Genomic DNA, 70986 nt, shown 5'->3' with positions numbered 1-70986 from the left:
CTATAGGAGTGATCCTCGCAACGAGCACTTCAATTTGGACCGATCAATTTTTTCGTTTAAGTAAGTTAGTTTTCTACCCCTTTCTTGATCCAATTTGTGCATGTGTCATTTAAATCATTCGTATGAGTTTATATTGATCAGACATCATAACGGTCGTTCTTGTGATGTTTTTATGTGTAGTAGATAAAGCATCTTGTGGATATGGAGTTAGATGTGTTTGACATTTATAGAGCTGCCTAAGTTGGATAACAAGTAAGAGAAGTTAATTGCACTGTTTTTTAATTTATATACATGTTTGAATTACTAATTGTAGTATTTTACTGAGATTTGTTGGCATGATTGAGTTGTGTGATTAGATTTACCTGTTGAATTGGGGGTTAAATCCCCACATTTACATGATTTGGTTGTATGATAAGATTATGAAATGTTGTATGATTAGTACTGCAAGTGTTATAAATTTAGTTGATAAATGTTGTGAAATTGTAATTGGTATGTTTTGGCATTTGTAATGGCTGTTGGAATGCTTAGACTGGACTGAGATAACACACTTATACTGGACTGAGATAACATACTTATACAGAGTTAAGTTCTATAGAATTATGTAGACTCGTTGAACTCGTTGTGCGAATCCAAATTCAGAGAGCTTATTGACTTTGTAGTCGCTGAGTGAATCCAAAGTCAGAGAGCTTACTGACTTTATAATCGCTAAGCCAGAATACATCACAATTTTGGAGGAATTTACTTTTGTGAGTTCTAGTTATTTATTTGTCGAGCGAATACATCAAATTCTAGTAGTAATTTTCTATGCTAAAACTTTGGTGTTTTGTGGTAAATGTGGATTGTTGCCTATTAAAATATTGGTATATGAGATGTAATTGATATTATTTATATGAGGTTGAGTTGATATTGCTTAATGCTAATTCAAGGAGAATTAATAGTGAATTCTTGTGGTGTATATGCATTGATATAGGGATCGAGTTGAAAGTTATTCTAATACTCTAATTAAGTAGAGAAGAATGGGATATATGGTGAGAGGAGTAAGAGGTCTTAGTCTATGGATTTTACCTTGACCAAAGAAATTAACAGACTAACCTTATATGTGATAGAGTATAACTCTTTGTTTATCGCTCTGCAGAGCATTATTGCCACTATAAGTGCACAACTTACCAGTATCCAATATCAATGCAAGTATATAGATAATTGAGTCATATTTTTAGGTCTTTGTATGAAATAGGATTATTGGTTATGTATGATTTAAGTGATTGTATTCTTTAATTATTAAAAAAAATTGCATATTATTTTATCCTTCTTCTGTGGTTTTGTCTTCGTTTGTCTTTATTTTGTGGTGATGAATCATTAGTTAGGTTGGTGAAAGATTTTAGTGGAAACGGTTATAAGTGGTTAGTTGTGTATAGAGGTAGAAGTGATTTTTAGTTGATTTGTATAAATGTTATATTTTGATCTTTTATTAATATATTTTATACATTATTTTATTTGTTTTTAATCCTAAGATGAAAGATCATATTTTATTAGTTTTTAAACTGATAAAATTGAGATATTACAAATATTATGTATAATGTACTTTTTTAAATGTTGTTAATTTTTTAATTAGTATAGGTAATTAGAACCGGAAGATGTTATTTGCACATTTTTAAAGAACATATCATTTAAAATAAAAAGGTTTTAAGATCAAAGTGATTCAAGTGAAAAGATTTAAATGATTTGTTATTTATGTAGCAAATAAATTCTTCCGTGTAATGGGGAAGAATCAAAAGAAAAGTTTAGGACCAATGATTATGGTGGTAAGTCATAATCATCCAAATCAGATTCGTATATTATTTGATTGCTAAAAAAGTTGACTACATTCCACCATCTACGCCTACCAATAAAACAATTGTACAACTTCTCATTCATTCGTGCTGCCAAAAATAAATAAAATAGATGCTACATAATCTTCAAATAAATGTTTTAAAATAAAATAAATCTTCTCTAAACATTCTTTAATCTGGTGAAAATAAACAATTTGGAATTTTTCATGGAGTTTCTGTGAACATAAATCATCCAATTTGAGGACCACGAAATTTCAGAACAAAGGAAGACGAAAACTTCATAATCACCACGGGTTTTTCTTCTCTCGAATCCACGTGCCTTTTTTGGCTTTATTTAAATCGTCGACATTGTCACTTTTTTATTAGAGTAGTTGCAAACTTTTAATTAAGAAAGAGACTTGAGAGTTACAATATATTTAAAGGACAAAAATATCTAAAGAATTGTACACCAAACGAGATTATATTTTCGGTATGAAGAGAAGATTCTGAATAGGTTTTCAATGCATGCAGTGAATTCACATCTATTAACAATTTCCTTTATTAACATGATGATTTTAATTACCCTAAATTAGAAATAAAAAGTAAAAGGTAGAAAGAAAGGAAAAATAATAGAAATACCAAGACATTGACCACGCTCTTTGTGCTTACACTTACTGCTTTCGTTTGAGTTGTCATCTGATGTTGATGACGTTTTGTGGAAGTTATGATAGTTCTATTAATTCATGTCTTTTGAAGGACGTTGGATTTAGATTTCTTGGTGCAATGATCAAAATTCATATTAGATATCTTTGAAATATAAAAAAAAAATAAAGATTTAAAATGAATAATATAAATTGTACTATAAAGTAATGTTAAACTATAGATATTTTCTATAACATACAAAGGTTAGTTTATTAAAATAAATGTATTTGCTTGAAAAGGATCACCAATCAAGAACAAATATACAAATGAAGATAAAATAAGGGTAATTGGAGATGGTTGAGAAAAAGAAAAAACTAACAGCAGACAGAGAATGGTAATCCAAAGGAGAAGAGAGGACCCCTCGAATTGAATTTTTAATTTATAATATCTAGTATATTTAATAGAGATTTTCAAGATTATAAAGAAAGATTTCTTGTAGGAGAAACACTCCAATAATTACTTTTAACTTCAAATATGTTAACCAGATTTATGTAGACTCTACAAATTTAGGGACCTCTTGGTTTCACGGAAACACCTAATGGAAAATGGCTTGATTGTTATTGATACTACGATAACAGAACACACTGCAAAGATGTAAACACTTTTTTTCCTTCGCTTTGGGTACAGAGAATGTAAATAAGACACTACAAGATTACATCCAAAGAAATCAAATGATACCCAGCTTTCATATAATACAAAATCTTCAAACTCTAACCTTCCTATTTATGCTTATCATAGTACTATTATACCCTTCTGATATGGTGTGGCTGATCACGGAGCCAATTCACCTGAAATTTCTCTCTTCCTTTGCTTCAAGGGCATCAACTTCCTCATTGGAAAGTAGGTCCACAATAGGTTCATACACGTCCCACTCCTTTCTTTTCCTGTTTGCATTCAAGAAAAATATGCTCAAACCTGCCAACTTCTCATATTGAATTTCATATGCAAGACTATATATATACACACCCACACACACACATATTTGTTCCTGGCGCAAAGAACCCGTGAATGCATCATGTGATAGGACTCGCCAAGTTTAAAATCATAGAATTAGTTACAAAGTGGTTTTAGTTGGAAGGGCAATGACTTTAAGGTTCAAATAGTAGGTAGGATACAGGGGAAAATATTTGGACTGGCATTGGTCTGCCGAAGAAAAAGGAACCCCTTTGTGAAGGGAGAACCCTAGCCCAAAGGAATAGGAGTTATTGGAGTGGTGTCATCTGATTAGGAGAAAGTGAGGCATTGACGTACTAACCATTCTGCAAAATACTGATCAAAATCCCGACATGGTAATAAGTGGTAAGCTTAGTTGACCTTGTCATAATTTAAGCTTTAGGATTTATATATTATAAACAGATAAATAGAGAATGAAGTGTAAAAGGAATTTTTTATAATAAACTATAACACACACGAACAATTAACAAAAAGGCATTCCATTTCTCTGAAAAGCTCTAAATAGTCTTCATCTCAGCCAGGAAATTTGTTAAATAAAGAAAAAAAACAACAGCAGATTTACAAATTAAAATCATTTGAGGAAAAACTATATTTCCATATAATCTAACTCCAGTTTCAATCTCATTTCTTTTTCTATTCCACCGTCATTTCCAAACTTTTTTCTTTTTACAGATATTTGTATCTTTCTCTTGTTCGTAAACGCACAAGCCACAAACAAATATGTCACTAGCCATACTATGCCACTAATTTCCGAGCCAAGTTCTGAGGCTCATTAAATTTCAGCAGAAACATAGTGTTCCAATTTATAACAAAGACTTACCGGACTACACTAGATTTCGGACCAAATAACTTGACCAAGTCCACTGCTACAGCACCTCCTCTACTGTAAAAAATCATTGACGAACAAAAAAGACATGAATTAGGAAATGCATATTCACTTAGAATTATAATAAAATTGCACTTATCACGCGGTGCAAACTTCACACAAGTGTATGATAAAAGACCTGATCGGAGTATATTCAGCCCCTCGACGACCCTTCTTGCTCATTCTGCTTTCTCTTGCTGAGACCACACTTTGAATTGCGATCTAAATATGGAAACATAACGACTTTGGTAACTGAACCTTATATAATTCCTGAAAATGGTACATCAATAAACCAATAAAACTTACCTCATAAAGTTGCTCTCTGATAGCAAAGGCAATAGCTGGCTGCAAAGCAGAAAAAGCATTTTACAGTTTACTGTGATGAATTTTTCAAAAATGTCTGTGTGCTTGTGCATGTTGAAAAGAAAGCAAGAAAGAAAAAGAAAATTCCATTGAAAAAAGCAAGAATACAATACCTACATTACAACAAATTGTTTCTTACTATAACATAATTTTGCCTATCTAACAAAATTCTATTATACTCCCAAGGTCTCTAACAAATCATTGTAACTCATTACTAATGAAAATTGGATATACTTACTCCAACCTCAGGATCTTCAATGCCCATGTCCTTGCAGAAGATTCTAGCAAACTCTTCAGGGTCACTCTCAAAGTTGTTCAAGTCCTAGAATTCAATTATTTTAGACACAAAACCGAAATAAACCCAAACAAGCACGGCAATGTTACACCACAACACCTGTGTTGTGCTCCAACCTTACCCATAAAAACTGGTCCTTCACAAGCGTATGATTAACACGAAGATCGAGCTGCAAACAGAAATAACGTTATTTTGTTAAAATGCAAAGCAAGCACTGAATAAAACAAGAGAAACACAAAATGGCAACAAAGAGAGACCTTGATCGGAACAATCTTCTCCCCAGCATACATATCCTGGCCTTCATAGGATCTAAACTCCAAGAGCTGTGACTGATAGGAATTGATCACATAAATTAGGCTAAATGCACAATAATAATAGTAATAAAGATTTAACTGCTAATTTGAACACTGTGAGTCCATTTGGATGAAACTTCTCTATAAGCATTTCTTGAAGAAAAAATAAAATGAAACAGACTAGTTTATCTACAAGTTAGGAATCAAACTTTAAAGAGGTTAATAGGAGATAACTTCTATAAATTAACTTATTTATAAAATAATTCTACCTTATGGAGAAACAAATTTCATGTTTCTTTCTTTTTTATTATTGAAATTTTCATAAAAAAAAAAATCTTCAAACAGATCAAATGTCTATAAAATTTTACACCTTAGTGTCTATACTTAAAAATTACAAGTTTTAATCCCTAATCTTAAATACATTTTAGTCCCTACCAATTAAAAGGGTGTAAAATGTAAAAGGAATTTATAGGAACCAAAATGTGTTAACAATAAAAGTGTATGTAAAGGGTCTAAAACAAGTAGATTGTCTAAAACATTGTAAAAGAGAAATTAAACCTAATCTGAAGAAAAGCATACAAAAATGGTAATGTGTGTACTTGAATAGATTGAGCAATTTGTGTAACAAAGGCGGGAGGGAGCTTCAAGTCTTTAACAGTCCTTTTTGCAAAGACCACAACCTCGGAGTCGGGATCTACAATGTCGGAATTCAATCAACGAAATGAATAAACAAGAACAGCAAGATGAGCAGGTTTTGTTTGAAATTACCAGAAGGGTTCCAAGTGAATGCGTCTTTGTATCTCTGCCCTTCTATTTCGATATCCAATCGAATGGGAACCAAGTTCTCTGCAGTTGGCCTGTGCATTAATCATTCATCACGCATTACAAAAACCAACAAAAATCAAACAGTTTCAATTGTTAAACTTACATTCTGAACTTAACAGGGTTTCGATAGAAACCCGAAATCGGGGTTTTCATGCTCTCCCAATACGTATGAACGAATGAATGATTACGACGCCGTTTTCATGCAAAAGATTCACAAACTAACTTGCTCTGCGCCCCCAAAACCAAAATCAAAAACAGCAGAAAAATATCTTCTTCCCACACTTACCACTCCGCAGTTTCTGCGTCTAATTTTTATTTTTATTTTTAAAATTTTTACAAGTTTCAATTATCAGATTGTAGGGAATCGACTTGTTCCGTTTGGGCCGGGACCCAGGCCCACAATCTGCCTCCTATTTAGCGTGATACCCACTACGTTTTTTGCCCCGTCTGAATAATATGAATACATAAAGAGTACGTTTAATTAAGTTCTTAGTAATTTGTTTAGATAAATTTATTAAAAGAAATTACTTTTTAATTATTTTTTTAGTTAAGTAGATTGTTATTTTATTCTATTATCTCGTTCATTTATATTTATAAAATAAACATCGTATAATTATGTGATTAACATAATAATGATAATACATGTAATATAAAATATTTTATTATTTATATTAAAAATGTGTTAGATAATTATAATATTATTTTATATTAATCATAAAATATTATATTTTTAAACAAACGAAAACAAATAAAATGACAGAACAATATAAGGGCAACTTTATTTTATTAATAAAAAAGTTTATTCATATGTATTTTATTAAACATATAATTTTTTTAAATATTTAATAAATTAAAAAAATAAATTTTAAAGTATTCACTATTATGAAATACTTAAAACTTAACTAAATATGTAGATTGCACATAACAACACCCACATTAAAAATAAAAATGAGGGTTTTTCATGATACCATTAAGATAAGAGTGAGTGTGGTAGAACTATGGTAGGATTAATTAGGAACTTATCCAATTTCAAAGGATTGCTCTAATTAGAGATGGCAAATAAATTTGTCTTCATGGTTATTGTCTGAATTTGTTTCCGTTTTGATGGGAAATCACCGTATTGACCGGGTATGAGTATAGATATTGGGAATCCCCGACTTTTTCAACTGGGTATGGGATGTACATATCCCTGCTATAATACTCGTTCCCGCGATGTCTTCGTCCCCATTTAAATTATTAAAATATTCATAGTTAATTAAGTAATCCTATATATATATATATATATTCTATTTTTTATTTCTTCTAATTATTTGGTTTGTTATGAAACTCATTCGCATCTAGTATATTTTTCATCTTATGATAATCTTTATGTAGTTATGTTAGAATGATGTATGTCAATTAAAAAAAATTATGTCTTACATTTGAATATTTCTATTATGTTTTAATATTTTTATTTATTATATATTTTTCTTTCACACGAGAATGCTTAATATTCTTGATTTAATTGTTTAATAGCATAAACATTTTATTTATTAGGTAATATAAAAAAATATTATTTACTTATTATTATTCATTTTTATTTCATTTTGATAACTTTTTTGTTTCGCTAAAACAATTGTCGTTATTTCTCAATTGAGTATATATGTTGATCTTTGAGAAGTTTTCTTAGATCTTTAAGGTATTTTTCATCTTATCATACCCTTACTTATACATTTGTTTTTCTTTGTGCGATTTATTTCAAAAGTCTCTCAAATTGTTTCTAAGACATACATTTGTTAAAATATTTTTATTTATTGCTTATTTTCATCATGTAGAATATTATTCCGATATATTTTATCTAATTATTTTTATTTTTTAACTCATTATCAATCATACTGTAATCTTTTCACTATAATTGTATAAATAAATTTTATTTACTATATTGTAAAAATTTAATGTAATTGCTATTAATATTTTTTTATTACCATCCAACATATATTAGAGTTCAAAAGATATAATATCTATGTTAAAGTTTTATTATTGTGTTTATTATTTGTTCTTTGTGTCATTTTGATAAAGTGATGTATTATAACTTTTATTAGTGATAAAAAAAAAGATTCATTCAAATTTAAAAAATTGAAGTAAACAAACATTTAAAATATATTTTAATTTGAACTTTTGTTTTTCTTATATATTTTTTTAAAAATATTTTTAAATTTTATCAACTAGATTTCATGATTGTTTGCAAATTTAATAAATGTTTTGGTTCTCATGAGATTTTATTTGGTATTCCAATCTAAAATATAAATTATAATTTATTTCAAAGTATTTGATATCGAAAAAATATTCATCCTCCTAATATTGAATATTTGATAATATTATATTTCGCTTACCTTAATTTTTTATTATATTATAAAAATTAATTAAGATTAATATTGAAATAGTAAAAAAACGGGTACAGGTATAGGTACGAGATTATACCCGTTATCCGATAACCATTAGATTTGAAGATGATGATGAAAATGAATTTTTTCTACAAAGATGAATATGAAATAACAAAACTCGTCCCTGTCTCGTCCCGTTATCATCCCTGACTCTAACCAAAAGTTTAGTGAAATCGTTCATACGAAAGATTTAATATTGCATTTGTTAGAAAACAAAATAATATGAAATCACATTTTAAATTGTATTTGTTATTTTATTTTATATATTAGTATTTCATTATGATAAAAGTTTTAAATTTATCAGATTATGTAAAACATATATAATATGTTTTTGACTATTTTTTTTAATATAGACATAGTCATGGTCAAATTATTTTATCATTAATTTAGTGTTTCAACGGATGAATGACAGTATTAAATTTTATTACATTCAATCTAATAATTAAAATATCTTTTGTAAAAGAAAATTCAAGCATAATAAATAAAAAAATACTTATATACAAATTGCAAGTAATTAGCCTACACCATTATAATACACCTCTTACAGATACGTTTAGTGTTTTTTTATTTAACTATTTTATTGTTTGATAAATTTGTTATATTTTTAACCACCTTTTTTGTGTTGTGTTGAATAATTTTATTTTTTAATAAGTACAAATATTTTTTTTGATAAAAATACACAACTACATAAATAATCTTTCAAAATATAATCATCTAACCTTTTCTACTTAAAATAATTATGAAAAATATTTGTTTAGAAACCGTATAGTTTAAATTTTAAAAATGCAGATACATTTCTACTCATTTTTATAGTGATAATAAATTTTATTAAAATCGATTTTCAAAAAAATCCTTGAATATTATTCACTATTTTTGTTTTTTTAAATGTTCTTTTTTATTTGTCATTTTAAATTTGAAGATAACATTTTTCTAGTTATATATTTAATTTAATTAATATGAAGAGGAAATTATATATATGTGGAGAGAATATACAATGACAAATAAAGGTAGATATAAGAAAATTGAAATATATAATTAATCCATGATAAATAAATATATTTCGAAATTTTTTATATTAAATTTTTGAATCACCGTATGGATATAAATAATACTCATTTTTTTAAAGGTATTTATCTTGTTTCCATTTTCAATCTCATATTTATCTTGGTATTAAATTGCTAAAATTATTTTAATTTATTTTAAACTAAAAATTTATATTAATTTTTTTTGTTAGTTTTGTAATTTATTTATAAGATACACCTGATATTTTTTAATCTTTTATATAATTATTTTTATATTTATCCGATTATTTAATATTTTTATTTGATATTATATAATTATAATTTTTTTATATTTGATTTCCGAAAAAGAAAAAATGTGAATAATTTTGACATTAAATACCTCATAATATCATATTTCTTTTATTGTAAATTTTTTATCTTTTATAAAAATAATATTTAGAATAATAAACGAACGGGTATGGGCTATTCTCTGATAAGGTTGAGAAAAAAAAATTATACCTATTGATATGAGTGATATGAGGATGAGATAAATTCTTATGCAATAATGGGATGGAAAAATCAAACCCATATCTGCCACACTGCTAACTCCTTTAAAATTGTACTAAAAGTTAAAAAAATTAAATATTTTTTTTTATGTGAGTGAAAACATTTTAAGAGACTGTTACAAAGTACAGAGCTAGAAGTAAAATAAAATAAATTGTGAAGTAAATTCCTTAAAAATTCCATGTTACAAGAACAATGAGAATCTTTGAAATTCTTAAAAAACTACAACAACTTATCAATAAGAAAATGTATAAAGACTTTGTTTTTTTAATTTAATTTCTAATTTATACATAAACTAATTCGAATTTATACAAACTTCATTTTCTTATGATTATTTTTATTGAAATGGAGAGCAAAAAAAACCTTCATGTATATGAATTAAGTGTTATAATGAATACTTTTGTACTGAAATTATAATTGATCATATGTTTATGGTATTCAAAGTTGATGAAAGCAATTGAGTTCCTAAATGGATTGTAAAAGTTTGTGTGTTTGGGCATTGTGATGGAGATGAAAGATGAGAATGAAGAGGTATCAATGATTGTCCAGATGAAATATCATTGTCAGTAGGTGAATGTTTGATGAACAATCAAAATGAGTACACTTCTCTGGCATTGTTTAATTCATGGTTAGAATCTTCCTCAAATCATGACAATGAAAGCAAAACCACTGTTCTTGACACGAGGGGTGTGGACACCATAGGCATCATTACGTTGTACCCAACAAAGCCAAACACATCAAAGCAGAGACACCAGAAAAAAGGTCCATGTAGGGAAACTAGGAAAATCATACCTGCTTTTTATGCTTCCACTATTAGCTTTGACACATTTTAAGCAACACACGCTTTTCAGTATTTCGTATTTCAACTTCAAGGTAAATTTCACACAACGAAGCTGCAATACACCACAAAAACAATTGACCTACCCAACCCTCAAATTCTTCAAGCTGCATTATAGGTAAGAAGATAAAAGGGAGAAGCAAGAGATAGGTCCAACCCAAAATCAGACGACTCTATTATCAAACTCTACCTTTCTATGCACTGAATTGACTATTAGGTAAGAAGAGCTATACATCTATATTTTTTGGTGTATAAAGCTATTAGATATGGCAATCACGGGATCCATTCTTTTTGGTGAAATGTTTCAACGCCTTTCACCCACCTATAATTAATTTAACTAGATCTACAACAAAAATTTATCAACAACGAAAATTCAGGAGGAGCTTCTGTTGTGTTGTGCTGTGTTGTATACATTACTAAATAAACTAGCTAGCATCTGTCAGCTCTCGTGATCTTCAACCTCTTCACACTGTTCAAGAACATCCTGCATTAATTATCAGATGCAAAAGAAAAAAAAGGGTCAAACAAAATACACTGGAAAATGGAGCTAATAGTAAGATTCAAGAGTTCAATTTTTGAGAGAAAATATGCATATCACTTACTCCCACGGCACATCTCCAACCATCATCCAGTCCCCTTCTTGATCCTCATAAGTTAGCACGTGAAAATTCCCAGAACCGAGTGGCTGAGAGTTTGGACCTGAAAAAACAAAAATTGATCTCTAAATATGATGGTCCAAAAGAAGGTGCAGAAGGAACTGATTTCATGAGGGTTTGAAAATGCTCACACAGAATGGTGGTCCTAAACATATGGCCTAGAGTTTTCACTAGTCCGTCATAGCTATAATGTGCCATCAGATTTAATTTTCTTCCGATGGGGATTCCTTCCATGTAGACTTTCACAAATAAAGAGGGTTTCTGGCTGAGATGGCTTTGTTTCCCCACAAGGGTGCTCCTCAATATGGACTTAATTGGTGGCCAGTTGAAACTCTCCTCCCTGATAACAGATTAACATGTTAATGCAATTAATCATATACATACATGCATCACCATATATATCCAACACGAACAACAGGATCAAGAAGATCAAGGAACGGAAAAGAATCCAAGGTTAGCATTGGCGTGGAGAAATAGATAGGAGAGTGTATCTGTTTACCTTGGTGTTGAATTGAAAGGTGGTTCAGATTGAGATGAAGGAGATATGCTGAGACCAAGTCTGAGGTCAGTGCTCAAATCAGTTCTGTTTCTGCACACACTCGATGAAGGGGACGAAGAGGGTGGTGGAGTTCTAGAAGGATGGTTGTTGCTATCAATGGAAGAAGATGAAGATGATGATGACTGGGTATGAGGAGCATCGATTTCCTCTAATGTCCCCATATCTTCCAATGAATGAAACTGATCAAGACTGAAAAGAAAAGCCGCCACCTTAGGCTCCTTATATATATATATATATATATACACACACACAACACATAACACAACAGAAGAAGCTACTTTAAACCAAAAAGAAAGAAAGAGAGAGAGAAAGAGAGAGAGAGAGAGAGTGATAAGCAAATAAATAAGCAAAAGCAAAGCCAAGTCAGACATTGAGCAGACTCTCTTTGGTTTTGATTTGCCCTGAGGGTGGGCGACATGTCCACAAGGCCTAAGTTACACGGTCTTTAATTAATTACTTGTTTTGAAGTTTTGGTTGGTTGGAACCAACAAAACTTGTTTATTTTAATCAGCTCTTAATCATATTTCACCCCTCTTCTTGTTTATTATAGTTTTGGAAGCTTATAATTTTATTTTAATCAACTCTGCCTTCCATGGAAGATGTCTTCACATCATCATGGGAGGACATCGGGTTTACTATTATTAAACTGGAAAGAAAAAGGTGAATGCTTTGCCTCTATGGTCATGTCATGCACACCATGTACCATATCATCAATAAAATAAGAAACAATACAAAACTAATTTCTGCTTGTCTTTTCAACACCAATATTATACTAATGTGTGTGTGTGTGTGTATTATAATAATCCATTGGAGAATTTAGTGGGTTTTCATGATTCTCTAAAATATTGGACTACAGAACATAGTTTTGTTTGGTGAGTGGGAGCTTTATGATTTACATGATGTGAAGAAATGAAAGGGATTGAGAGAAAAGTTTTTGAATTTGTGCCGTTGATGTGGTGAAAATCTCAAAAACCAGTCCACTTTGAAGGGCTTTATAGGCTCTTAACAATTATGGTGTGAATTGTGAGAATAGAAAGAGGTGAAACTGTTTTGGATTGGATGTGGTAAATATAACTAAAGTTGAAGCAAAGTGATGGCAGTGCATAAGTGTTGGAAGAGAATGATGGAGACAATGTAGAAGGGGCATTGAATTGAAGAAGGGCATAGGAAGTTAGAAGTAGAAAAGAATTAAATTGACAGCTTGATATACAGCATCAGCAACCCCAGATAGGGAAGTTGGAGTAACTATGATGTTCAGCCATATGTAGCAAACTGGAACGCATTAATTGTAGCTAAACACTGGTGCATTTCAAACGTTGGACACCAGTACAAGAGTTGTCGTTCTTGTTCACAGGTTAGTCTACACTGAGTTGTTGAGCTGTTCAGTTTCAGCATCAGATTCGAGTTACCACTTGTTTTTTTGCCTTTCAATCTTGTTTCTCTTCTTTTCTCTTTCATTTTGTTAGACTTCGTGCAACAACTCAATTTGGAAAATATGGACTCATCCTTACACTGCCATACTCACAGCATAATCCAAGCCAACCACTAATAATAATAATAATAATAATAATAATAATTTTTTTATTTATTTTTTTAAATATGGTTAAATTATAATTTTGCTCTCCTGCAATCTACTGTTTTAGTTCATTACAAAAGGCTAAAATATAATTCTAATAATAAGTAATTTTGGTGAATGTAATTAATCTTTATCCTTAATTTTTAATATTATATTTATCACTTATGAATGTTAATTTAAGAGTGTTTATCTTAATATGATTTCGGTCACTTCATTGAAAACACGTGTATTTGTAATTGTTCGCATCAAAAGTACAAAAAGACACAAAATTTAAGAAGATTTTATAGACTTGATTTCAAAATTATGGCTTTTCTGAATAGATCTATTAATGAGAGATTATATGAATTGATCTAAATCTAATCTCAACTTTCAACTTAACGTGAACAATCTCCTCTTAAAAGTATAAACTCCTTTTATATTATTATATTACTTATGAAGTGAAATTATGCATTTACTATAAATTAACAACTCTAATTGAGAGTAAATTTCTTTTATATTATTACATTGCTTCTCAAATGAAATTATGTATTCACTACAAACCAACAACTCTAACAGGTCCTTTTTAAGGGAAGATTCATTAGGAATAATTGATAGGTCTTTTTGAGACTAATTTTCTTTTATATTATTACATTACTTCTCAAATGAAATTATGTACATTCACTACAAACCAACAAGTCTAATAGGTCCTTTTAAGAGATGATTCATAAGGAATAATTGATAGGTCTTTTTGAAAGATGATGCATCAAAAAAAAAAATACATAAACGTAATATAAACTCAATTAATGTAAAATTAACATTATTTTTAACCAAGAGTCTTACAATAATAGATTTTTCTTCTTAAATGATACTTAAACTCATAATTAATTCCAACATTAAAATCATGAAACAAAAATATACGCTTACATCAAAAGAATCTTTGCTATGCTCTTCTGCAAGTAAAATTTGACTGCATGAACTATCGTTTTATTACAATAATAAATTAAAAATGTTATTCAAAGAATTATATAAGCTAATGTTGATCTCATTTATCATGTGTATTTTCTTGGTCAATGCTTGCTGGATATCGATCATTGGTTTCATTTCGTATTCAATTCGAAATAAAATAATTTCTTCCGCAGCTAAAATTTTACTGAACAGATTCCATGCCTTAAATTATCTTCTTATTACAATAATAATGAAAAATGTTTTAAAAAAAAATTGTTGTTGGTTGCAAAGGAGGCAATTCAAATTGAAGAGAAAGAAATTAATTTCATAAGCTTCTTCGTTTTTATAAAAAACTTTGGTCAAACCAACAAAATCATGTTAAAAAATAATATAAAACCATAACATAGTAGTGTAAATGAGGTGAAGGTAATCAATTTTTTTATACGATAAAATCCATATAATAATAATTTATTATTTAATAGAGGGAAGGTGTGGAGTGGGGCTATGAGGATGAAAGATGGAATAAAGAGAAAGAAAAGAAATGGTGAGACAAAGAAACATGATTTAAAGTCTGAGTCTCCTCTTTGGAGTTTGCAGACTAGACACACTTCATTCTCTCTGTTACATGTTTCTTCGTTTTCTGCCTTTAATTATCATTATTCCAATTGGTAAAAAACTATACACTTCCACACTTTCACCTTTTTTCCTTTTCAACACACATATTAACAAAAATATAACTAAATGGACCATGCAACCCCTTAATCTACCCTCGCAATTGCATCATAAATTTAGTTTAATCGGAAATAAATAAAAAATAATAGCAATTATTATTATTATTAGACCTCTTTAGAGGCTCTCTCCTTAAGGACGTGGCAATCTAAATACGGTTCTACCAAACAAGCCCCACGGAGCCATTTATGTATCCATCAACAAACCTTAATTGATCCGACAATTTTTGCCACGTGGCCATCTTATGATGACTCATCCCACTAACCTATTCTTTATTCAATGCAAGGGGACCAGCGTAGGCACTTAAACTAAATATATTTTTATATTTTTTTTAATATTTAAAAGTAAGCAATAAAAAAATATTTACATCCACTGTTTTTCCTTTACCAAACTCACAGAATTAACCAACAGTGATGTTTTACCTAATCAATTCATACTTAACTATCATCGAGTTACTGTAATTCTGTGGGTTGTTTTACGGTTTTAGTTTTGGTATCAATAATGAGATCCATTTTTTATTAAAAAAAATACGATTCCATTCTCAAACAATTGTTATATTAGATGGATTTAATAAAACTACTACCAACTAATTATACTGGTTTTGTTAACCAACTAATATGATTCTCTATTTTTTAGTCTGATGAACTTAAATTTATATATCACATGATTTAAGGTTATAAATAAATAAATGGAATGACTACAAAATTGTTTGATTAGAAATTCTTTAATGGTTTTTATGCCATGTTTGAGTATCTTTTATCTTGTTTTGGATTATTTAAGAGTGAAATTTCAAGTTTTAAAAAACTATTTTTATTAAAATAAGATATATGATAATTTTTTTATATAAACGATACTGTTCCATAAATAAATATTTTACAACTAATATACCAATGGATAAAGGAGCTGAATTTGGTTGTCTGAACAATAAATAAAAGTCTCTGTTAAGTACTATATGTACTGCCAAACGTACAGATAAATTAATTATAGTAAATTTTGTAAATATATTGATGTCTACAATTTTCTTATATAGGTTGCTCCTGTTATATACAAGATATATAGAAACATCAACTGCATTATTGTATATGTATATGGCCTATCGTCTCATCATCCGTAAAGTAGACCAAGGACAAGCGGTCACAGACTGTTCATTATATGTGGATCTTTTCTTGGATTGTTGATGTGATAATTTCTGCAGAGTGTTTTAAGAGAGCTCACAACCAAACGATCCTCGCGTTCATTTTCAATTGAACTTTGTTTCAACCTTTATGGAGACATCCGTCAGGACGCACTGTTCTCCGTTCGGGCGACCACACCAAAACTGGATCAGTAAGTTAAAAGTGAATTAAAATAATATAAGTCAGTAATCAAGTTTAAAAAACAATTGAACCATGATTAAGAAAAACCCTAATCACAAGTCCATACCAAAAACTATAAATAGGAACCCAAGGTAAGTTGGTGAGGACTTTTCACTCGCATTTATTACCATATCCTGATCGGACTTGAACTGACTTAAGCATCAGAGCCTTTTAGACATGTATCCCGATCATCCGATCAACCGAGCGGGAAACAACAAAGGAATCAAACAGGAGAAAGAACCGAACAACAGCTAACTAAGGAGAACATCAGATAAAAGGACTTAAGAGTAATTTGAGTGTTGGAAATAGGTGCTTGGTGTTAGGAATCCAAGTGTGAGTCTAAGTCCCACATTGACCAGAATTGAGAAAGTAGAGCACCATATAAGGATCAAGGCCCATAAACCCATTGCCTTAAGGTTTTGGGTTGAGAGGGTGTCAGTGTCTTATGTGGTTAGGCTCAAATCTCATTGGTGTTGTATCTCCCCAGTGATACCTCCTCTTTAAAAACCTGACAAGTGGTATCAGAGTCGATGGTGACGAGTGCAGTACCAACCTTAAGGTTTTGGGTTGAGAGTTGTGTCAGTGTCTTATGTGGTTAGGCTCAGATCTCATTGGTAATAAGTAATACTCTTTTAACTATTATTTATTTATTTTAGATGTAAATAAAAAGTGAGTAATAAGTACGAGTATATAAGTTACCTACTCCAAAAATGATTATTAAAATTTTTATATGTATAGATTATGGATAGATTATAGGACCAATATTATTATACCATACCCAGATCTTTAGTGTTCCTAAAATGTACTGTTCCATAATCATTGATATATTTCAAACTGTAAACTATTTATAAGACAAAGCAACTCTTAATTAGTATATCTCATATTCACAAAATACTGATGTTAGATTTATTTAGAGAAACCTTAACCGTTATTTATTTCATTTAAATTTAATAAAAATAAAATCTTAATCAACTATTCTAGTCAAAAAAATTATGTAATATTGAATTAGTTAAATTAATCAAATAATAATATTTGTTTTTAAATAGAAATTCATCTTAATTATCATCTATATCTTTTCACTTGGTACTAATCTCAATTTAACAATTATTACTAGAGTTAAAGTCAAGATTTCAATTTTTGAAAGAATATTTATCGAGGGATAAATTGTATGCAGTTAAAGGAGAACTAGCTTGTTTCGTATACTATATTAAAGTGTAAGTAGGGATGACAATGTGAACCAGTCCAACCTGTTTAGGTTCGTTCCGTACTTGATTCGCAAAATGCGGGCTCAAAAATCTGGCCCACTCTTTGTAAGTTTTGGCCCATGGGACAATTTTCTTCTTTTTTTTTTATGATAAAACTTTAAATGTACAACAAATTGAAAATTTTTAACAAATTCACAAAATTAAATAAAGACTTTGGAGAATTGAATGATAAATTGATAATCAAATATTTTCATTATATTTATATTCATACTTTGACATGCATGATGAATTCTTCAATTTTTAGCCTATTCAGAAATACATAACATTTGTCTTTACCATTTATACAAAAATTGGTAACATACATGCAGAAGTTTAGAAGAAAAGTAATTAACATACACAATTGTAAGTTTTTTTTTATGCGGGCCATGGACTAGCCGGCACTGCCTCTAGCCCGTGCAGGTTGCAGGTTATGTAGATCGAACTTAGCGAGCTCAATATCTTAGAACGTCTCGCATTTTTACCGATCTCTTGGACCAAGTCTATATTGTCATCCCTATATGTAAGTTGAGTCTAATTATGCATGTGAGAGAAAAAAGAAGTTCACTCACACCGGTATAGATTTATAAAATTATTGGTTAAGATGCATTATTATTTAATGCAAAATGAACCATAGTACTTATAAAAAGGATGTCTAATTTTTTTAAAATTTTAATTTTTATCATGAAATAATAACAAAAATCAGATATATTTTAATAATGCAAATACTTTTTCGTATTTTTTTAACTTTTTTACTAAATAATCATTGTTTTTAGTGTAATTTTCGTTTTTTTTTTCTTTTTCTTTTACTATTTCCCCCCTTTTGACAAACTAAGTTTGAATTGTAAAAGAAAAAATTGAAACTGAACAAAATAAGTAATAATATATTTTTGACATTATAAAATTAAAATAGTATGGGAACATAGCAAACTAATTATTATTTTGAAAGGAAGAATGTTATTGATCAATTATTGTTATTATGTCGGCTCAAAAATCCTCAATTGAAAACAGTTAAACAAATACGTTTGAGAAGTAGAAATGATGTACTCAAAATTCAAGGGTTTGTTTATTCAGTTCATCATAAAGTAAAATAAAAAAGGTAAAAAAATTAAATCATGTGTACTTTCTCATGTTAGCTATATATCTCATAAGATTGGAGATTAATTCAAAAAGACAGAATCAAAATACACACGAGGTTCACAATTTTTTATGACTTTTGTAAGCTGATTGTTATTTACTTTTTCAATGAAATAGTTAATTTTTTTTTTCAATATTATCCTAACAAAATAGTTACACAGTGATCTAAATTATTTCATTGTTGACCACAAACTAATCATGTGGGAGATTAATGATGACAAAGATTATAGAATCTTATGAACACCTCCAAAAGTATGTATAACATAAAGTATTATGTTGTATAAGATAAAGAAAATCAATTACATTCTCACAAATAAGAGTGAAATTTTGAAGTAAAATTTTATCCTTTTATTAATTTATTAACTTTATATTTTAAAAATATGTGAATATAGTTACTTATCTCATCACAAACGGATATGAAGATTAAAATTACCAGGCCAGAAAAGGTATTATTTAGTAATCATGGATGCATTGCAAGATACAGATAAATTATATTAGAGAATAACTTTTAATATCTCCTTATATGTATTCATAAAGATATATCTTAGATATACTTATAGAAAAAAATTAATCATTATTTATTCAAATTCTCAATTATTACAAAGAATAAAATAAGAAAGTGTACAAATATTTTAATATTTTTTAATAAATATTTAATTATTTTATAAGAATTTTTTCCCTAAACAACAAATATAAAATAAAGTGATGATAATATAATGATAAATGAAATAAAATATCACTAATAATAATAAAAATAAATGAAATATTATTATAATAACCTATTTTTTTTTCATTTTTCTATTCTGTTAGTAAATGATCTTTATTTTTATTATATTTTTCGTTTTTTTCCTTGTATACTATTTTTTATCTTTGAATGTGAAAGAAATGTTCGGATGGAAAAAAAATAAGTACTAAATATTTTTGTTGACATTATAATAAAACTAAAATGGTTGAGGAAAATGCAGAATAATAATTATATTGAAAAGGAAGAATGTTATAGATCAGTAATAATTATTACTATGTCGGCTCAAGAATCACGAATCGAAGTATCCTCAAACAGTTAAACACGTAGGTTTGAAAGGTAAAGCTGATGTACCCAAAATTCAAGGTTTGTGTGTATCGAATGTTGATGAAAAGGTAAAAGTTTAAATAATTTATATTTGTCGGAGTATTTACAAATTACATAGCATAAGATGAGATTAATCGTAGAACAAAAATAACGGTTAAATATTTTTTTTTCTTAAAATTAGTCATTTAGCTTTTTTAACAAAATTTTGTTAAATTTATTTAACATTTTAAATATGTTTGTTATAATTTTTTAACTAATATTGAATCAACAATATGTCAAATAATATAAAGAACTCAAATGTTAATACTATCATAAGATATGTTTGAAACATTAAATAAATTTGACAATATTTGATTAAAAAAACTAAATCTACGCAGATTTAGTTGAAATGACTAAATCCATATAATTTTAAAGTAAAAAAACTAAATTTTATCAAAAATTAAAAAAAAAAAAATTATTTAAATTTGAGAGACTAAAAATATATTTAATCTTAAAAATAAATAAGTGATCCTGAAATGAAAGAAAAATGTAATAAATATATTATTAGGTGTATGTAGGCGTGAGGAAGTGGTTAGCCATAGTGATTATTTAAGAAGAAAAAGAAAAGTAAGAGGCAGCGATGATTAGGGAAAGAGGAAAAGAAAGTGCAGAAGAAGTTAAGGGGGACACAAAATTTGAAGCTTGGAAGCAACAAATAGTCTTCAATCTCATTTGGGCAAGTTTTGATACCTTCGAATCTCTACACAACTTTTTCTTAACTCAATTTCCCAATTCTTATCTCAAAAGCCAGAACTTGAACCCAACTTTAACAAACATGCAATCAAATACTCTCTCAATATATGCAACCATGTGCCTAGCCATGTGCCGACCTCTTTTCCCTCCAATCACCATTTTTCACTCTCATCAATTTTTCATTATATAATAACATCGTTAAAAATTCAAGTGGAAGTCTAAGTCTCACATTAATTAAAAATAAAAAATTAAAACATTATAACATTTTATATGATTGAACTCAAATCTCATTGATATTATATTCTTGTACGAGTGAATATTTTTTCTTCGTAACCCTAACAAACACAAACATATATAACCTTTGATTTGAGCAATTCTGAATAAGCCATTTGTTTTGTTAGGTAGGCATAGGTAGAGCTAGAGAGAATAAGAAACACTTTGTTCTTTGATTGTTTTCACTTTCCCCTTTTGCTCCTTTTTCATTAGACCTATGGAAGATGGCACTATGATGAGAATGTGTGTATCTGCTTCCTGTTGCGTATTTGTATGGCATGAATTTGGAGTACTTTTGTTCTGCCACCACCATAATTGCATATGAAACAGCAAGAAGGGGAAACGAGGGAGAAGACAAAGAGAGAGCAAAATTATTCCTGAAGAAAGGAGCGAAAGAGAGACATTGAGATTTAAGATTCGGTTTGTTAAAAACAAGGGTAAAAGGAAGCGTTGTTCCCCAATGTTGCTTTAGTATTGTTTATTTTCATCATTTTTTTTTGTCACATAGCACTTTGTGTGTGGCTTAAGCATGATGTAGATTTCATCTCTTTACTTTCAAAACAGTGTGGGAATAACAGGTGGGCCTCGTGCACTGAGCCCCAATTGTTGCACCTTTGTGTTGGCCCTAAACGCCAACCTACTTAACATCTAATCTCATTCTTCCCCTTAATCACCAACATGGCCTTTCTTTCCATACCAAATTTCCCACTTTATCAAACCCAATAAAGTTCCCTTGCTTAACCATCTTTCTCTCACTTCCCCCACTTTTTCTTATTATCTTCAATCTTTCCCATTACCATTACAACTAATTCATCTTCGTTAAAACAAACTTACACATACCACCTTTTCTTTTGCTCTTCTCACTTCTATGCTATGTTTCTTGAAAAAATTAAACATTTGATTGAAACCATTTTGTTAACTTGTCTCGAACTTAATATATATGAATTTGAAAAAATTGATTTTAGTGTACAGAGTGAGAAGTATTACGAAATGAACTTTAAACCTAATTTGATCTTATATCTATGGAATTCACAAATAATGACTTTATGAAAATTGGTGGGATTAATGTGAAGATTTCATTGCTGCACAATGGTTCAAGCTAACTGATATTTTTATAAACTATATAATTTAAAAGGTACATATCTAAAAGTAATTCCTTAGTTATTAATTGTAGAATTGTGCATTTCATTCTCCTTACAGCTGTTGTGGTTTATTACTATAATTTAATTATCTTTGTTTTTATCCTCATTTCTGGTTTACCTCATTGATTAGGAATTCCATTTGCATTTTCATCATTGGAGGAATAGACATTTTCCTTTTGCTATGTCCCTTTCAAAAGAAAAAGCAGTACCATTTTGATGTACACTTTTTCTATATTTTCGTACACGTACAGTACAATAAAATAAAAGCAGCTACGTTTTTTCTTTTCAATCAATGAAAAAAATTAACAGATTTTATCATTTACACGATTTTGGATATTAATTTTTTCGTTATATTAAACAACGTAACAGAGAGAATTAAATTCTGGTAACTAAGCAAAAGAAGCAACGCAGATTCTTCACAAACATGATAAAAAATGAGAAAAATTCCAGGAGTGATATGCCCCTTGTATTAGAGACTCGTGTGTGATTCACATTTCAATTATTTCGTTATATGATTTCTTTAATAGAATAATTTTATATGATAAAATAATAAAATGTATGAAAACCTAATTGAATGAATGCAAAGCCTTTCCCTCCAAATCGAAATGAAAACTATATTGTTATTGCTTGAATAATATTAAAGCAATTTCTAATGACAATATTTCACCCTCCAATTAATTAATTATTATTAGGCTTAAATACTTTTTTGGTCCTCATTTTTGTAATGTTTGTTGTGCATGGTCCTCATTTTGACAGAATATTTAAAATGGTATTTATTTTTACCGAATGTTTAAAATGATCCTCATTTTCGCAATTCATGTTTTATTTAGTCATTTTCTGTAACGCCGTTTAAATCATAGCATTGTATAGGTGACACGGTTTGTAGTAGGGTGTGTTACGTGTACTGTACATATTACTAAATAATGTTAGTTTTTTCAATTTAGGGGAAATTTTGCAATTAAGGAAATTTCTTCATCTTTAATTATTAACATCACTATTTCCCAAACTGCTGAGTGTGTGCTCCTAAAAGCCTTCCACATGAGTATCTTTAATTTTTGGTCAGAGAATCTTTTTCTAAAATTTGCATACAGATGTCTCATGCAAAATATTAACTGCAACTGCAATCGATGAAATGACAAGTATTAGTTGTTCCATAATTACAAAATTTCTCCTAAATTGAAAAATTAACGTTAACTAGCCATATGTACGGTACACGTAACACCTGATACAAACTGTGCTACTTGTACAATGCTCCGTTAATGATTTAAACGGTCTTACAGAAAATGACCAAATAAAACATGAATTGCGAAAATGAGGATCATTTTAAACATTCGGTCAAAATGAGGACCATTTAAAATATTCTGTCAAAATGATGATCATCCGCAACAAACACTACGAAAAATGAGTAGCAAAAAGGTATTTAAGCCTTATTATTATTATTATTATTATTATTATTATTATTTTAAATATAAAAAAGTAATTTCTAAAATAAGGGTGATAAAAATATGTAAAAAAAATACACTTATGCCATTGGGCTTGCCAAAAGACTTGCTAGCAAATCCAATACGGGCAACCCACAAGGCCCAGTTCATATGTCCAACCATGCGTGCTAACCAACCGAAGATTGGATCAATTTCTCTGAACTTTAAACAACTATTTTAAAATATTTAATTATTTAAGAAATAGGAAAAAAATACTTATTGAATAAAAAAACCTTATCCTTGAAATAAGTATTTCTTTAAAAAAAAAACTAATCCATTCGTTAATACATAGTTAAGCAACAATTTATTATATAAATGAGAAAAAAAAACCCACATCCCATCATATATGACGAAAACCAGCACAGCGAACAATAGAAGGCAAATGTGGAATGAAATAAAAAACGAAAATTGGCAAATTTGAAAACCTCTCAAATTTGCTTTTCTATTCTTTTATTATTCTAAAACAAAAATAAATAGCAATAAGATTTAAACATATGCATAATTTGTGAGATAAACTATGCCAGAGAGAAATAAGAGTGTAATCACAAATCCATAATAGTTTTATGGACTCTTAGAAAGTGAACTTGTAAAGTAAATTTGCAGTCATTTTTATACACTATATTTTGACTATAGAAGATGAATGTTATTTCATCCATTGGAGATAATACTGTGTAGTGAGAAGCGAATAGGGGAAGAGACGTTTGGAACACACTCCATGGTTGAAAGTTCCAGAGAAAGGAACCTGAATCTACTTGAAAAAAATAATTGGATGAAAACTGAATAAGCTGAGCCACTGTTTTACAATAATGAACATTATAACTTATGGCAACAAGAAGGAATCTAGCTTTTTCTGGAAATATCTTTGTTCTTCAGATCCAATGGCTTGTGTGCAATGTAGGAGCAGAATAAAAGTATTGAAAGAATAATAGTTGAGCAGTGATCACTTAAAAACCAAATTATGGCAGGTTTTGTCACAAGGGTAAGGACAACCAATAGCCTGGACGCTAACTCGGTCAAAAAACCAGTTCCCAACAGACTCTGCGATTCCCTGCTTGTAGTTTTACACAAACATTATTACATGGGTGAGATCAAACCTTAAAACTACAACCAGAATATAATGAAATACAAAAGATTAATTGGGAAAGACGTACTCTGTTTCCTATACGAGGAGAATCACGAGCAAACCACGTATCCTGTCTTTCCGATTGACAATGAGCGAAGCATGAATTTATGAATAACCCATTTTTGTAAGACCGTGAGAAGGCTCTTGTAGATTTAAGCATCTGATTCCGAAAACCTGTTTTAATCAAAGTTCATGATGTTGCCACCAGTTATTAACCACACCGACAACAATTGATGTCACGAAAATGCTACTCCAGAGGCAGTAAATTTAAAAGGAGTAAAAAAAAAAACAACTCTTGAAACATATAATTAATTACCTTGAAGATACTGAATCTGTGGTCCACTGCAACGTGCATAATCTTTTCTGCATTCATACCAGTTCCATCGGTAGTCAGCAGATGGTGGAGCAAGACTTGCTTGAATCTGAAAAAAAGTTGAAATAATCATCTATTAGACTTTCAAAAGCCATAAAACATGAAATTTCATGCTCCAAAGTCATTCACAAACCATACTCCACAAGTGATAAGAAACTAACTAGCTTGTGAAATGTTGCTCCCAATATAAACAAGAATTTTTGTCATGGGAAATTTTTCATATGGTGAAAGGAACTTACCTGCCAAGTATCATAAGCTGCATTGAGAAGAAACAATGGTGTCCTAACACTGGCAATTAAGTGCTGAGGAAAATAGCACTGACAATAAAATACAGAAAAGAGTAAGAACAAATTAAGAGATGCCTCTGCATTGAAAAGAGTAATAGTAGTTACCAAAATTGGATTGAGGCGACTGGTGCAACTTCTTGGAAGGCTGTTTCGCACTCCCTGTCATGCAAAGATGCATCAATTAACTTTTTGTTGTTTTACATGCATGCATTGCTCATAATCAAGTAATCAGAAGTTATTGAATGCATCCTAAGCCAGCATTAAAATTTGAGATTATTCGTGGCTCAGGCTTGGGGCAAACGATTGTTTGAAGTTCATGACATTCTGTTTTCTGCTATGAAGTTATCTAATTCACCATATTTTACTATATCCATAGCAGAATAGAAACAAAATAAAACAACATATAAATATTCAAATGAGTAAAGACCTGTAAGGTGACCACATTTCCAAACAAATTCCTTAAGCTGCGACGGCCAGAGACATCAACACTGCAACAATACAACTCAAGATGTTTATTTTGTCTCCTAAAGCACATGAACTAATCAGAACTAAGATTTATGACCAGATCCAATAAATAACACATTTGAATTGAAAGTTCATAGGATGATGTTTTACGAATCAAGAAACAATCCAGCATCACTCAGGCATTTCACTCTTGTGGTTCTAGGAAACAATTCCCGAAATTCATCACAATGTATAATAGTAGCTAAACCTCCTGCAGAACATCCAGATAAAAGAGCCTGAAAAAGAAAAAAAACATAGATAATATCAAAAGGAAATCAAGCACCAATTCTCTTTTCTTGAAATTATCAGAGGCTAGAAGGAAACCTGTTTGGCATAGCGCATTCCTTTTGACATTAGATCTTCCATAGCAGCTTGCCAAATGCGTTGCCCTCTGAAATACAATCCAGCTCCCTGTGGAACAAAGATGAATTCAGTATTAATTCAACCACATTCACCATCAACCCGAATAGATAAACACTTGAATGAAGTAGTAGTCTTGATAAAATTTGATTTTGCATCAATTAAAGTGACACAACTACAAGTATTGAAATAAAGGAATAACTTGAATAAATATATTTGAAGACGGCTCAAAAAAATGTGAAATAAAAATAAAATATAAGAGATGGGATAACTAGTAAAATAAATATAAGAGAATAGGGAATCAATTAAAATGAGAAAAATGCAAATTCTGTCAACCCTACATGGCAGAGTGTATGACTTCAGGAGGAACTTAATGTTGAAAAAGAGATGGCACTCTTACCGCATTTTGACTGTCCCCACTAAATGATGCCCCATCACAATAACGGATTTTTATTCTATTCCAATTGAAAAAATCTGAAAATATAATCATCAAAAGAAAGATGAAGCTAATTTCTATTAGAAATGAAGAATAATAAGCATGGACAGGTATAAAGATATGTTATGTTTGCATCTGCTAATTGGAAAAAAGAAATAGCAATGATGTTGAGTCTGAGAATTGTAACCTGGATTTTCCTCAGCTTTGTTGCTCAATATCCCAATAAATGGTATTTGTTTTTCCATAAAGAATGAAGAACCATGACGTGTTTTCTTACTGTAAAGACAATTTTTTATAGTTCCACACCAGCCTCCTCCCTGTCACCAAAAGGTTCAGTGAAATTATTATCACTCAACAGATAAGTGCCACCAATAATGATGGTGAAGAAAGAAGGGGAAGATTATATGCAACTTTACAATGACTTAAGTAGTGCTCAAGAGTCAATTTAAGATTGCATTAGCATAGCAATTCTAGACAATTAGTGCATGACCACTTTTATCACAGAACTTTGTCAGCCAAAACAGAAAAGTGAAAAGGATGATCGTAGTCAGTAACAAAAGAAAAACCATTGTGTTCCCTCATTGGTGCACCCAGTTCAAAAAGTTCAGGAGTCTCACATACCTCCAATTGTATAAGCCAACTGTTTGATCCTGAACCATATCCCCGATGGAAGTGGTAACCTGGTAAAGATCCATCCAGGCACACTGCACAAAAGAACACAAATCACGCATATGATAATCTCCAGATCTCAATCAAAACCAGTAAAAGTTATTAGTCGCTGTGTTTAGAAACAAAGAACACGTTTCTTCATCATTCTAAGTGTTAAGTTCATGAGACATGTAGGCCCAATGTCTAAAATTGAATGCTTCTGAAAAAAGACACCAAATGAACAGAACAACCATTGATGACCTCGTTTATTTGATCTACCAGATTAATGCCAAAGAAAGCAAGCACATGTGAAGAAAGAATGAATACCAGCTCCTTTAGCAGCAGCACCATTAATAAGTGTAAGCCCAACCATCAAAGGTCTGTAGAAACCTCTTCCACTGACATATAGCATATCTATGTCTGTCACATTAGCATCGTCCATGCCCTCAACCCATTTCAATATCACCAACCCCACAAACAAAAACATCCTCTGCTTCAGCAGCTTCATGCCTCCACAACTCTTGCTTCTTTGGCTCATTGCCAACAGAAACAAAAACACAAAGGCAACTAAAATGGCTGCTTCTGCTTCAGCAGAACTTTAAGCATGAAAAGGAAGAGTTCAAGAGAGTATAGTTGGAGGGAAAGAAGAGAATGGAGAACAAGTATATTCTTTTGGGGGAGAGGGAGAAACAAAAAGGCAAACTTTTTCCCAAAGGCTGTGAAATTGTCAAAGTGGAATCGCGTAAAGGAAATGATAGGATAAATAAGCAAGTTTTCTGCTTGGGTAATAAATTAACAATGAATGCAGCAATAATAGCTGCAAGAAAACACAGAGGGGGCTTAAATAGAAAACACAGAAAGGTAGGACACACTTCTAGGACTTGAAAAAAAAAATGGAAATGATAAACAACAAAGTGGAATCAAGAAGCAAGAAAGGAATGAAATGTGTTGAGAGAGTAAATAATGGCATCACATGAATGAAATGAAAGTATAGATAATGAATGAGTGAGTTTAGAAAGTGAAGGCAAAGAAAAACTAAGGAAGGTGAAGAAAAACAGCACCGACATGAAACGTGAAAGGAGGAGGCTGGCCAGAGCTGTACCTCACTCCCATCATTCTCACACTGTTCAAACTCTGGGCCCTCTGCTCTCATGAGTTATGCGAAATCCCATTCCAATTTCAGCACTCATAACAATTATTTTATTCTATTTTATATTCAATCTTTAACCAAGTAATTCACAACTTTAACTTATTATATTCCTAATTTTTTGTCACTGCTTCATTATTATTACTAAACTTTACACTCATATCTACGTTTTAATACTAACCAAATCAATATTTTTACTTTTTTTTTTCTGTCTCTCTCTCGGTGTAACTATCACCTTGTTCTGTTCCTGTTATTTTGGTTTTACCGCATGCAATTTAAGATTTTTTTTTTAGGACCACGCCACGGTCTTCAGCACATTTAATAATAGTTAGGTTCTTTTTCAAATCTTGAACACGTTAGTATTTCAGAAACCCAGATTCAAGATGTGTCCGTTTAAAATAAAAATACCACCTTCAAATGCTCAAGAACTCTTTTAAACTACATTCTTTCTTCCAATGTAGCGAATGTTTGTGGACAAAAACATTCTTAACAATCAAGCATCGGCTTTTGTTTTTCAAATCATTCCTTTCTGAAGTTAGAGAGTGAGAATATAATTTAAATAATTTATGATACGTATGTCATGTATCTATATACTTTAATATTTTTTACATTTATTGGTTTAGTAACCAAAATCTTATGTCTGTATATTTTTGCGCGTTCTCCCAATATTAATCATTTAAACTTGTTAACTGCTGTAATAACTAACAAAATTGATATTACTTAAATTGTTATGTACTTTTTAAAACTGTAGTTCATAATTTCTTTAAAAAATAAATGTAATTTATTTATTCTCTTGAATTTACACGATAGCAATTTCTATCAATTAAATATTTGTATTTTTTTGTTTGAATATTTCAAAAAAAGTTGAGATTTCGTGTTAAAATTGGTGTTAAGTTTTAATATGTGTTGGATTTATATATATATATATATATATATATATATATATATATATATATTTTAATAATATTTTATGACGATCATATTTTTAAAAAATTAAATTTATTTTTTAAGTAACATCATATGTCTGAAATATTGTTTATTTTGAAGTGTAAATTATGTTATGTTTTTGTTTGTAAAAGATAAAAAAATGAAGAAATATTTAAATATCTTGAATAATAACTTTTCAGCAATATGATAATGTTAGGTACGACGTGAACAATTATACTTACTTAATTTTATAAAAAAATGTTTTTCATACATTATTACTCATATTTATAGATCATTTATACATAATAAAGATGTAATACTGTTTTGTATACGTGCATTATTGCATATAGATTACTAAATATAAGGGAGGGGACATAACAAGAACAGATAGAAATAATTCATCACAAAGTCATTTTCAATAATAGTTTTCACACCAATTTCTTAAACTAAATTTTGTAATTTTATAGTATTTTTTAAGTTTTCATAATATCATATTATTTTTAAAATTTATATAGCATTTTACTTATACTTAAAAATTCATGTTTTTTGCCAATTACTTTTATATTATATTATTTTTAAGAAAATGGAAGAATTGAGATAGATCATTTATGATTTCTCTACTAATAAATTTAGCATTTTAAGTTAAAAATTACTGACTCATATTTCAAAACTTAATTAAAAAAAAAAAACAGAAAACATTAATATTGTAATGATTGGGACATAATGTCTTCATTCTTCCCCCTCGATTTTCCCCTGTCTTGTCTACATTTTTAACCTAAGAAATAATTGAACCATACTCATATTGTGATCGTGACTTCGTAACGAATATAGCATACCACAATGGCTGTATAGTGAATAGTGAACACTACTTCATTTATTGATATATTTGGAGAAATTGAAAAAAAAAAAGTAATTTCTTTATGAATTATTATTTTATAAACAAATTGAAAAATAAAAACGTAGAAAATTTATGTGATTTTTTACAAATTAATTTATAAATAAATTAATTTAAATGAAGTTTTTTATAATTTATTTTATAAAAATTCTCATAAAATAATTTGTACGACATATGAGGTTTCAATATGTGTTAATGAGCTAAATTTTCAAGAAAATAGTTTAATGTTAAATGAAACTCATTTTATCTTTATTAGAAGGACAATTTTAAATCTAATTGAAACCGAAAAACTGATATTTTTATTTTTCCTTTAAGCTTTATTTTGATTATATATATATATATATATATATATATATATATATATATATATATATATATATATATATATATATGTGAGACTTTTAGTCATTTTAACATTTTTATTTGTATTTAAACATGTGTTTAATTTGTTGTGAAAATAAACTTGATTACGCTTTTAATCTTTATAGTTTTACAAATTTCATATTTTAGACTTTATATTTAAAAACCATACATTTAGTATCTATATTTGTCTCTTTTAGCCTCTATCATGTTTATGTTTGGTTTTCTATCAAAAGAACTTCAAGTTAAGTTTAAGTTTGATGACATGTTTGATTATTTTTTAAAATATATTTTCACGTCAAAAAAATTACTTAAACTTGGCTGTGTAAAAGTAAAAATTGAATTCCTTTTATGATTTTTGTTTTATGTATGGATGACATTTATTTTAGTAGTTGGAGTAACCTTTTGATTTAGACAAAATTAATGTTGAATAATCACTTTGATAATGAGAACCTTAATGATACATTTATTGGTATAGGTAATCCAAATTCATTGTGATAGTTGGTCACGTGGGTGGGACTCTTAGATTGTATTAGGATAAACTGAACAGATATACCTATGCAAATATGTGATACATTCTTTAAAATCATTACCCTTAAAATAATGCAAAGGTGATTATTAATATGAAAAAGAAAACATGTTATAAAACATAATATATCGTTAATAAAGTGGTTTAAACTTTTATTTTGACTTGCGTATTATAGAAAAAAAAAAACTTCTATGTCATTTGGGATGTATTGTGACATAATGTTGTTTAAATTTTTCTATGCTGAGTTATTATTATATAAAACATTTTGAGGACAAATATTTGTTTGTTAAAAGAAATTATGTTTAGATTCAGATAGAATATATTTTATAAAGTAGATGTTAGCATATTTATTAATTAAATAAACTATTTGTTGGAGTTTTAAAATAATTCACTTGAGTTTAATTAAGACTTGTTAAGTATTAAGTTTGGAAGAGTAATGACATTATGTAATTTTATTATTAAGAAATATTTTCTTGACTCATTTTAAATATGTCTCTTACAACATTTTAAAGTGTTTGTTCTTTTTATATTCATGACCGACATGTTTTTTATTTTCCAAATGGTTATCGTATTTTATTCTTTATTTTTTAATATTATTTAAGTGGAGAGTGTAAAACTATTTTAAATAAAATATATTACTATTAAATAATACTTAAAATGTTATTGAATTATCGTTAATTTGCAGTTCAAAAATTGTTTCTTTTAATAAAAAACGCAAACTTTTTCTTCTAACACTTTGCAGTCAGCTTTAATTTGAGGTCACGTGAATATCATTAGCCTCACTGTCTTAGAATTAATTAATGAATCAATCGGCGATGAATGCGCTACAACATAATAAATAAGATGGGCCCACATATTTGCCCATCTGCATTACAAAGCCCAAAAAGAAAATTATGTAGGTCCACTACAAAGCCCATATAGTAATTTGATAAAATATAATTCTATAAATTCTATTTAAAAATAGAAAAATAAAATTCACACAAAATAAATACACGATCATATAAATCCGATAATTTCAATAATGTATAACTTCCTCTATGATATCAATGAATCGTATTATATTTAAGTATAGAACACTGCGAAAGTATATAACTTCTGAAATCATTTGTGATCTTATCATTTTGGTATTGCAAAATACATAATGGTCATAACAACATTGTATAGTCTACACCATGAGATCTTGAACATGGTTATTATTAGTTTAATGAATTGTAAAAATATAATTGTGTGATTTATAACTTGATTGGGAAAATGTGATTAGAAAGTGAATCCATAGAGTTTAAACTATACAATAATTTCTGATCATTGAAACCTTTGTCGTGTATCTTCTTCATTGGAGGCAGTGTTTTGGAGTGAGGACACAAAGCTAGCGGACATGTTTTCATGGTTACGAGGTGGTGGATCTTTGTGCGACATTCCCTTGTCCTCAAAAAATACACTGGTTTGGTATTTGTACCACTTTGCACACAACAGATAAATCAGAAAGTTAAGGATGCTGAGTATAGCCAAGAACCAGTAGAACAATTCAACATGGTTTTGGTTCAAATCACGTCCCTCTAGCCACCCTTTCTTGCTCTTTCCGATTCCAGTTACCAGGTTGATGAGCTCAACAAAAGCTGTGCTCAAGAAGTAACCAATGGACAAGGAAAGAAAAGAAAATGAAGTGGAAAGAGAACGCATGCCATGAGGAGCTTCTTTGTAGAAAAACTCCAACAACCCCACCAGTGTGAACATGTCAGCTATACCAAAGATTGCGTAGTGGAAAGAGAGCCAGAAGAGGCTGATACGGTGCCCGTTGTGATCATTGAATTCGTGCTTTCTCTTCACTTCTATCATCCCCGCTATCACCATTGAGATTGCTGACAAAACAAGGCCAACCCCAACTCTCTGTAGCTCTGTTATTCCATTGGGGTGACCGGTGATTCTCCTCACAAAAGGTACGAAGAGAAATTCGTAGACTGGTATCAAAAGGGTCATGAATACTAAGGGAATTATGGGAATGGAAGCTGGTGGGATGTTAAGTTTTCCGATGTATGTGTTCATCAAGGTTCCTTGTTGGATGGAGAAGGTTTGCAACTGGGCTAAGCATGTATTCATGGTGATGGTACTCAGAAGAATAGGCATCATCCTTGTCAGAATCTTCACTTCTTCAACTTGTGTCACTGTGCACACTTTCCATTTCCTTGCCTCCATGCCTTCTGGTAGAACAGCAGCTTTATCTAGAACACTGTTTGTGAACAAAACAAGTATTCAATATGCGTTCCTCTTGAAGTAGTTCACTGTTTACAAAAACTCAAATCGGTACAGTAGAAAGTCCAACCTGAATTGGTTAGTGTGAGGGATGATTTTTTTCACGAAATTAGAGTCATGGCTTTGTATTTCATACAAGTCATCAGAATCCACGGGTACTTTCACCCTCCAATTCTTGACTGTGACCACCAGCACCTGCAAGAAGAATCTGAAATGAAACTAGAAAGAAGTTGAGTATGAATGAAGCATGGAGGGGAAATGGAGAGACCTGTAAAACGCTTAACAATGGACTCTCTCCTGGGACTCTGGTACGATAGAATTTCTTTCCCGAGACAATGCAAAGAAGACCAGCAGCAGAACATGTGAGAGACATGATAAAACCTATGTACCAATGATGCTCGGTACTCTCGTAAACTACAAAGATGACTCCTATGCTGGCCCCAACTGTAATGCTAAACAAGAACCAGTTGAAGAAACTGGCTAGTTGTACGCGTTCTTTTGGTTTCTTCTCGTCAAATTGATCAGCTCCAAGAGCAGGTACACAGCCTCTGATTCCACCACCACCAAGTGCAAGCAAGTATATTGAAGCGTAAAAGAGCAAAGCCTTTGTGCCATGCACGCATCTTGATTTTAAACATGGATCAGGCTGAAGTTTCTGGTCGTGAGATTGAATCACAAGTAGGGAGTATCCCTGCAATTCAAAAATATGAAGATTAATTTCTAGCATTGAAAAAAGTACATAAAAAGATATATTTCTAGCATTTCAGTATTTCAACTATTTACCAGCAATTGAATCATGCCAAAGAGGATGCAAGTGTTGAGGCGATTCATATAGGTATCAGAGACGAAGCCTCCAAGGACCGTGAGCAAGAAAGCAGTACCCAACAAGTTTGTTGTGGTGGTTGCAGAGCCAGAGTAGTCAAAATGTATGACATTCATGAAATATAAAACCAAGCTTACCATGTTGGCCACGAAGCCTATGTTATCTAACAACATCATTGCTGCAGTCGAAAACCAACCAATTTGCCTTTGTTAAACAGATTACTTGAAGAAAGTTAAAAAAAAAAAAAAAGTGAATGAGGAGAACATAGTTTACCCACCAAAGATGAAATATGTGGCTCTATATCCTCCTTGTCTCGGAGTCTTATCTGCTTGGTACTCAACATCTCCCACCTTATCCTCAGCTTTCAAATCCTTCAGTGTAAAACAGCACATTCAATTAAGAAAATGAATCAACATCAAAAGGTGATCGCAGAATCATTTTTGAACTATCTGAATGTGCCAATTATAAACAGATAATATGTGGGAAGTTGATTAGCTAAACAACAATATGAACCAGAAAACTGTGAACCCTTATACAGCAAAAGTCTAAAATTGCATACTGCAGGCAATGCAGAGATAGTTACCATGAGCCTCGAATGAAATGTCACAGCTTGAAAGCCGCAACCACTATGAGAGAAATAGGAAGGAAAGTTTGCTTGTGGTACAATCCGTGTGAAAAGTGTGCTTTATTTATAATGATCACCCAGTTGCTTTCATGACAAGGATGACACAGAAAACATGCTAATGTGTAATCATACAATGCTTTGTAAGAAGGGATATCTCCATTGGCTGATAGTGTTGGCAAATTAGTATGCTAAACCGGCTCCAAATATTAGAAAAAATAAAAAAGGCTTTTTTGTATTTCAGGTTATGTAAATATGAGTTCGCTAATTTTTTTTTTTCAAACAGGATCAACAATATTACAGGTGAAGTGGTCCTTCAGCTGGCCCGGTTTCTTTTTTTTTTTAAAAACAATGTCGTCCTTAAAAACGATGGTTTATGTTAATTGAAAAGTGAAGTCGTCCTCTAACATGATGATTTCACTTTTCAGGTTTTTTTATTTTTTAGTTTTCATTGTTTAATTTTCAATTTTTGTTAATTATGAAAAAAAAATTTGAAAAGTGAAGTTGTTATATACGTGGATGATTTCACTTTTTCCTTAACACACAAACCTTCGTCTCCAAGGACGACATTGCTTTAAAAAAACAAAAAAAAGAAACCGGTCGGGTGGAGGACTCCACCTCTAATGTCGTCCTCCACCATGACGACTTGACCTTGTTTGGCAAAAAAAATCAACAGATTCATATTTACAAATTTGACTTCTAATAGACACTAAAATACAAAAAAGCTAATAAAAAAGTATTTGTTTTTATGGACCGGTAGGACACTCTTAACTTCTCGATGTCTTGGTCTTCAGGTAATTTCTATTCTTTATTTGTCCGTCCGATGTGAAAAATGTTTTGACTGTCAAAACGTTCAAAGTGTACCGAGTGTACATATAGAAGACACTATGATACTTAAGTAAGTAAATATCTAAATAAAAGAATATTAAATGCACTCTAATTACGTGGACCTCCTATTTATATTATTTGTAATGAACTTTTATTCATCATCGGTCTAATTACAATACAATCGTGTCTTAATACACTTATTTAGCTCATTTAGGTTAAGTTGCTTTTAGACCAGTTAATTACACCATATGTCTCTTTACTGATTGGCCATAACCGATGTCAACTATGTACGATCGACCTATAAGTTAGTCCACTGTCCTTAGATGTTTGACGGTATCTATAAGAGAAAGATGGTGATGATGATGATGATGATTTATAACTTGGACAAAACCTACCACTGACTTTGTTAAAGCCAAACATATCCTAAAAGTAGTTTTGGAATTTTGTGAGGTTTGATCTGGTTGAAAACATTGTCCGTCCATAAACTGCACCAAACTGTAAATGTTTCATTACTGACAAAACAAAGCAGGAGTGATCCAACAACATCGTTAATATCAGAGCCTCCCATCTTGATTCTGCAACACTGCATCGTTTATCTCTTCTCTTAACTTTCATGCACTGTGATATTTACAGCTCTAATAACAACTGTCATATGTGTGTATATAATAAATTAAAGAAATCTGTAGCTTATAGAAATTCGCATGTAATAGAAATAGAACACTTACTAAAATAAAATTACCATATCGATAATAACTAATTAAAATCAAAATAAGATTAAATATGTTTTCCAAGCCTACCTTGTTATAGAAGGATGTAAAATGTTAACCCAACAAACAGAGTTAGAGTGTTTCTCATATATAAACAAAGTTTCACATTAACCACTCCATAAATTAGAGTGATATTTTATATGACTTTTCATAAAATTTAGGGATAAAATATTTTATAATTTAATTTCAATTATAGTAGTTTGGAAAAAAAAATACATAATTCATCCAAAATAATATTGAGAATACAAATATAAGTATAGGTCTCCGATCAAGTAAAAAAAAATGTTTACAAAGACCTATACCTTTAACATTTTGTATTAAAGTTGATGTTAATTATTTTATATGGATCTAACTCAAGTACGTTGAAAAAGTCCATTAAACTCGATACTTTTAAGATTTTAAATTGAAAATAGTATAAAATATCTTATATGAATTTGTCTTAAGTTTTATTATTATTGAATCACTTCCATAAATTTCTTTAAAAAATTCATAAATTTTAAGATTTTGAATTGAAAATAGTATAAAATATTTTATATGAATTTGTCTTAAGTTTTATTGTTATTAAATCACCTCCATAAATTTTTTTAAAAGATTCATAATGACCGTTGGGAAACTTAAGTATAAATTTAAGTCTCCTAGGAAGATAAAATAAAAAAGTTAAGTATTATATAATAATGTGTAGATTCAACTCATATTTCATTAATATTTATCTTTCTGGTAATTCTGTCTCAAAATAATCATCAAAATGTATAATTATAAGTAATGTTTTACCTTCATGTATTTATTTATATTTTTTTCATAAGTATAATTTATTTACGTGTCATGAAGTATAAATTTTATCATAGGTAGTCCTCTCATACTTTATATTATTTTATTTTATTTTATTTTTTAATAATTTTTATATAATTAAAAATAATTGATGAATTTTGAAGTCTCTAATGACTTTATTGAAAATATTGCTTCATGAATACCATACAATTACTCATGGTTGAGTCTCCTGAGAAATACATCATTATTGAATACTGCTTTTCCATTAGTGCTATTGTATTTTCGCCATATTTTTTACACATAAAATCTCTTACGCAAGATTCCAAACATGTAAACGAAACTTGACAGAAAATCAAATCTTTTTTGTGTTGATCGAGTGATATTTACGTCCACGCAAAAATGAGAAGAGGTAAATTACTAATTTATCCAACTATATGAATAAAGTAAGTAGCTAAGGCAATTCAGAACTCCAACTAAAGTGAACTCTTTTAAGGTTAAGCAACAAATCAAAGTTATAATTAATTCAGAAAGTGTCAGTGCATTCACTTCAGTTTTATAAATCTCCAATTTACTACACCTACGCAGTGAAAATGACTATACTAACTATAAGGTATTTCAAAGTTTTAACTTGTGACTCTTAATTGCAGTTATTTATTTTATTTTATTCATGTGTATTACAATAATGTACTTCAAAAATCTTAATCTACATGTATTCTAATTATAACTTGTCTTATTTTTTCAAGTGTATTACATGTTTGAAAATTATACATTTAAAGTACAGTTATCCTATTATCAAGCATCTAAATAATGCATATTCTAAAATCCAGTTAACCAAATTTAAATATGCAAGAAAGTTTAAAATAAAACTCAGTAATTTCTCTTACATCCAGGTCTATAACGGGTTAAATTACAAGTCCTAATACAACTCTATCACAATAAAAATTCAATTCATAGAAAAATAAACTATAAAAAATTAAATTCATAGAAATTGCTTTAATATATAAAAAGATTAAAAATTGGGTGAAGGGAGGGTTACTTTATATTCATTTGTAGTGCAGGTTTGTTGCAGTGTTAGCAGTAGAATGGTAGAGGTACAAGTGACAAGATCCACCATGATTACTGAACATGAATGTGCGTGACGTACTTCACAAGCAACAGTGTTAGGGTGAGGATAGAGTAAGATGAAAATAGAGAAACTCATACTAAGAGGGAAACCAATATTCTGAGTTGTCCAATCCAATTGGATATTTGGATGAGGCTTAATTTAATTTTGTACTAAAATAAGATCGCACCAAGTAATATTGAATCCAATCCAACTCAATTACATAATAAATATATAACTAAAAAATACCATTCACCTAATAGTTTTACTATAAAATATAATTGTAAATATTATCATTATTTTATAATTATTAAAAAATATTAGAAATATTTTTTCTTAATAAGTAATTTCCTTTTTAAATTACTCAATCCAGTCATGTTAAATTGGATTGCTAAATATAAACTTAACCCAATCTAATTGAATTTAATTAAACAATATAATATAGAATTAATCCCGACTCAACCAACCACTTCCTAAACTATAGATAGTAAAAGTCCGTGGAAAAAATCAAGTTCATGTAAATAGCTGGCATCACCAAAAAAACATAAAGCGTGGATTGTTTTGGTAAGAAAAAATCAAATTGAGTTATAAATATTTCTATATTACATAATTAGCGGACAAAATTCGCTACTGCGTGAGAGGGAAGGCTGCACTGCAAGTTCCCTATGCTTTCGGTTTCACTATTGTAAACACTAAAAAGTAAAACTCAAATCGTGAGAAACATAAACAAAAAAATGTAAATGGATCATAGTATATGTATGTCATTCAGCGACCTGTGATTTCCGTTCTGGATCATCCCTCCCTTGATCAAAATAGTAAATTGAGGCCAAACAAATAAATGCATCCGTAAGAATAAGATTGAACACATCGAATACAAACTTCGGAGCAAACAAACCCCAAACCTACAAAAATTATTAAGCATTGAGTAAACTATACAAGCATCAAATATGTACATATGGGTAAACGAAATATATTTCAAGTAAAAAATAGAAAAGTTACCATCAGGTGCCGCCTTTGAATTGTGACACACAGTATCGTGAAAGTGGTTGTGATTGCTGTTATGAGCCCATATGTTGTGTACATCTATATAAAACATTGAGTGGTTATTGCATTGAACATGCAATGATCAACTTGTAGATCTACTAATAAATGAAGAAAACTCACTTGAGACAATTGTGTGAAAACAAAATGCCTTCCAAGATTAGCCTGGTTCTTGATTGCAACAAGAAACGGGAGTCCAAAAACTGGAAGAATGATAGAAAAGCCAAATGTATCAATAGTAAGGAGGATTGCTTGGCGAACAAGCACAAATTCTTCAAACCTGAAAATTAATCAGTCTCAATTATTTGATTTTTCAATTGTGTAGCAATAATAACAACAGAGAAGACCCTTTTAAAGCCAGTAACTGATTGTTCGAACGCAAATAATAGGGTTGATTGTAATGGTTACATTTGTTTAGGGTCCCAACACACTGCCAGAGAAAAAGGAGTCCAATATCGAATCTAATATCTCAAATGTTAATAATTATTTACCCTATGAATGCAGCACCGTAGCGGAGACCATCAAATGCACACCTGAAACCATGATGTTCAAAAATTTACAAGACAACGGGAATGCAGAACAGAGAGTTGCAAAGTTATGCATACACCTATTAAAAATGATAATTATAACTCCAAAATTAAACTTTGAAAATTACAAGCATACCAGTGACCACTACAGAAGAAGAGACACGTAGCAAAGAGGCTCCATTGCATGATAGAAAAACTTCTCGGTCCATCCTTACCACCTTCTATGTTAACAAACTTCATAATAAAACAACCTGTGTAATACATAGAAAATTAACATTTCTTCACTAAAAAGCATGCAGCTTTGAGCTCATGAAATTAACTACTAAACCGTAATATCCATTCCTTATCTACAATTGTTAGCAAAGCATAAGTTAAGCCATGAAAGAAATGTATTGGAGAATTATGCAAGATATAGGCAATTTATACAACCCCAAGAGCAAAAAATAAAAAATAAAAAATCACCTCCAACTATGGATGCAAAAGCAACAATGGGACCCTGTTTTCCTGAGAGAAGAATGACAGTTGAACTCCACGCAGATAACATGGATGTTGTTTTTGCAACTAAATTTGTTTTGCAATCCAAATTGCTTTTCTTAAACAGTTGACCAAATGTCAGAAAAAATAACTGCCCCAAAGCAATAGCATAAATGATTCTAGGAATATAAGTTCTTCCAATGCTTTGAGGTATCAATGCGCCATCAAATCTATTACTGTCTGTGATCCAATGAGCAATTATTAGCATATAAGTCAAGATAGTGCCCAGTATGACATACTTCCATGGCCAACCAAAGAAGCAGCCACTGGTGGCCTTGTACAGCCAAGCTGCCAACATAATCAGAACTACTATTGGGACAACTTCAGCTGCATAGTCCCAAACAGGTAAACCTGAGGCTATGTTGATGATCCATGAGGAATAATCTTTCATAAAAGCAGATGTGGCAGCCTGCTTGGACAGCCCAACTTCAATGGCAAATCGGCAAAATGTGCTCAAAATAAGAAACCCAATGCTCTGCAGAAAAGATAGACAAGTTAAAGAGCCATTATTTAATTAGAATTCCAATGAAACTTCTATAGGCACACTTGCGTTAGAATGTAAGGAAGTCCAGACATAAACTAATCTTTTAGACAGAGGACAGAAATAAAAAACTAAACAAAACACATACTTCAATTAACAGCTTTCCCTTGCTAACTGATTGGCGTAATGTCACAATTCCAGATGTGCTCAAAAGAAAATTCGCTACTTTCCCTTCCTCCACTGACAAAAAAATAGAGTGAAAAATACGACGACTACTTTAAAGATTCTGAATAAACAAAGTGGAATGTATGTTGATAGAAACTTCACACTTACAGATATAACTGTTTGAAAGGAAACTGAATGCACGAATGCCCAGTAAAAAGATTGCAAGAATTGAGCCATTGACAATCCAAGAATCTTCAGATGATGAAAATGTCCCATCATGCTCCTTGGTTGTCCTTAAAACGGTAAAAACTTGAAATATAAGTGATATTAACATGATTCCAATGCCAATTCCCATCATATTCAAATCAAATTCAGTCCATTTAGACCGAGCTAATTCAGTGACTGCTGTTAGGAACTTGAAGTATGCATCAATTTGCTTCTTAAGTGCAGACACTGATGTATTGCTGTCATGTTGTCTATCAAGCAGAAGCTTTTTGGTGGAATGTGACCAATGATTCTCCACTTGATCATAGATGCTTGCTATTCGTGATAAGTCTTCACGAGAAAATCCAACTGCTGATGAAGCTGAGTAAGCATCTACATATCTCTTCACCTAGACAAGGAGAAAATCACTATTCAAATGACTAAATGATATCTCACTCACTCTCCTAACTGCTTATATCATTATTGGCCACCGTAATTAAATATCAAATGGTAGTAAAACCCAAGATTTCCCTAAAGAATAATTAAGCTATTTTGAAAGCAAAACAGACTTTTTTTCTGATTAAATAATACATGTATGATAAGTTTGTGAATAATATTTTTACATGCAGCACCACAGCGGAAACCATCAAAATTTACTAGCATAACAAAAATGTCCTGCATTTATTGTTTATGAAAAAATAATGCTAGTATATTGAATATGAAACTCAGTTTACTTACAATACAAAAATGTCAAAGCATATTTTATGAATAAATAAATCATGCATTGACACTGACAACGTTAAAGTTTTCTACATTGTTATCCAATCACAAGTCTTCATGTATGATAAATTAGTTGATTTTTATAGTAACCACCTTAAAGTTATAACAGGACTGATTTCTTATCAGTTGATAGTATAAAAACTTTTGTAATGACAATGCATATATGTACGAATATACATGCATGCATACGTATAAGTGCCAGCATTTGTTAGCCCTCGTATGTTCAATTGGGATAGAAAATGTGGGATATGTTTGTTTCAGTCTAAAAAATATTAACATATTAAATAGTTCAATGGTCTGTGCTGGTGCTTGAGCAGCACTGTTGTATCAACAAACAAGCTCCAACAGTAAACCGTTTTTCATAAAGTAAGCATGGGATTCTCAAAAGTCCCAACAAGAATTATGTTAAATGAGACAAGAAGAAGAAAGATTGCTGTGTTTTTCAAGTCAACGATTATCTAGAGAAGTAAGAGTAAATGCTGCAACCAGGAAAGAGAGTATTCTAACTTTCGAATTGCACCATCAAGTCCGTTTCACAACTTTATAGCCAAAATTTGGGCAGAAAAAGTGTAGAAACAGTAACTTGTAATTAAGAATATAAGATTCAGCAAGCACCTGCCAAGAATTTATGCACAGCGCATTAGCATAATTCTGCATCCAAGCATCTGATTCTGACAGTTTTTGAGAGGCATCAGAATTCCAACTATCTGCTCCCAAAGCGTATAATTCAGGATTGATATTACCAATGCTGATGAACAAGAAAAAGACGTGAGTATCAACATAGTTATCAATAAATTTTTAAAATGTGCTACAATGAGAAAATAAAAACCGGACATCAAAATAGAAGCTTCCAGATTGAAGAAATTAATGGAGAATAGGATTCAGGACATATAGACAGGGACATCAAAGTGATCAATCAACAAGCCTTAACTCAAGAAATCTGGAGGCTTATATACACAACATTAATGCTCTGATGCACAATATGTTCGTTGGACTTGACTGAAAAAATTGCACAGGTACTTCATCTCATAATTTTCATTTATCACATGTAAGTGTGTGTGTGTGTGTTTCTATCAAGACTAGTAGCAAGAATTTCTGAAGCCCTCAGGAAAATCTATATGATGAATGATATCGGTTAGATATCTACTTAGGCACAATGGCTCCAAAATTTTATTATATATTCATCTATCCTCTAAAAAATTTTCAAGATAAAAAGGTTTCAATCCCCTTAACTCCCAAAGATTTGCTGTAAATTCTAACACCAAATAACACTTAAAATACTTTCATGCAATAAATATCCTATGACTTTGTAAACCACCTCAAAACATGAAATACTGAATCAAGATTGAGACCTAAACAACCTTCCATTTAACCCACAACTCATACCGGAAAACAGAATCTTACTGAGAAATATAGAAAATTTGAGTCAATACATCTAGCTAATTATATAGCTACTAATATAAGACAAAGGAAGACTAGTAATATAGACAGGATGCTTACACTGCACCTTCCATATGGGAAAGGTATGCCAAGCAACGCTGAGATTGTTACTGCAAAGTCTAGCTGTAAAGGATGATAGGCAATTTGATAAATACAGATATGAATATATTAAATTATATATGAGGTGTTCAAAATGCCATTACAAAGTAAAAAATGTGCTAACCTGCTGCATGGAGCTGAAACAAACATTCTTTCCATCCTGATAAGTAATTTACCCAGAAAAATATTAAAATCCAAGCACAAAATTATAAAGATCATGTCAGCTTCTTGATTACATGGATCACACTACCTATAACGAATGAATTATCTGAGTGTGTCCTTTAAGCTAGATAGGCATGAAGTCAGCGTTATAGTTTACCAGAGGTCCCCTCAATAACTTATTTATACACAAGTATACATTATTTATCCACTCCCAATTATGCTCTCCATTCCTTGATTTTTCTTGCACTAAAGGAAATGTGCATGTGCAAGAGGAAGCAAAAGATTGTTGAAATTTGGAAAGAGATAAAAGAAACTTGGAAGACACCAGATGTTTATTGTCAATGTTTACACTTTAAAAGGAATAGTAAATACCAGATCCTGTTGACAAGAAGAAGAATCATATTCTGCAGGTACAGAAGAAAGAGGCTTCTTAAAACTCATGGCAAAAAGGGCAGTTTCAACCTGCATGATTTCATCACCAGTATCCTATGTCATATTGGGAAAAATTTACAAAAGAAAAAATAAAAAGCATACGAAAAGACACTATAAGTGATGTACACACCTCTTCAGCACTCCCACCACCATGATCACCATTTAATGTTTGTCCATGATCACCCATGACCACAAGCAAAGTATTTTCATGTGAGCTCCCAGGTCCAGACTGATTTTCCAGAACTTCAATAACTCTCTAAAACAAGTTACATTAGTTTGTTTATCAACCCACGGAAATCAGCAAGTACTAAACCAAAAAATTTGGATAAAACATGAATACAAGATTACCACAAATATTGTAAATCAAGGATTACAAAAAGAAAAAAAAAAAAAACCTCTAAGATGGTATTGTATTGCTCCAGCTTTTCTATCATTGGGGTAGAGTCAACACCAAATATGTGTCCTGCATGATCCTGAACCAAGCAGAATACCATACACAGCATCACACGAAAATTGCTTATCACAACGGTAAGGAGAACGAGAACAAGAATAACAAGTATAGAATGCGGATATTAGGATTATTAAGTGTATGGCATGGAAAAAATATCAAACATACCACTCCAAGAAAATGGGCAATAAGAACATCCCAATCTTCTTCATATAAGGATGGTAATAGGTGATCAATGCACCCATTGTCAACCTACACAACAAACAACAATATTTCATATTCCCTGAAACGATGGATCAAACAAAAAGGCTAAAGCCACCCATACGCAATTCACATAGACTGCAAGTATTAAAAGACTAATCAAAAGTCGGGTTTAACACGACAGAAGGCCTACCGTATGAAGATCTTTGACATTAAAAGACGGGTATGGATAAGATCTTTCAAAATGATGAGGAAATAACTGAGTCCACGTATCATCCCCCATCATGACAACCTTCTTTCCATTTTGAACCAACTGCAAGTGAGCACATAAATTAGCAGAAATTTAACAAGAACCAGTTTCGATCTGGGATCAAAGTAGTGAAGCAATATTTGAATGACAAACATTACAGATAAGGTTTTAAAAAACGACCACAATGTCAAGGACTCTCAACTCACTAAGACTGCATCGCAACCTCAATTGTATCCACAAGGCCTCATTTACCCACAATATCAAGGATCACAACGAAACCACAATCGCAACTACAACTCTAATATAAAACCTAAATTACATGCAAGAAGCAAGAAAGAATACCTACCTGATTTATGAAGTTATCTTCCACAATTGCCGGGGCACCAAAGCTATTACCAACATCCACGAAAGTCGGAAGTCCACCAGTTGTCAAACCCTACATCAGTTCAAGATACGAAACAAAAAATCCCGAATTCATAGACATTCAAAACACTCTACCAACTAAGAAGGTTACAATACTAATTCACAATTGTAACGATGAATTCATGAAAAAGAAATCGATTAGACCTTCAAGCGCTGCAAACTTGTGGTAGGCGGATCAGCAATGGCTTTGAAAATCCTTGCAGACAGCGGTCGCGTCGACGCCGCATTCTTCAAAACTGGCAGTTTATCCATCCACGGTTTCGAATCTGTCACACAACATAACGAACTCGTGAGAAAAAAAAAAGGAAAAAAAATCGTTTAGCAAGTGAAGAATAGGTGAGATAGGTAACCTGCGAAGAAGGTGCTGGGAACAACGAAATCAAACCTGAAACGCGAATCACAGAACAAAACGTGATTAATGAATGGTGATAATTGTGAACATCGTCCAGACATAGTAGTGTACCTGAGAGCATCGAGAACGACGAGGACAAGACGGTTAACTGCGGGTTTGGTCCAGCAAGATCCGTTGTTGGAAGAGAAGCAAGGGGAGCTTGACACGTCGGAGCAATGACTGTGGTATGGAAGCTCGGTTCGGGTGAGGAGAAAACCGGCAGTGAAAAGGAGAATGGCGAGGAGGTGAAGCAACAACGTCGTCCACAGCGGCCAAATGTATCCCCACTTCCCACGCTTCCGTCCTTCCACCGCCACCGCCGCCGATGAAGACGTCGTTTCCGATTGCTTCATTCCACTACTCCGCTTCCGTCTACTTCTTGCTGCTCTGTTCAGTTCATCCATTCATCCAAACTTGCTTAGAGTGTGCGTCAAACTATTCCTAATTCATCTTACAATAAATAATAAATTCCAAATTCAATCCTTTTATATTTAGATGAAGTAATTTAATATATAAATTATAATAATAAATGTTAATATGTATATATAAATTTTAATTAAATTTAATTATTAATTTAATTTTAAAATAAAAAAGAACATAATTAAATCTTTTTATTTGAATTAAATTATATAGTATTAAGTGTATTTAGACATTATATTTTATGAAAATTATGCAAAGCATAAAGTATTTCTCGTATGATAAATAAAAATTTATAGCGAACTATAATATAATATTCGTATATCATTTACTACATGACGACGTAGTATTATAAAATCTAAGAACAAATACTTTGGAATTTATTTTAAGAACAAAATATAAACTTTTATAATTATTTAGTGATGAAAAATATAATTAACCCGTACTTTGTTTAAATTTCAATACTATATCATTCTCGCTTAAAAGTAAAAAGAAAAAAAAAATAAATTTAAATAAAAAAATAAATTTAAGTCACATAAATAAAATTATTTTTAATTATTAATGAATTATAAAACATGTCCATTTTCATATAAATTATGAAGCACTTGTATCAAAAAATCAACTGGACCGAACCAAATTGTACTAGACCGAACCGAATTGGACTGGACCAAACTGAATCAGATCGGACCGAATCAAGTCGCACTGAACCCCAAATCGCACTGAACTGAACTGAATTGAACTGAACCGAACTGAACCGAACCGGACCAGACTGAACTGAACAGAACCGAACCAGACCAGACCAAACTGACCTAGACCGAACCGAACCGCACCAAACCGCACTGAAACGAGTCAAACCGCAATGAACCGAACCGGATTGAACCGAACCAAATCGGACCGAACCGAATTGAACTGAACTGAATTGAACATAAATACTCTTTACTTTTGCTGAATTTTAAAACACCTTCAAAAAAATAGAAGAAATTTAAGAAAAAATTTTACACTTTCATAATTAATATATATAAAGCAAAAGGAGAATCCTTTTGTAATGTGGGTAAAAAATGTCACACTCAAAAGTTTTTCCATCAAAAACACCACAATCGTGAGGTCCCTCGTAAACAATTGAAACTTAATGATTTTCTCCAAATTAAATAGAGCAAGTGTATAAACAAAAACAAAAAGAAATTGTATACTTTCAATAAAAACAACATTCAAAGAACAAGCTTAAAAATGTTTGTATTCACCTTTCACGGAAATAACTATTTCATCAAAGTGGAGATCATAGAGTTCTGAAATTGGTAAAAGCCTAAATATTTAAGAAAAATATTATAAGATGATGACAATTTTTTTACTTTAATATAATACAGATAATCATAATTATGTTTAGTTAGACTATTTTTTTTCATCTATAACAATATGTAAAGAGGATACCCTCTTTTGTGTTCATATTTCATTATTCCAATTTTATCCTTAATTATTATTTAAAAAATTAATTATTTTATAAATAGTTTACTTTTAACCGTTAGCCAAAAAATCTCTTTTGTCTTCAACAGTTGTTTTAAAAACTTCTCTTATGTATATATTTGATTTTTCTAATTTTATATTTAACAACTATTTTAAAAATTCATTATATATTCTTTATTGAACTAAATTGAACCGAACCGAATGAAATCGAATTGAACTCAATCGAACTGAAATGAACCAGACCAAACTGAACCCCACTAAATCAAATTGAATCGAACCGGATCTAATCGTACCGAACTGAACCGCACTGAACCGAATCGAACCGCATTGGACCAAACCGAACCAGACCAGAGCGAATTGAATCGCACTGAAACAATTTAAACTGAACTGAACCGAACAAAACCGCACTAAACTGAATCGAACCAGACCAGACCAAACTGAACTGGACCAGATCGAACCAAACCGCACTAAATCAAACCGAACTGCACTGAATCAAACCTAACCGCATTGAATCGAACAAAATCGCAATGAACCGAACTGGATCGAACCGAACCAAAGCAGACCGAACCAAATCGAACCGAACTGAAACTAACCAAACCAAATTGAACCGAATTGAACTGAACTGAACAGAACATAAATACTCTTTACTTTTGCTGAATTTTAAAACACCTCAAATGAAAAGGAGAAAATTTAAGGAAAAAATTTACACTTTCATAATTAATTAATATAGAGCAAAAGGAGAGTCGTTTTGTAATGTGCGTAAAAAATGTCGTACCAAAATTTTTTTCACCATCAACACCACAATTGTGAGGTCCTCTTAAACAATTGAAACATAATATTTTTCTGCAAATTAAATATAACAAGTGTATAAATAATATCAAAAACAAATTAACAAACTGTATACTTTCAATAAAAAACAACATTCAAAAGACAAACTTTAAAATTTTTGTATTCACGTTTCACAAAAATAACTATTTTGTCAAAGTGGAGAACATAGAGTTTCGAAATTGGTAAAAGCCTAAATATTTAAGAAAAATATTATAAGACGATGAATTTTTTTTTTACTTTAATATTTAATTTGTATTATAAATAGTTTAGTTTTTTTTTTGTTACTTTAATATAATACAGATAATCATAGTTAAATTTAGTTAGACTAATTTTTTTCATCTGTAATAATATATAAAGAGGATACCCTCTTTTGTGTCCATATTTCGTTATTTCCATAGTTAAATTTCTCATAACTTTTAGAATTTTTAATTGAATTTCTATTAAGAAAATTGTTTTTATTGAATATCCAAATTTTTATACTTTTTAATTGGGTGTTTGAGGTTTGATTTTATAATCACCATAGTATTTTACATCGTTATTAGTTAAGTGTCTCAACATAAAAAACAAAAAATGGCTAATTTAGCTTTAAATTTCTTATAAATTGAAATAATTTTAGTAAAATATCTATTAAAAGTTTTCGTTCTATTGAGCACCGAAAAATTTGATATATTTTACTTCAATACATGAACTCGATAATAAGTTGAGTTTTCAGTCTCAGAATACTACATGTAACTAAAAAACAACTTTATTAAAAAAATATCGTTTTAATTTAAAATTAAAGGTTAATTATATTTTTTTATCATAAATAAAAATTAAAATTAGACTATTTTATAACTTTTTAATTTATACTCTATCTATAATAATATATAAAGAGGATACTTTCTTTTGTGTCTATTTTTCATTATTCTAATTTGACCCTTAATTATTATTTTAAAAACTAATTATTTTATAAATAGTTTACTTTTAACCGTTAGTCTAAAAACCTCACTTGTCTTCAACAGTTATTTTAAAAACTTCTCTTATGTACATATTTTATTTTTCTAATTTTACATTTAACAACTATTTTAAAAATTCATTATATATTCTTTATTGAACTCAATTGAACCGAACCAAATCATATTGAACTAAACCGAACCAGACCAAACTTAACCGAACCAGACCGAACTTAACCGCTCTGAACCGAACCGGACCAAACTGAACTGAACCGCTCTGAACCGAACTAGACCGAACTGTACCAAATCGGACCACACTAAATCGAACCGAACTGAATCGAACCGAACCGAACCGGACTGGACCAAACTAAACCAAACCAGATCGAACCAAACCAGACCAGATCGAACCGAACAAAACAACATTGAATCGAATCGGACCAGACCAAACCGGACTGAACCGAATTGAACCGCACTGAATTGAACCACTATGAACCGAACCTAACCGCACTGAACCGAACCAAACCACAATAAACTGAATCAGATCGAACTAAACCAAACCGGACCGACCCGAATCGAACCGAACTGAAACTAACCGAACAGAATTGAACTGAACTGAATTGAACATAAATATTTTTTACTTTTGTTGAATTTTAAAACACCTTCAAAAAAAATGAGAAAAATTAAGGAAAAATTTTACACTTTTATAATTAATTAATATAGAGCAAAAGAAGAGTCGTTTTGTAATGTGCGTAAAAAATGTCACACCCAAAAGTGTTTTCAGCACCAACAACACAATCGTGAGGTCCCTCTTAAAAAATTGAAAAATTGAAACATAATGTTTTCCCCCAAATGAAATATAGCAAGTGTATAAATAATAACATAAACAAACGGTATACTTTCAATAAAAACAACATTCAAAGGACAAACTTAAAAATGTTTGTATTCACCTTTTACGGAAATAACTATTTTGTCAAATTGGAGAACATAGAGTTCCGAAATTGGTAAAAGCCTAAATATTTAAGAAAAATATTATAAGAGGATGAAAAAAAATAATTTGTTTACTTTAATATTTAATTTTTATTATAAATAGTTTAGTTTTTTTTTGTTACTTTAATATAATATAGAGAATCATAGTTAAGTTTAGTTAGACTAATTTTTTCATCTGTAACAATATATAAAGAGGATAGCCTCTTTTGTGTCTATATTTCGTTATTTCAATTTTACCCTTAATTATTATTTTATAAATAGTTTATTTTTAACAGTTAGCCTACAAACCTCTTATGTCTTCAACAGTTGTTTTAAAAACTTCTCTTATGTACATATTTTATTTTTCTAAATTTACATTTAACAACTATTTTAAAAATTCAGTATATATTCTTATTGAACGAAAGTGAACCGAACCGAATCGAATTGAACTGAATCGAACAGGACCAGACCGAACCGAACACTACTGAACCAAACCGAACCGGACCGGACCGGATCAAATCGAATCGCATTGAACTGAACCAAACTGAACTGAACCTAACCGCACTGAACCGAACTGAACCGAACCGAATTAAACCAAACTGAACTGAACTTAACCGAATTGAACGAAACTGAACTGAAATACTCTTTAGTTTTGCTAAAGTTTAAAACACCTTAAAAAAAGGAGGAGGAAATTTAATGAAAAATTTTACGCTTTTATAATTAATTAATATAGAGCAAAGTCGCTTTTATAATGTGCGTAAAAAGTGTCACACTCAAAAGTTTTTTGAACACCAACACCACATTCGCGAGGTCCCTCTTAAACGATTGAAACATAATGTTTTTCCTCAAATTAGATATAGCAAGTGTATAAACAATAACATAAAACAAATTAATGAGCAGTTAACCGATAGAAGTTCAGTTTTTTAAAAATAAACGATAAAACAATACTGTTTAATTTTTCTCATTTTTTAAATTTATTATTTAATTTTTATTATAAATAATTTAGTTTTTTTTTACTTTAATATTTAATTTTTTTATAACTTAATTTTTTTTATTTCACGTATTTTCACGGTTTAAATTGACGTTGATTTAAAAGTATGAACAAAAAATTCAAACACATGCATCAAATTTTTTTCTATTAAATTTATAATTTTTGTAAATTAAAATATGTTTTGTCTCGTATATATTTAAGTTTGTCAAGAAAATAATTTATATACATCGGAAAAAAAATCTAAATGTTACATTATTTTAAGGGAACATTGTGTATACATAGAAAAATATAATTAGTTTTGACCGACTTTTGTGTCCACTTTTGTGTTTCATTCAATATATAAGAAAGATTCTCTCTTTTATGTCTACTTTTCGTTTTTTTATTTTATCCTTAATTATTATTTTAAAAAATAATTATTTTATAATTAGTTTATCTTAACTGTTTATTTTAAATTCATTTTATTTTGACCGTTATTTGAAAAAACTTATTTTTAACAATTATTCTATTTAATAACTATTTTAAAATTTATTATATATATTTTGAAAGTAAATATTATTCTTATAAAAATTAATAGATATGAATAGGTGTTGTCACGTCGCGCCTGTGTTTTCGCTAGTATCTATAAATCAAATTATCTCTATTAACAACTTCAATTTTGATAAAAAATTCTTTATCCGAAATTCAATAAAAAAAAACTAAACTGCATTAGTTTTCAGAAATTAGAACTAGACCAAGACTAAAGAAAATTAACAGCTTAAATATTTTTAGACAAAAGGAGAGAGTATAAAACAAAAAGTAATTAAACCTTATTTTTTATTACCAATATATTTTAAAGAAGAACAGTAAGGTCTGGCGAAAATAAATAATTAATAATCCCACTGCCCATGACAAACTAGGAACCGTGGGATTCGATAAAAACATTAAGAATTTCCGATCAAGTAACCTTGCGACAACATCGTTAACGGTGTTACTCGTACTTAGGTGGAATAACATATCAAATAGTCCACTTATCGAACCTCTCAGTCTTGTATTGTATATTCCCAAGTGCTGCTGAAGCTACTTCGTTTACCGTACTAAAAGTTGCATTATCCTACACGAAACTACGCTGTGGTTTCCATGCACGGTTAATCCAAGTGAAAATTCGAAGGAGCCATATTTTGGTCTTTTTAGGTGAAAGGGTAGCAAAATGTTAACACTTCCTTCTTACCCACTACTTATTAATAGGTACCGACCAACCTTATCATGCTTAGATTTATATATCAATCCCATGTTACACCTGTGTTGTGGTTCCGTGCCTGCACTATAACAGTGTAACTCTTTCTCATTTACCCCTGCTTTAAGAATAATTTCTATATCAGGTATTTCTTTTTCCTTTTTCGAATTTATCATTAGATACTACGCTATAGAGTTATGCATATGAGTTTTGTTGAACAGCTGAAAATGCCTTTAAAGTGTTTAATTGCCAATTAACAGATGAGTTGAGAAAATGGCATTCAAGTATTTGCTGGTTTTGACGTGTGTGTGTGCTTGGTTTGGATCCTTGGCTGTTTCTGATAAGGAGTTATTAAGGGTTGGTCTCAAAAAGAGGAGTTTGGACATTAACAGTTTTAGTTCTGCAAGGATCAGAGAGTCTGTTCATCATATAAAACCAGATACAGTGTATTTGAAGAATTATCTTGATGCACAGTATTTTGGAGAAATTGGTATTGGGTCACCTCCTCAAACCTTCAGAGTTGTGTTTGACACTGGAAGCTCGAATCTCTGGGTTCCTTCTTCCAAATGCATTTTGTCTGTAAGTTCGATACACTATGATCTGATGCAATTGAACACTCCTTCAGATTTTCTTTTTCATTGACTGAGTTCATTTTTAAAACAAGATATATGTGACTACCTGCAGATTGCTTGCTATTTCCATTCCAAGTATAGGTCCAAGCTCTCTAACACCTATACGAAAATAGGTGAGTCCGAATTAGCATGACATTGAATACGAAGTTAATTCATTTGGTTTTACAAGTTCAAAGGTTGTGTTATTAGTTGAAATTCATGTTAATCCTACTAATTCAAGAACACATGGGAAATGAAACTTACATTGAGTGAGAGCTACGTGAACTTCACCATGTACTTAATAATGCTTATACTGAAGTTTTTGTTTGGGAAATGTCCAGGAACATCTTGCAGGATCCCTTATGGCCATGGACACATTCCTGGCTTCTTCAGCCAAGATAATTTAAGAGTAGGGGAACTCATCGTCAAAGATCAGGTCTTTATGACTCTAATCAGTATTTTCATTCAAATGGGTTTTTGTGGTGTTGGTTTTTCTGATGGTTGGTTATTTTCCATCCAGCAATTTGCTGAGATTACAAAGGAAGGACCTCTAGCGTTTTTAGCACATCATTTTGATGGGATACTTGGACTTGGATTCCTGAACAAGTCAGTGGGACAAGTCACACCAGTGTGGTAATTAATCCGTTTTTTTATCATATATTTGATCTTTGCTTAGTGCTGTGATTGTCTTTGGTGACAAAAGGATGGAAGAAATACAGTGATTAGTTCTGAAAATGCAGGTACAACCTGATAGAACAAGGGCATGTGACTCAAAAGATTTTCTCCCTCTGGCTAAACCCAGACCCAATGTCAAAGATAGGGGGTGAGATTGTCTTTGGTGGTATTGACTGGAGGCACTTTAAGGGTGATCATACTTATGTTCCACTTACTCATGAAGATTATTGGCAGGTCTGTTATATTTATAGCTTTAACTATGTCTCTGTAGCTTTCAGCATCAACCATCTCAATATTGACATTTTGTGTTTTCATCTCCAGATTGAGGTGGGAGATATTCTACTCGAAAACAATCCAACAGGTTCTCTCCCTTTTATTTCTATTCCATTTGATGTTAATCTACATGCCTTGTTTTTTCATTGTTGCTTGTAGTTATTAATGATATTTATAAGGTAAAAAATACAGTTATATTATATCTGACATTTATGAGACCTTGAACGAGACAATCTAATTATGTGGTCTACTAGATATAAACATAGGATAGTCTAAAATATGTCAGACGGTCTAAGAACCTTCTAAACGAGATTTTACGGAGTCAATTCTTACAATATTGATTGCTCAAGATTCTATATCAGATACAAGTTGGTGCAATAGGGTGTTAATTTTTCATTGAATTTCTCCTATAGGTTCATTCTCACAGCACCAATGTGTTTTTAACCGCCAACTTATACCACTGATTCTAATTCATTTCTTCAGATTATTTCTTAGAGTTGAATCACAAAATTAAATTTTAATTTACAGGGCTATGTGCTGGTGGTTGTGCTGCTATTATTGACTCAGGAACCTCTTTGATTGCCGGTCCAACTGTATGATCTCAAACATTTTCTTTGTGGTTTTTTTGGTTGTCTTTTTTTTAGGTGTCTCTTTTGTAACAAGTTTTTGTTTGCAGAAAATTGTGACTCAAATCAACCATGCCATTGGAGCAGAAGGATATGTGAGTTATGAATGTAAAAGCATCATCCATAACTATGGCGATTCCATATGGGAATATATAATTTCTGGGGTCTGTTATTTATAACTATCTCCTTATACTCAGTGATTATCCAAAGTTCCAGTGGAATTAACTATTCTTTATATACTTTACATGTTTTCAGTTAAAGCCTGAGATTATATGCGTTGACATTGGACTCTGCTCACATAATAGAACATACATAAAGAAGTAAGTACAATACTTCTCATTTTCCTCTGTTTCTTTTGAGACACATTCCTTTATTTCAATTCTCTTAACCAAAGTCTACCTTTAACCTGCAGTGATGTTATTGAATCAGCGGTACATAATGAAAGCTGGGGCGAGTCAAGAACCAAGGAGAGCCCCTTGTGTACTTTCTGTGATATGGTAGTTTTTTGGATTCAAGTTCAGCTTAAGCAAAAGAATACAAAGGATAAAATATTAAAATATGTAGATGAGGTAATAGTTGCACAATGGTTAAATTAAATCTCAGAGTTATCGATTTTACTTTGAATTAAGTATTCAATAACTCTAACTTTTCCATTTTAGCACTTACAAGCTCTTTGTTTTTTCTGTAAAAGCTGTGTGAGAAGCTTCCCAATCCCGTGGGACAAACATTTATAGACTGCAACAGTATTGACACCATGCCACAAATTACATTCACTATTGGAAACAAATCATTTCCCCTCTCTCCGAAACAGGTCTGAGTTTTATGGTCAATTTTTCTAAGCCCCACATAACTTTTCTGCTGTTTTAACATCTTCTGTCCCTTTTTCCTCGAAGTAAAAAATGTCTGAAACTAAGGTTGCTTGACTTACATATTTGGTCATTAATACTAAATAGACATTAATGTTCCTTTTTTGTTCACAGTATATGCTAAGAATCGAAGAAGGTTGTTCCACTGTCTGCTATGGTGGTTTTGTTCCTCTAGATGTGCCACCACCACAAGGTCCCCTCTGGTAATGAATAAAATATTGTAATGAATTACTGCAGCATATTAGTGTTAGTAGTGGTAATAGTATATGACAGTTGAAGTATGGTTGCAGGGTTCTTGGAGATCTTTTCTTGGGAGCATATCACACAGTGTTTGACTACGGCAATCTTCGTATTGGCTTTGCTGAAGTTGCTTAGCCATAATTTGTGTTGGTACTGTGTCAAATTATTTGTAGGAAAAAACAAAAAGAAAAAAATAAAGGTTTATAGAATTTTACAGCATTGAAAAACTGCAGAACCTCGGAATTTATGTGCTGCAGGGGTCTCTTGTAAATGTTGATTAGTAATTTGGTATACTTCATCAATAAAATTTTGTTAAATATTTATTTTTCTTGGATTGTAACAGTGACGCAAAATAAAAACAAATGCCTTAGCCGTGATATATTTAAACTTTATATTATATATATATATATAATATTTTTTTAATTTAAATTCATTTTGAAACATATTGGGAGTGTTGAAGGGGAGAAAAAGCACATTTAATCTCGTATTCATCTATTTTTGTTTACTTGAGTGGACTATAGGGCAAAATCATAGAAGAAGAAAGAGGAAAAAGTTGGGATCGTAAAAGAGGAAAATGTTGAAATCAAAGAAGAAGAAAGAGGAAAAAATAGGATTGTTAAAGAAGATGGAAAAATTGAGATCGTGTAAAAAAAAGAGCAAGAAGAGATAAAAAATCACACATTACCATTCGATTACCTCTCAATCAGATTTCGGGTATGTAATTGCATCAATTATTTTATTTTTATTTTTTTTACTTTCTCCGATAGTTTTACACAATAGCTTCTGGAATTCTGTTACCGTTTACCATATGACAGTCGAATGTTATTAGTTGTTTTCTTATGATTGTGGATGGTAACAAATGATTTTCTTTTGGTTGCATTTAATATATCTATGTGGAGGAAAACCATGTGTTTGATAACGAACCTCAACATAAGTTTATGATTAAAATTCAACAGATTAAACCTTCTTCTGGTGAGACTCGCCTGATTGGACTATCTCGCATCAAAAACGCATTTTTATCAATGCTTTTAGTAAAACTTAGTTAATCCCAATTGCCAAAGTTAAAACATCAACTAACCCCAATTGATGTAAGATCCTATCATAGGTTTCTCCTCTTGGAACTATAAGTATCAGTAAAGTCCGAAATGAGTTTCAATTCGTGGTAAGTCCGGTTTGAGTTTGGTTAAATTGAGAAAATTTCAAATTTTTTAGAAGTGAATTGAACTGAGTTCTTCACTTGATTCACGGATTAAACAAGTTCGAGTCGGATTGAAGGTGGGTTGATTCATTTAATTCATCAACATTTTTTTACAATTTTTTATTTATTTTTTATAATTATTTAGTACTTCTAATTATATTAGTTCACAATTTCATACTTTTAAATGCTAGAATGTTATGTTGTTCAATAATATTTGAATGACATAAATGTTTTAATGGAAAAAGTTACTTTGACACCACCATTCCCAAATAACTATCATTTGACACCAACTTTTACTAATAAAATATTAATTTATATGAGTGACAAATGGGATTATTGGTGTCAAACTACTACCGTCCATATTTAATTAATTTGTTTGTCATGTTTTATAGGTTGATACTTTATGCTTTAACTGTTATTATTGTCTTTATAATAATATTTCGAGAATTAAGTGAACACTTTAATTTTATTATTATAAAAAATAAATTAAGTCAATTCACTCTCATTATAATGTAATAAATATATTAAATAAATTAAAAAAAATAGTGTAAGTGAATCAACCCACTAACCTACCAATTCATGGTAGGTTAGGACAAGTTGCAAAATTTCAGATTCACCAAAAAAATGAACTGGGTTGGATGACTTTTTTTTTAACTCAATATGTGGTGAGCTAATCGGTGTAAGCCGGATTAACTCATTTTGACACCCTTAGACGTGAAAGGTTGTAGATTTAATTTTGTTAATGATCGGAAGTTATAAAATTAATTCGGTGAATTTGAAAGGAAAAGTGAAAAAAATTATAGATTTACTTAATCACTAATAAATTACTAACAACTAAATACCGAGTAAGAATTAAAAGTATAAAAAAAATTATGAACCGGTTGCTGTTATGACTTTTCTGATGTATTTTAATTTTTCTGGATAGAAGAAAGGGGCAAAATTAATTCCTAATGCTTTCTTTTTGTTAATTTATAATTTGCATGCTTCGTTTTTAGATTCAGTTTTAAGGTTTTTAATTTGATACTGCTCCTTTAATCGTCGCAATCATTTGTTACACAAGATACTTGTTCATTCTTCGGGTTTAAATTCCATTGTGACTATTACAATTGAGAACTACTTTTGTCATGAGCCATGATATCAACAAACTCATGTCTTTAAGATGAACATCCTATTACAACCAATTATCAATCTATTTGTTGGGATGCTTATTGTCAAGATTGAGTTTTTCAAACAAGATTGCAGTGAAAGATGTAATAATTGTGATGTGTGGATTTAAACTTTGACTTTTTGTTGGACTTAACTTTTTTATTTGTTGAGCTTATAGACTTCAATGGTGAATTATTTGTTGTGAAGGAATGTCTGTGATCAAGTTTCTCCACATAATATTCTATAGTTTGAGATATATATCCAATTTGATATTTTTGCATCCAACATATTAGAAAATATCCTACTTTTGTTATGTCATAAAGAAAAAGTACTTTTAATTAATATAAAACATGAAGGATAAGATTTGATGTGTTTATATTTAACTATTAAAGCATGTTGTAAGCTTAAATATATATTTAGTTTTTATTTATTTTTTGTTTAATTAAGTTTCATTTTTGTGAAATTTTAGTCAACTTAGTTCTTTTTATGTATTTAAATAGTTATCGTTTTCGAATGGTACATCTCACGTGTCAGCTGTTCATTTTTTTGTTTTTTATTTAATTATTTTAATTTCAAAAAAAAAATTCAGGTATCAATTCACATTTGTATCACATGTCAGTTTGTGATTGTATTATTTATTTTTGTTCAATTTAGTCCTAATATTCGTTATATTTGTTCAATTCAGTCCCTTAATTTTTGTTTAATTTAATCTCAATTTTTGTTATAGTGAAATAATTTTTTCCCTTTCAAGTTGAGACCAAATTTAATTTTTTATAGATATTATATATATATATATATTTAAAATTTACATTATTATTAGTTATTTTTTAAAACAATTATAAATTATTATATTTAATTATAAATTGAATATAATTTTTATATTCAATTATTAAATATAATATAATTATTTAAAATATTATTAAAATATGATTATTAAATGTTTTAAAAATATATATTATCATTTGTAAAATTGACATTTAAATATAAAATATTTAAATATTTTTATTTCATTATAAATATTAAATTAAAATCTAAAATATTTTATATTTAGATGTTAATTTTATAAATATTAGTTTATTTTTCTAAAATATTTGTAATATTTTTAAATATTAATTTTAGAAGTATCAGTATTTTAGAATATAAATATTAAAAAAACATTTAACCAAAATTGGAATGAAATGAACAAAAATTACAAATATAGGGACTAAATTGAACAAAAATAACAAATATAGAGACTAAATTAACCAAAAAAATAGCATAGCCACAAACTGACACATAACATTGACACGTGACACAATTATGACTTGATACGTGAATAATTTTTTTAAAAATTAAAAAAAAAAAACAGTAGTTGACACGTGACATACACAGTTCAAAAACATGAACCATTTAAGCACCGTTAGAAAAAAAACCAAATTGACAAAATTTGACAAAAATGAAGATCTAATTGAATACAAATTGAAAATGATGACCAAATTAAATAAAAACAACGAAATTATAGACAAAATGTATATTTAAGTCTTAATTTTATATATTTCTAATGCAAATTTGGCTATTTAATTTCAAAATGCATGTGATTCTAAAAAAAGTATATAACTATACGCGTAAAAAATAATTAAATTAGGAATCTCAAAATGTTTTTTTTTTCTGTCATGCAATACAGGAGTAAATTCGCAAAAATGTTAAAATATAAATACATTTGACTCATTGTTTATTAAAATTTTAAAGATGAATTAGAATTAAAATATTAAAATACTTTTATAAAAATAAATACACATGGAAGAAATATTGTAACTTTACTGAATAAAAAACATGTTAGAATTCTAATCCTGATGCATTACGGTGGAAGCGTAGAGAAAGTTGGCTCAGAGTTGAAGGAAACCTCTGGATTCTTCTCCCAGGGTTGAATAAATAAAATACGTTTCTTGTTCTCAAAGGCCTTGCGATTTTGTTTTCTATATCAATTATAGTGCTTAAATTCAATTTTCTGCGTGTGTCTGTGTGGGGAATTGGAATTTCGAGTTTGCGAAAATGGAAGTGAGAATCGGGCAAAGGGTTTCTCGTGGAATGCTCCCTCTCCTCGCTCTCCACACCTTCAGCGAGTATTACCGGTCGGAGCACAAGCCGCCGGTGACCGCCGCCCTCATCGCCGCCAACACTCTCATCTATCTCCGCCCCTCCCTCTTCGATTCCCTCATTCCTCCCATCCAGCAAGTCTGGTTCAACCCTCACCTCATTCTCAAGGTAACTTTCTCGATTCATCTTCTTACAACGATCAACGTTTCATTCGACGCTTCTACATTCTAATTCTAATTCTGTTAACAGCACAAGGACTTGAAACGCTTCCTTCTCTCGCCGTTTTACCACATCGGCGAACCGCACCTTGTCTACAACATGCTATCGCTTCTCTGGAAAGGGTTTCAGCTGGAGACGTCAATGGGAAGCGTCAATTTCGCTTCCATGGTTGCTTCCCTTCTTCTCCTCTCCCAGGGCGTTACCCTAATCTTATCTAAATCACTGCTTCTCTTATTCGACTACGACAAACCCTACTACAACGAATACGCCGTTGGCTTCTCCGGCGTCCTCTTCGCCATGAAAGTCGTTCTCAATTCCCAATCCAGCGATTATTCCTACGTCCACGGAGTCATCGTTCCCTCTCGTTATGCCGCGTGGGCCGAATTGATTCTCGTTCAGCTCCTCGTGCCGGGTGTCTCGTTTATCGGGCATCTCGGTGGCATTCTCGCAGGGCTTCTTTATGTGAAGTTGAGGAACACTTATTCGGGCTCTAATCCCATAACATTGCTCGTCAGAGGGGTAACTGATTTTTTGAAGTGGCCTTTCAAGTTCTTGCCACGCCGGGGAAGGATCACCGGAAGGGGCACTGTGGGAACTAACAGGGGGTGGAGATGCCAGACATGTACGTATGATAACGATTCTGGGTTGCGGAGTGTGTGTGAGATGTGTGGGACGAGTAGGGGTGTCGATGGGCTCTCATCTTTTCAGCGGAGTTCCCGTCCTGATGGGCTTCCTTTGGATGAGTTGCGCCGCCGGAGACTCGACAGATTTTTGAGGTAGGCGATCGTAGTTCACTATAGATTCTGGTAAATAATACATTTGGATACCCAGATTTCACATGTGTTACACTTTTTGTTTCAATATATGTTTGTTATAGAATTATGATGATAGGTTATGTGAGCTTAGCAATTACATTGAGTAATGAATGTGTTCATGCTAGATTGATTTGGCAGATTCTTTTAACAAAAATTGAATGATTTTATAGTAGCTTTTGTTGGTATTTTTTTTTTTTTCTATCAAAATTAGTATTTCATTGCAGGATAGTTTGAACTTATTTACTTAAATCCACTGTGTTTACCTAAACAAATGTTATCAATAGCAGATGACGGCCTATGACGGTGTGAGCCAAATATCTGCCACATAAATATGGCGGATGGCGTGGCGGCCTATGGCGGAAAGTCATGGCCGACAAATTTTACATATTATGTGATTAAAAACAACAAAGATGATTAAAAATAGCATAGTGACAAACTAATATTGTAACATTTATATAATTCTTATGATTGTCATGCTATAAAGTATTGAACATAATTCATAAAAACTCTAATATTTCGTTTACTAATGTGAGGATGCATTGCTTTGGTTTTGGGTGCTTGACATTATCCTATAAGTTGAAAGTAATCGGGAACAGTGTTTTTTTATAAGCAAACATAAGAACAACAAACAAATAATCGGTTCTAAATTTTGAAAGAAAAAAAAACAGAGAATGATAAAAACAGAGCAGCAACTGGATGAACAAGAACACGAGAAAGAGGAAGAAATAAAGGGCATATCAATGCACTCGTTATTCAAAGATCAAAATTTAATATGTAGTAAACAAACAAATGGAAGGAACAAAAAGAAGAAACTCACATTCAAGGTTTACGTCGGAGCTGATGTCGCCGACGTAATCAATGTAAGTTATTGCCATAGACCACAGAAAGGGGAGTCGACGATGTAGAGGCTCATTCTCTAATGCTGTTACATTTTAGGTTTATCACTGCGTTATGACAAGGTTTTCTTTTTTAAAAGAGGGATAAAAGTTCATGGCAAACCTAACCACTATTTTGACTTGGTTACATATGTATGCCACTTAGATGCCTTTCTATTCCTATTTCACACCAATCGTTGCAAGTTTAAAGAACTTTTGAGCATCACATAATCAATCACATCGGTGGGGTTGGCATCAGGATCAATAATTATGACTATATACTTTCATAGCTTCATGATGTTTGTATATCACATATTAGTTGATTGAAATCTTTGGCTCTTTTGCTCTTTCCTACACCATTGGTCTTTCAAATCTTTCTATGCTGATTGAAATTTCATGCTTAGTTTTACTTTGGTCCCTAATAAACAGTATACCTTGAAGTGCTGGTCCATGTACGGTCCATACTAGATCTTACTAATTGTCTCCATACTATATCTCACCAATTGTTCATCCTATCTTTTCTACCATCTTGATAATCCATGTTTCTCTTAGTAAAGTCTTTCAATGACATGTTTAGATATGCTTGTCTTAGTAAAGTCTTTCAGTAACATGCTTCTTCGGTCTAGTTAGCTTTCTATTATTTTATTCGATGCAGCTAGGTCATATTGGACTTGAACCTGAGACTTTCTTGTTTAACAATGATAGATAAACATATTATTGTCTAATTTTTGCGGTTAATTTAGATGTTAATTCGTTTGATAATTAAATCTTTAGTAATTAATGCTATTAATTAATTTAAAGTTTAATTAGTTACTAATTGAAATTCTTTTACTCATAATATTGGCTATTGCATAGATTAATAATTTTTAATATATATATTAATATCTAAATTATTTACTATAATAATAAAAATAAATTAAATAAATTTTTATGAATTTTTATTTGAAGATTTTTTTACAATAAAACATGAAATATTTGTGATTTTATAAAAATTGAAAAATAAAGTTACAACATAAAGAAAAAATCTGACAAAGGATATTAATATATGCAGATAGAGAAAGGATATTAACTTATTTTGCTCCTAAAAGACTGAGAAAATTATTTCTCATACTTATAGTTTACTTAAAATTTAATGTTTTTGGTGAAATGTTAATCTTAACTACTGTATTTCAAGAGAAATAACCGTAAAGCGAAAATGAATTGTGTGTTTAGACAGAGTATTTTAATAAAATAATTTATTTCTTTGAAAAAATAAATAAGATTTATTTGTAATAAAATATTTTGTTTGGATAAAGAAATTAAAAAATATTTAATTTCTTTTACTTTAACTAATTGAAATTAAAAAAAATATGCATAATATATATATTTTAAATGCTTTTTAGTTTCTTTATCTAAATAATGTATTTTATTACAAAAGAATTTTAAGTTATCTAAATAAATGAATCACTTTCTTAAATTGTCTTATCCAAGTACATTATAAAAAAAATTATGAAAATATTAAAATCTTCTTAGTATCTCTCATTAATTAAACAAGTGTTTAAGATAATATTAACGTATGTACGTTTATTAGTATATATTAACAATCTTAAATTTTAATACAGTGTATATTAAACTGCAAAAAAAACTAAAAATAAATGCTAATTAATATATAATAATGATAGCATTAAATATTTATACATATGAATCAGTAAACATATATTATGATATTAATAAATATATTAATTTTTTTCTTTGTCAACAAAGTTATATATTTTAATTTTTATTAAAGTTCAATAATAACTCAATTGTATACTTTAATATTATAACATTTTTATTCTATTGTATTCTTTATTTTTTTTTCATATACATTCATTTAAATGATTTTTTTTTTAGTATTGTTAGTACATTAATCAAAGAAATGTGATAATAATCAATCATCCGATCCTAAAGAAGTGAGAAGAAACAAATGAAGATAGCAGACTGAAACTTTTAGCTGTTTATTATAATTATTCTGATAAACTACATCTGCTTAATTTGACCATCGGTACATGAATTCCCAGAAACTCGTTTGTCCATTGAAGCCATAAATGCCTTCAGCAGATAGGAGCCATGAACATCCGACACCATCACATCGTACTCTGTCCCTGCCGAAGGAATAAGCATCAAAATGATATTCCTTAACCTTTTCCCACCCCACATCACAGAAAAACAGTGTTGTTCCAAAAACATTGTCTGAGAAGTCCCACCCAAACTCTTTCCCATTTTCTGTTATGTTGTCCCAGATCATTGTCCTTGGACTGGCAATGCAGAGTGATGTTGTTTCCAGCTCCAAGCCTGTTCTTGATGCTCACATGTTTCCTACTTTCAACAACACTGCTGCACAATCCTATTACCACCACCAGGATCACAACATGCTCTTTTCTTATCTTAGCTAACCCACCCATAACAGGATTTTAAGTAACATTAAACATGTATAGCCACTTCAACAGGAACATCATATATAGGCATTGGTTTTGCTGTGCATCTTCCTGAATTTCCAAGGGAACTTGTTTTTCTCTTTCTTTCTTTATTATTTCCTTTCTAACTGTCACCAGGTATTACTTGGATTAATCTTTTAATGTCATACTCATTCATTGCATAACATCTAAGATCTCCAAAATTAAAGTAATTTCTACCATATTTCATTACAAAAGTAGAGTATTCAAAAAATGTTCCCTCAATTATTCTTGTAGACATCGTGGTTGAGTGATATTCTTAATTTTAATGAAATATTTATTTTTACTTGTTTTGAATAAACTGTGTCCAGAGTTGTCAGAATGGGTTGGAACTCGCAAGCCAACTCGGCTCACTACGAGTTTGGGCCAGGTTGGGTTGAAATTTTTTTATAAATTTTAATATGGATTGATTTTTGACCCAGCTCATTTAGAATTCGGCTCATCCAGCTTGAACCCGTGATGAGCCGGGTTGGTGAGCCAACCCGCAAATAAAAAGGTCATATAAATGTTTTTATTTTTTTTATTATGTTGGGCTTTACATTTACGTCATGTTAAGTTATTTTTTTATCCAACACATAAATAATTTGTATTTTTTTATTTTAGTTTGTATTTGGATTGCATTAAAGTTTATTTAGATTTTAATTAGAATTACAATTTAGTTTTGACTAAAAAAAATAAAAAAATAATATTTTTTTTCTAATTAAGTGAACCAGTGAGCCAACCCATTTAATCCGTCAACCTATGGTGGGTCAGATCGGATTCAAATTTTTTTGACTCGCTAAAGAGTGAATTAAGTTAAATTGGTTCACTAAATCATCAACCCGTGATAGGTCAGTCCGAATTACTCATTTTGATAGCTCTAACTTTGTCAATGTCTATAATTATACTATGTATTTACTGGGAATGTAAATTTATTTTAGATAATTTATTTAAATAAGTAATCAGTTTACTACAAGAATTGGACTTAGGTTCATTATTATTATATATATATACACACACACGCTGGTATGTCATTTTTTTCTAGAAAAATAATATAATTAATATTATATTTATTTATAGAAAACTTGTAATTTTCTAAGTAAAAATTTTCAAAAGAAAAATAATAAAAAAATATGCATTATTTTAGTAGTAACGCATATATACTGTTTTTATTTATTTAAAATATAAATATGATCTAAATTTATCTCATAAAAATATGATGGTATATTTTTATAAATTTGATAATAATATGATTAATAATATTTTAAATTTATGGTCATTATAATAGAAATATTTAAATAAAATAAAAATAACGACTATCAATTTCGATTAAACAAATATTTAAAATTATTAACATTTTTAAAATCTTTTACATATTTAAAATATTTATGATTTAAAATTATTTATTTTGCCTGTAGTGTACTAAAATATTATAGATATTATAATTATGGTAATTTTTCGGTAAATATAAATTTATAAAAAAAATTAAAAGAATATAAATTTGCTGTGAATTAAAACTTTGTAGGAAATAAAATGAGTAGTTCCTGTTAAATTTTAAAATATATTTAACATGTTTTTACTAATTTAAATTTGTAAAAATATTTGCAACAAATATAAAATTTTTGTGTGAAAATTTCTAGAAATTTAAATCAACAAGAAAAAAATCTTATAATAACTAAATTACAGTAAATTTTTCCGAGAAATTTCTGTAAAAAAAAATCAAAACATATTTAAGGTAATTCATAAATTTATAATAGTGAATAACACCGTTTATAAGATTGTCAAACAGTTGTAACAAAAAATAGTTTAGAGAATTATTTTTGAACAAAGTTTTTATAAATAAAATTAAATTGATTAATATTTTTGTTTTTTAATCAAAATGAAGTAATAAAGTATAATATTTTTTTATCTAAATATGTAGTTTATCAAAGTTTGTTAATTTTTTTTGTTAAATTATTATTTTCCAATAATAATAATATCACTACAATATTATCCCATAAATAAAAATAATAATAAAAAAAATTATATATATAAAAACATACACATCTTTAGTGTCTTATTTTGTTTTTATAAGTTTATCCTATTAATTATTATTTTTTAAAATTTAAATATTATTCATAATAAAAACATTATTTTTCAGTTTTATTATTTACTAATTTTAGTAACTATTTTTTTTAATTAATTAATCAAATGTAATGATAAATCAATAACAAAATAAGTAAGAAGTACAAATAATTGAAATATGATCCCGTAGTCAATAAAAATAAAATTTGTGTCTAATTATAATAATAATAATAATAATAATATCCCGTAATGATAAAAATAAAAATAATAATAATAATAATATTAATACAACAACTACATATATAAAGATATACACAATGTCCCATTTTGTTTTTACAATTATATTCCTTAATTGTTATTTTTTAAATTTAAATGATTATTTATAATAAAAATTACTTTTTAACTTTATTATTTTACTAATTTTAGTGACTATTTTTTTAATTTAAATAATTATTCAAATGTAAAGATAAATCAACAATAAAACACATAAAAATATAAGTAACTAAAATATAATCACGTAATAAATATAAATAAAATATATATCTAAATATTACAATTCAAATCATAATAACACTAAAATTGATATTAATATAATAATAATAATAATATTATTATTGATATTATTTAAAATAAAAATACAAATAATAATAATAATATTAATATCAATATCAATAATAGTATTAATTATTATTTTTTAAATTTAAATGATTATTTATAATAAAAAATTATATTTTAGTTTTATTCTTTTTCTAATTTTAATAACTACTTTTTTTATTTCAATTAATAACTAAGATACAAAGATAAATTAACCAAATAAAAATAGAAGTAATTTAAATATAATCTTGTAATATATAAAATTGAAATGTATATCTAAATACTATAATTTAAATAATAAAAATGCAAGTAATTAAAATGTAACCCCGTGTCAAAATTGAAATAATAATTATAACACTAATATTGTTTCTGATAATAATATTACTACTAATAAATTAATAATAATAATAATAACAATTTTATTATTAATAATATTATTATTATTAATATTAATACATCTAATATTTCTAGTAATTATAATAATAATAATAATAATAATATTATTATTATTATTATATTAATATCAATACTAATACTAATAATTAATTTTTAAATTTAAATGATTATTCAAAATAAAAATAAAAAATAGTTTTTAGTTTTATTATTTTACTAATTTTAGGAACTACATAAAGTCAACTAATTACTCAGATATAAAGATAAATCAACAATAAAATAAATCAAAATATAAGTAATTAAAATATAATCTCATAATAAATCAAAGTAAAATGTGTATGTGAATACTACAATAATAATAATAATAATAATAATAATAATAATAATAATAATAATAACTACAAACGTAATATATTATTAATAATGTTAATAATATGAGTAATAATATTAATAAGAATAACATTAAGAGTATTAATATAATTATACTAATAATAATATATATAATAATAATAATTATTATTATAATAATAATAAAATAGTAATTATAAGTATTATAATATTAATAAAAGAAATAATGAAATAATAATAATTCTTGTATATTATAATTAATAATAACAATAATTTTTAAAATTTGTTCTTTTCCTATATTAAGTATTAATTTTTCATTTTATAGTTAATAATAATAATAATAATAATAAAATAGTAATAACAAATTTTCTAGTTATTTTTTCCATATTTATAATAATGATATATAAAAAGATTAATATATTATATATTTATATTAAAAATAATACTATACAAATATTTTTACCACTACTCTTTTGGTTCATTTTTTCAATCAAAAATATCAAGTTGTTTCTCCAATTTTTTATGTCTCAATTTGGTTCTGATTTTTAAGAAATTGATGTACTTTGATCTTTTTTGTTAAATTTTTCGAAGTGAAAGGAAGATTTTACATCAAAAATTGATAGTGAGATTATGTCAATTACACCAATAACAAAACAATCATTCTTATTCACAACTTCAATTTTGATGAAAAAATTGATTCAAGAAATTTAACGAAAATGAGAAAATTGCACCATTTTCTAAAAAAATCGTAACCAAATTGAGATAAAAATAAATGGAAGACCAACTTGATATTTTTGAACGAAAATGAGAATCAAAAGAGTAATCGCAAAATTTTTATAAAAACTAGTAAAAATATTGTATTTACTATTTTCATAATAATAAAAAGTAATAAAACAAAATTATTGTTATTATTATAATTATAAAATGAAATATAAATATTTTTTATAATTTTACTATAATTAATTTTCATTTATAATAATTAAGTTTTAAAAAATATTTAAATTACATAAATGATCATTTAAAAGATAATATTAATAAAATAATTTTTTTATTTAAAATACAAAATTGAAAAATAAATGTGATAACCTAAAAAAATCTTTTTCTTATATATAAATATAAATATATACAAATTTATTAAAATATCAAATATATGAAATATATTACAAATATCATTTTTTTAAAACATATATTAAAATTATATATATATATATATATATATATATATATATATATATATATATATATATATATATATATATATATATATATATGTATAAAAATTGGAGAATCATGGTCACTTATTCACCATGAAAGTTCGTCATCGTGTAACAGTGATATTATATTATATAATAATAATATGCAATACTAGTAATAATAGTAATATTAACAATTTTACCATTAATTATACATTTAATAATAATTATTATTATAATAACAATATTTAACAATTATTATTATTATAATATTACTTTTAATAAAATTTATAATAACAACAATAATACTAATAATTATAATAATAATTCTAAAATTTATAATAATATCACATATTATAATATTATTTATAATTGATATTATATTAAAATCATAAATCATAAATAATATCTAATAATAATAATAATATTAATTTTAATAAAATTTATAATAATAATATTATTATTATTACTAATAATTATAATAATATTACTACAAATTATAATAATAGTAATACTCGTAATAATACTTATTACAAGAACTGGGCTTAGGTTCATTATTTTATATAATTGATTTTATTTCTTCTTTCTTCTTCTCAATTCATTTTCTTCTATAAAAAAATTCCTTTTGATACTCTTCTTTAACTTCCCTCTTTCTTTGTGAATTTGTTCTCTATTTTTTCCACAAATAGGTCCTATCAACTAAAAGGTAATGAAATATATAACGTTTCCATCTCATCAAAATTTATTTAAAATGAATATGTTTTTGTTTTAAAACTTTTGTATTCTTAATTTTTTTGTTTTATGCAAGTGTTTCGAGAATTTACTAGTCATGTCAATTTATAAATGCTATTATTTAAGGTAATTTATTTTTTATTATTTTAATAATATTTTTAAGTATCTATATATTTGATATTGTACTGCTTCTTTTATTGCTCAAACACAAGCACAATTAAATAAACTAGTTTGAATTATAGACGGATTTGATTTGAAGTATAGAACAAATATTTCTTGATATTAAAATAGTTTAATTTGTACCTTGATACGTTGAATTGCTTTTGATTAGGAAAATATTATTGATAAAAACTAATTTTATAACCGTAAAATTTACACACACACAAATATAAATAAATATATATATATATATATATATATATATATATATATATATAAAATTTGAAAATATGAATATGTTAATGTAAACATTTGGAATGATGATGTACACACACAAAAAAATTATTGTATTGTTTTAAGTTTGTTTAAATGAAAAAAAAAATAGATGTTTTATTATTTGAAAATTGTTTGTCGCTAGTCAAAGGTTTTGATTAGGGATGTAAAAAAAATTGGTACCCGCCGATATGCACGGATAAAGGCGCAAAGGGTA

General features: G+C 29.4%; 7 protein-coding genes and 1 pseudogene across 13 annotated transcripts; 2 read left to right on the top strand and 6 right to left on the bottom strand.

Moving 5' to 3' along the window:
• Positions 1-3046: 3046 nt before the first annotated feature.
• Positions 3047-6419, bottom strand: BSH (transcription regulatory protein SNF5, putative (BSH)). Its single transcript, XM_028061253.2, has 10 exons — positions 6209-6419; positions 6049-6137; positions 5880-5974; positions 5245-5316; positions 5109-5156; positions 4931-5014; positions 4636-4674; positions 4469-4551; positions 4285-4347; positions 3047-3394 (listed from the first exon to the last, which is right to left on the bottom strand). The coding sequence occupies exons 1-10, from the start codon at positions 6256-6258 to the stop codon at positions 3295-3297; spliced, it is 723 nt and encodes a 240-aa protein (XP_027917054.1). The 5' UTR covers positions 6259-6419; the 3' UTR covers positions 3047-3294.
• A 4198-nt stretch (positions 6420-10617) lies between these two features.
• Positions 10618-12920, bottom strand: IAA31 (indole-3-acetic acid inducible 31). 2 transcript variants are annotated; one of them, XM_028062268.2, is made up of 5 exons: positions 12516-12920; positions 12087-12335; positions 11719-11927; positions 11534-11630; positions 10618-11415 (listed from the first exon to the last, which is right to left on the bottom strand). In XM_028062268.2, the coding sequence occupies exons 2-5, from the start codon at positions 12305-12307 to the stop codon at positions 11361-11363; spliced, it is 582 nt and encodes a 193-aa protein (XP_027918069.1). In that variant the 5' UTR covers positions 12308-12335; positions 12516-12920; the 3' UTR covers positions 10618-11360. The 2 variants fall into 2 exon arrangements, with proteins under 2 accessions (XP_027918069.1, XP_085526964.1); XM_085670838.1 differs by lacking the exon at positions 12516-12920 and having other exon boundaries at positions 12087-12463.
• Positions 12921-24344: 11424 nt separating this feature from the next.
• Positions 24345-28491, bottom strand: LOC114175645 (pectin acetylesterase 10-like). Its single transcript, XM_028060414.2, has 12 exons — positions 27864-28491; positions 27510-27592; positions 27076-27205; positions 26853-26926; positions 26417-26503; positions 26204-26328; positions 26016-26076; positions 25694-25747; positions 25541-25618; positions 25245-25350; positions 24957-25102; positions 24345-24853 (listed from the first exon to the last, which is right to left on the bottom strand). Exons 1-12 carry the CDS (start codon positions 28072-28074, stop codon positions 24746-24748), a joined length of 1263 nt encoding a protein of 420 aa, XP_027916215.2. The 5' UTR covers positions 28075-28491; the 3' UTR covers positions 24345-24745.
• Positions 28492-32601: 4110 nt separating this feature from the next.
• LOC114177470 (protein NRT1/ PTR FAMILY 4.5-like) lies at positions 32602-35144 on the bottom strand. Its single transcript, XM_028062838.2, has 6 exons — positions 35051-35144; positions 34745-34838; positions 34428-34645; positions 33913-34335; positions 33715-33839; positions 32602-33621 (listed from the first exon to the last, which is right to left on the bottom strand). Exons 1-6 carry the CDS (start codon positions 35051-35053, stop codon positions 32697-32699), a joined length of 1788 nt encoding a protein of 595 aa, XP_027918639.2. The 5' UTR covers positions 35054-35144; the 3' UTR covers positions 32602-32696.
• Positions 35145-39085: 3941 nt separating this feature from the next.
• LOC114179924 (Alkaline-phosphatase-like family protein) lies at positions 39086-46572 on the bottom strand. 2 transcript variants are annotated; one of them, XR_003603550.2, is made up of 20 exons: positions 46205-46572; positions 46092-46126; positions 45886-46007; positions 45665-45754; positions 45262-45381; positions 45036-45119; positions 44815-44892; positions 44550-44675; positions 44360-44449; positions 43950-43985; positions 43794-43849; positions 42902-43034; positions 41471-41915; positions 41286-41377; positions 40585-41131; positions 40259-40373; positions 40087-40128; positions 39719-39798; positions 39554-39637; positions 39086-39456 (listed from the first exon to the last, which is right to left on the bottom strand). XR_003603550.2 is itself a non-coding variant. In XM_028066430.2 (20 exons), exons 1-20 carry the CDS (start codon positions 46534-46536, stop codon positions 39316-39318), a joined length of 2925 nt encoding a protein of 974 aa, XP_027922231.2. In that variant the 5' UTR covers positions 46537-46572; the 3' UTR covers positions 39086-39315. The 2 variants fall into 2 exon arrangements, 1 of the variants encoding a protein (XP_027922231.2); XM_028066430.2 differs by having other exon boundaries at positions 39719-39875.
• A 6356-nt stretch (positions 46573-52928) lies between these two features.
• Positions 52929-56554, top strand: LOC114177435 (cyprosin-like). Of its 3 annotated transcripts, none has more exons than XM_028062768.2 (14): positions 52929-53085; positions 53201-53519; positions 53625-53685; positions 53893-53987; positions 54072-54184; positions 54292-54460; positions 54548-54587; positions 55028-55092; positions 55176-55289; positions 55381-55445; positions 55538-55694; positions 55817-55936; positions 56106-56194; positions 56282-56554. In XM_028062768.2, the coding sequence occupies exons 2-14, from the start codon at positions 53214-53216 to the stop codon at positions 56364-56366; spliced, it is 1479 nt and encodes a 492-aa protein (XP_027918569.2). In that variant the 5' UTR covers positions 52929-53085; positions 53201-53213; the 3' UTR covers positions 56367-56554. The 3 variants fall into 3 exon arrangements, with proteins under 3 accessions (XP_027918569.2, XP_027918572.2, XP_027918571.2); XM_028062771.2 differs by having other exon boundaries at positions 53004-53085; positions 53180-53519; XM_028062770.2 differs by lacking the exon at positions 52929-53085 and having other exon boundaries at positions 53120-53519.
• A 3844-nt stretch (positions 56555-60398) lies between these two features.
• Positions 60399-64733, top strand: RBL14 (RHOMBOID-like protein 14). 3 transcript variants are annotated; one of them, XM_028060609.2, is made up of 3 exons: positions 60399-60819; positions 60901-61646; positions 64600-64733. In XM_028060609.2, exons 1-3 carry the CDS (start codon positions 60607-60609, stop codon positions 64616-64618), a joined length of 978 nt encoding a protein of 325 aa, XP_027916410.2. In that variant the 5' UTR covers positions 60399-60606; the 3' UTR covers positions 64619-64733. The 3 variants fall into 3 exon arrangements, with proteins under 3 accessions (XP_027916410.2, XP_027916412.2, XP_085526791.1); XM_028060611.2 differs by lacking the exon at positions 64600-64733 and adding an exon at positions 61973-62191; XM_085670665.1 differs by lacking the exon at positions 64600-64733 and having other exon boundaries at positions 60901-61857.
• On the bottom strand, positions 64244-64983 carry LOC146888022 (self-incompatibility protein S1-like; annotated as a pseudogene).
• Positions 64984-70986: the final 6003 nt, after the last annotated feature.

This window comes from Vigna unguiculata, chromosome 3 (genome assembly GCF_037176805.1).
Source record: "Vigna unguiculata cultivar grain cowpea cultivar isolate G323 ecotype 2 chromosome 3, ASM3717680v1, whole genome shotgun sequence".
Lineage (NCBI taxonomy): Eukaryota > Viridiplantae > Streptophyta > Magnoliopsida > Fabales > Fabaceae > Vigna > Vigna unguiculata.
The sequence above is the reverse complement of the archived record's forward strand: the minus strand, read 5'-3'. Positions and strand labels throughout refer to the sequence as shown.

What these genes read in the sequence shown, in the direction of transcription:
- LOC114177435 (XM_028062768.2), top strand. Translation starts at nt 53,214, where the DNA reads ATGGCATTCAAGTATTTGCTGGTTTTGACGTGTGTGTGTGCTTGGTTT. An exon ending in CTCATGAAGATTATTGGCAG is followed by an intron (nt 54,461 to 54,547) that starts GTCTGTTATATT and finishes TTTCATCTCCAG; the next exon opens with ATTGAGGTGGGAGATATTCT. An exon ending in CCACCACAAGGTCCCCTCTG is followed by an intron (nt 56,195 to 56,281) that starts GTAATGAATAAA and finishes GTATGGTTGCAG; the next exon opens with GGTTCTTGGAGATCTTTTCT.
- RBL14 (XM_028060609.2), top strand. Translation starts at nt 60,607, where the DNA reads ATGGAAGTGAGAATCGGGCAAAGGGTTTCTCGTGGAATGCTCCCTCTC. An exon ending in ACCCTCACCTCATTCTCAAG is followed by an intron (nt 60,820 to 60,900) that starts GTAACTTTCTCG and finishes TTCTGTTAACAG; the next exon opens with CACAAGGACTTGAAACGCTT.
- IAA31 (XM_028062268.2), bottom strand. Translation starts at nt 12,307, where the DNA reads ATGGGGACATTAGAGGAAATCGATGCTCCTCATACCCAGTCATCATCA. An exon ending in GTTTAGGACCACCATTCTGT is followed by an intron (nt 11,631 to 11,718) that starts GTGAGCATTTTC and finishes TTGTTTTTTCAG; the next exon opens with GTCCAAACTCTCAGCCACTC. An exon ending in GTTGGAGATGTGCCGTGGGA is followed by an intron (nt 11,416 to 11,533) that starts GTAAGTGATATG and finishes TAATTAATGCAG; the next exon opens with GATGTTCTTGAACAGTGTGA.
- LOC114179924 (XM_028066430.2), bottom strand. Translation starts at nt 46,536, where the DNA reads ATGGATGAACTGAACAGAGCAGCAAGAAGTAGACGGAAGCGGAGTAGT. An exon ending in TTCTTCTGTAGTGGTCACTG is followed by an intron (nt 40,129 to 40,258) that starts GTATGCTTGTAA and finishes TCATGGTTTCAG; the next exon opens with GTGTGCATTTGATGGTCTCC. An exon ending in TTTTCACACAATTGTCTCAA is followed by an intron (nt 39,638 to 39,718) that starts GTGAGTTTTCTT and finishes TGTTTTATATAG; the next exon opens with ATGTACACAACATATGGGCT.
- LOC114177470 (XM_028062838.2), bottom strand. An exon ending in TTGGCATGATTCAATTGCTG is followed by an intron (nt 34,336 to 34,427) that starts GTAAATAGTTGA and finishes TTTGAATTGCAG; the next exon opens with GGATACTCCCTACTTGTGAT. An exon ending in CCTCACACTAACCAATTCAG is followed by an intron (nt 33,622 to 33,714) that starts GTTGGACTTTCT and finishes GTTCACAAACAG; the next exon opens with TGTTCTAGATAAAGCTGCTG.
- BSH (XM_028061253.2), bottom strand. Translation starts at nt 6,258, where the DNA reads ATGAAAACCCCGATTTCGGGTTTCTATCGAAACCCTGTTAAGTTCAGA. An exon ending in AGAAGATTGTTCCGATCAAG is followed by an intron (nt 5,157 to 5,244) that starts GTCTCTCTTTGT and finishes TTCTGTTTGCAG; the next exon opens with CTCGATCTTCGTGTTAATCA. An exon ending in CCGAAATCTAGTGTAGTCCG is followed by an intron (nt 3,395 to 4,284) that starts GTAAGTCTTTGT and finishes GAATGCAAACAG; the next exon opens with GAAAAGAAAGGAGTGGGACG.
- LOC114175645 (XM_028060414.2), bottom strand. Translation starts at nt 28,074, where the DNA reads ATGAGCCAAAGAAGCAAGAGTTGTGGAGGCATGAAGCTGCTGAAGCAG. An exon ending in GTTGGCTTATACAATTGGAG is followed by an intron (nt 27,206 to 27,509) that starts GTATGTGAGACT and finishes TTTTGGTGACAG; the next exon opens with GGAGGAGGCTGGTGTGGAAC. An exon ending in GAATGCGCTATGCCAAACAG is followed by an intron (nt 26,329 to 26,416) that starts GTTTCCTTCTAG and finishes TTTCTTTTTCAG; the next exon opens with GCTCTTTTATCTGGATGTTC.